Genomic DNA, 60,948 nt, shown 5'->3' with positions numbered 1-60,948 from the left:
TATACTTCCACTTAGAGAGTGTAGAATCAGATTCAAATGTGTGGAAGAATGAAATGGGTGAGGGGTATTTATAGATTTCATGGAACCGTTAAGATCGTTCGTCGTAAAACGTGATTTAATCTCAACCGTACACATGTGCCCATGGTTTTGTAAAACCATGGGAGCCCCTAATATGAGCCCTTAGAATTGTAATAACCATTAAATATCAGCCCATGGTATTGCAAAACCATGGGTTTAAAACCATCAAATCTCAAAAGTGGACCAAGTTCAATGTATCTGCCAGAAATTTCAAAAATGGTCCCTGCACTTGTAAAACTTGATTGTTTTGCACTTTTAAGCCCCATTAACCCCATTTCAAGGCTCTAAAATAAAGTTAAAGTATAGGTAACTTAAAATATGCTCAAAAACATCTTGGATGTCGGTTTGTTTGGTCGTACGGTTGCGTTGTTCGGTTAATTACGACGGAAATCGTAATGAACGCAAAAACGATCCAAATTACGCGACGAATGGAATTTTATTATGCCAATCAATAAAATAAAATATTTTAATGATTACATAAATTTTTGGATGTCCGGATATATTCAGGACGAAAGATATGCGCGAAAATGCAAACTTATGCACTTTTGATGCTTTTAGTCTCTATTGATCAAATAAGTTTATTTTAGCATACCGAACCCCTCAAAGCTTATTTCTAAGCTATGTAAAGGATATTTAGGGTATCTGTAACTTATGATCAAGTTCCGGAATGTTCATTACAGTACAAATCGGCATACTTTCACAGTTTGTCGAATTTAGTCCCTGTAAGCGAATAAACTTGATTTCGGCATACCAAACCTTATAAAACTTATTTCTAAGTTATGTAAAGGTTATTTAAGGTATGTTAAGCCTATGTCACTGTTCCGGAGTGTATGTTGCATTAAACTAGTTATATTTACGCATCAGGGCGCATATAACCTTCCAGAAAGCGATTTAGAGCCCGAAATCGAACAAGAGTTGATATGTGCAAATGATACACATATTTTTACAAATACCAAGTATGAAATACAATATTTCATTGGTTTGGTATCTGTTTGATGGTTGAAGTGACACATGTGTCACAGTCTCCCCTACTTTAGGAAATTTCGCCCCGAAATTTACTTTAGAGGAAACTTGTGAGAGTTTAAAATATGAAGTTTGAAAAGATCGAACAACACTGGTTAGAGTCCTGAACTTCTAGTAACTTTAAATAACATCATGCTTGAAATGTGAGAGGGACACTTATATACAAGTATATAAAGTGTTATTGGTGCGTCCACCGTACCTCTATTACATTGTTCACATTTTGTTATGGTTGTCACTATTGGTTCTTACACCTAACAATTCTTACTGGGTTTCTGTGCACTGAATTTCATAATTATGTACGCGTCCATAATTATGTAATTCCTTGCACAGTCCGCACAGTGCATCTTAAAATGTGTAGGGGAAGAGAACAACGAACGATCCTGTGATGATTGTGGCTAGACTACCATAGGGTCCTTTTAATTGAGTCAATAAATGATCTCTAGACCGCCAAGGAGTCTTTTCAGCTTATATCATCACATGTCATTCTTAACAGATTCTGAATCAATCTTTTGATTTGACCACTTAAAGGGTCTCTTTTTGAATCGTGGAATGGTACTATATAATCCAAGGGTCTTGACTATCACGTAGAAGCCCAATAAGGATTTAAGGTAGTACCTCTTTGAATATCCTACTACGAATCCCTCATATGAAGATATGAGAGGTTCTACGAGGATTTGGATAACGAATATCCAGAGTATACAAAAAACACAAAATGCATAAAAGAAAACACAAAATGCATAAACACATAATCATATAATTGTTTAACCTGATTTTAAATTTGTTATCATTTTGTTAATTGCGCACAAGTATTTAAAGCACACTAGGAATCCATTCCGTGGATTTCATTTGGTACTTTAAACATTATCAAGAATCTAACTATGAAGATAGAAAGATCTTAAAGAGAGAATTCGATTTCGATTGTAAGGAATCGAAATGTTCGAATTAAGGTACACAAGGAATCCAATTAAGGATTCGGATTTGAATGATAATCAACCACAAGGGTCTAATTGTGAAGATAAAAAGATCCCATATGGATTTTAGAAGTTGAAGATGTTTTGAAATCTTGCACTAGACGTGCTTGAGTCAAAACATGAGATAAAAATGCTTATGAAGTTGAGATGCTAGATATGCCAAGGCGACATATGAAGCGGAATTTGAAAGTTAAGTCAATGTATGAGGAAGATACTTTGAAAAACTATGCATGGGGTTCTAAAATGTGTTCAATGTTTTTGGAAACCTTATATATAATACTTTTGAAATCATAAAGTAGGTGTATTAGGTAGGTATATAAAAAAATATTTTAAAATCATGCGAGATGAATTTTGAAATTACGTATAAGGTTTTTGAAAACATGAATAATGCTTTTGAAATCATGCACTTGATATAAGTAATTATACTGTATTAATAACATTTTGAAATTATGAAGGTTGTTTTTGAAAACTCATGTTATGCATGTTGAAAAAAATCAGAACGTAACGGGTATGAGATTTGAAAATAAACTTAGTTATCTAACCAAGGATTCAAAGACACAGATGTGCAAAAAGCACGATTACTCACAATTTCGCTTTATTTCTCGTACTTCGTCTCCTAGAACGAAACGAGTACTTAAAATTTTCGAGGAAATCATGAGCGATCACTTGAAAGGGAGAATCACAAGAGTAGTCTGTAAGGAGCATAGTTCCTTAATGTAGGTATTATAGGGAAATGCCATACACACATGTAACTACACTTGCACATCAGAATTGCGAACAACGACTTTTATTTATGAACAAGACAGATTGTTTCATAATACAAGAAAACAAAAGAAACAAGGCATAAGACAACAACATCTTTTGCTCAGCTAAATGCTTATCCAAGGGTTGGATTTGCATTGACAATCTTTGGGCATTTATTCCTGAAATGGCTCGTCTCGCCACAGTTGTAGCAAGCACCAGACGGAAAACGAGCTTGAGTAGGGTTGACTTGGAGTTGGGTAGCAGCAAGGTTTGCAACAGCTTTGTTTTGGATAGCAAAGCGGCATATGCTAATCAAATGTCCCCACCGTCCACAGTAGGTACATTTGGAACAGGGTATGAGGTTTAAATGATGACGGTTGCATCGCTTGCACCATGGGGCAGCTCCCAAGTACGGCTTCCTAGCTGGTGGCGTCGCTACCTGGCTAGGTCCCGCTTGATTTGATGCAACTGAAGCAGGTTTCGTTGAAGCCTTACGCTTCCTTGATTTTGGTGCAGGCCCAACTCCTGCTTCCATCGGTGACTCTTGAGTGGCTTCATTATTGAGACGAGACATGGCAATGCCTAAATCCACAGACTTCAGAATCACTTCGCCTATTTGCTGGGCAGGTTTGGCTGTTTGCTCGGACATTTGACCGTTGCTGAGAGGAAGAGACATTCTAGAAGGGAATGAAAGACAGAGGAAGAAACAAGTGAAAGGTTATCGGATAATCAAAACAGAATGGCAATGCATAAAAATTGCGATCATTTGTTTGTTACCTAAGGCAAACAAATGAGATAGTGACAAATCAAAGCAAGCGGGTCATAATAATGTATCGCTGAAGACATGCTTGCCTAAAAGTGAACACTCACCCCAAGAGTTCCCAAGTAAGAGTGACTGGTCCGATACTGCGGATTTGTACGAACACTCTAGCCTTAGACAGAAATCTCAGAGTACAGGCATTCACCCTTCCAGTTTGCACGTGTTCACATTATAAGACCCAAACTTTGACGAGATTTTGAAAACTTAGAGGGTTCGAAACCTTATAACGAAGGGTTCAAAACCTAGTAATCAATCATCCTAGAACAGATGATTAGTTTTCAAAGCGGATTTGAAATTTATGTTCTTGTTGTGGTTGTCGCCTAAGGATAGGTGACGGTATTGTTTTAAGACTAAACGCAAGTAATCTCGCGTTGGGGTCCTAGGAAGGTTATAGACTAGGTTAAAGCATTACTAATAACCTAATTCCCTATAACCATGAGCTCTGATACCAACTTTTCTGTCACACCCCGACCACGTAAAACAACAAAACGTGGCGGAATCGTCGGGGAGTGTTGTAACAGAATCATTGTTTCATAACACATGGAAAATTGAAATTTTGTTTTATTGATTAAAGGAGTTACAATGTCTTAACAAACGAAGAATATAACATAATCAACTAGTCTTGCATCTTTTATTGTCACTAAGGCCCAAGTCCGCCTATGTGTATCTTGATCAATCCTATGAATCATCTCCTGAAATACATGTGAAAATAGGTATGTCAGCATAAAAATGCCGGCGAGTACATAGGTTTTATTGATTTAGGACTCATGACTTATAAGTTTGGAAAAAGTTGTTTAACAAAAGTCAGTCATGATCCTTGTAAAAATGTTTTGTTTTATAAATCATTTGAAAAACGATGATAGATATGTATATGTAAAAGAATAATGTATGGTTAAATGAATAACCAAATAAAATGAGTTTGTATATAACAAGAAGTTTTGTAAAACAATGTCTTGTGAAAAATATGTCATTTGTATAAAATATATAAGTCCAAATTGAATGATTTATGTAACGCTACGATATGTAATATAATACAAGCACTTATATATAGGAAGTACCAACGGCGAATCCACCATGCTTGTATCATATTACACACATCTCGTTACTTAAATCACTTACCCAAACAAACCACCAATGTAAATTGCCCATGTCTAAACCAATTGTCAAATGTCATTGTGAAAACCATGTCAAAAATGTCTATGTCAAATGTCAATCATGTAATGTGTAAACAAAATGTCATGTATGGCAAGTGAAATATGTATCACTAAACCATAGGTGAAAATACACAAAACAAAGTATTGAAGTAAAACTTGGTTTAAATCAAAGTTATGTTTTGTGGAAATGCATGCTATACTGATACAAACACTTATGCGGTATGTTAAACGCATACATTCAAGCCTTGAGACAGACGGATAACCTTAAGTAAAGGTTATCAATGTGAAATGTTTTCGGATTCAGTCATTCCTTTCATCCAAACCAACCCAGGATGTCAGGAACGGGATTTGTCAAGTCCTATGGTACCATTACTTACTACCGAGCGGCGTAGCTAATGTTAATGAATGTATATAAGTCCCGTTTTTACAAACCAAATGTTATACTGAATGTAAGCATGTGATGTGATGTGAATGTACTAAGTATGGACTAAATGAACATACATAGCATGAAAAGGTAAATGTAAATCAAATGTACTAAGTATGCTAAGTTAACATACAAAGCAGAAAAGTCATGTAAAACAATGTGCTAGCATGTTAAGTAAACATACATAGCAAAAGAAATGTAATGTAAAACAATGTGCTAGCATGCTAAGTAAACACACATAGCAAAAGAAATGTAATGTAAAACAATGTGCTAGCATGCTAAGTAAACATACATAGCAAAACATAATGAAATCATGTACTAATAGTGTACTAATGAAAATAGCAAGTATATGATATGAAAACATGAAAAGCATGAAAGTAACAAGTAGGCACATGTGTTTCACCCCAAAATGTTTGAAAAACAGTAAAAGAGGGGACTATGTACTCACTTGAGGGTGCTTAGAAGTCTTGAACAACAACCAAGCAAAGCTAGAGGGATCACGGAATCAAACGGCACCCTATATAGGTAACTACATAAATAACCGGACCTAAATCGGGGGATTGGATAGTATGAGGTTTCGTAAACCAAATGAGTATTGGAACTCATACGATATGGCTTAACAAAGTCCATATACTAACATGAAACCTAACCTAGGTGCTTATGACCCGTTACGACCTGTTTAGGTAGCTTATGCTACTTTAACGCGTCGTTCGTGTAAAACGCGTTCAGACCGCTTAACTAGTCCTATGATAAGTAAAATATGCCTTAACATGTCTAATACAGTTACCTAATCAGTTTAGATGTCAAAATTTAGGTTACATATGCTTAAAATGAATTTATGCGTAAAAAGGGTATTTTGGTAATTTACCTAAGGCATAAGAACTATTTATCATACAACTACTTAAACGACGTGACCATAAGGCATAACCTTGGAAGGTTATTCCCTATACAACTATGGTCACCTAATGTGTTTGGTCGGATCCTTATGATCGGCCAAACGGGTCGGGTTCGAAAGTATAAGCGATTGTTTAGATCGCTTACCTTTACGACCCTAGACAAGCACAGATCTAAAAGCGACGAGCTAAACATGCTAGAAGATGTTTAGTAAAGTTAGAAAACAGGTTTGGTATTAAAACAAACGGTTTTAATACTCTAGAGTAGTTTGGTTACAAAATACGCGAGGAAACGCATTTTGGCCGAAACTACGACTCGTCACTGAGCCTAGATAACGTGGAAATCAGTAGGTATAGTCACTAGGGACCATAACCATCGTGATTTCGCTCACGTTATGAAGTTAAAACGAACTTCGCGTTGACCATAAACTGATCAATGCAAAAAGTCAAACGCAGTTTGACTTTAACGCTAAAACGAACAATAAACGCGAAAGAATACTTACAGAAGGTCCCCGCAAGATTCGAACCCGATTCACTCTCAGGTAGGAAGCATATACTTCCACTTAGAGAGTGTCGAATCAGATTCAAATGTGTGGAAGAATGAAATGGGTGAGGGTTATTTATAGATTTCATGGAGCCGTTAAGATCGTTCGTCGTAAAACGTGATTTAATCTCAACCGTACACATGTGCCCATGGTTTTGTAAAACCATGGGAGCCCCTAATATGAGCCCATAGAATTGTAATAACCATTAAATATCAGCCCATGGTACTGCAAAACCACGGGTTTAAAACCATCAAATCTCAAAAGTGGACCAAGTTCAATGTATCTGCCAGAAATTTCAAAAATGGTCCCTGCACATGTAAAACTTGATTGTTTTGCACTTTTAAGCCCCATTAACCCCATTTCAAGGCTCTAAAATAAAGTTAAAGTATAGGGAACTTAAAATATGCTCAAAAACATCTTGGATGTCGGTTTGTTTGGTCGTACGGTTGCGTTGTTCGGTTAATTACGACGGAAATCGTAATGAACGCAAAAACGATCCAAATTACGCGACGAATGGAATTTTATTATGCCAATCAATAAAATAAAATATTTTAATGATTACATAAATTTTTGGATGTCCGGATATATTCAGGACGAAAGATATGCGCGAAAATGCAAACTTATGCACTTTTGACGCTTTTAGTCTCTATTGATCAAATAAGTTTATTTTAGCATACCGAACCCCTCAAAGCTTATTTCTATGCTATGTAAAGGATACTTAGGGTATCTGTAACTTATGATCAAGTTCCGGAATGTTCGTTACAGTACAAATCGGCATACTTTCGCAGTTTGTCGAATTTAGTCCCTGTAAGCGAATAAACTTGATTTCGGCATACCAAACCTTATAAAACTTATTTCTAAGTTATGTAAAGGTTATTTAAGGTATGTTAAGCCTATGTCACTGTTCCGGAGTGTTTGTTGCATTAAACTAGTTATATTTACGCATCAGGGCGCATATAACCTTCCAGAAAGCGATTTAGAGCCCGAAATCGAACAAGAGTTGATATGTGCAAATGATACACATATTTTTACAAATACCAAGTATGAAATACAATATTTCATTGGTTTGGTATCTGTTTGATGGTTGAAGTGACACAGGTGTCACAGTTTATGTTAACAGTATTTATATGTAACAGTATTTATCACATCAGTGTTTTATACTATGTTAGATTGTTAGATTTCATATCACTGATATGTTTATATATAACGGTACTAGGTTTTTACTCGGGATTGCTTCCCGGGCTCGGAAAAGTTATTTAGATTAATTACTATTTGTTATTAATACGACCACATTACATCAACCATCTTATTCTATTCAACAACATTGTCTTAAAATCATCGAATTAGATCATGAACCCATATTATAGATCTTACAAAAGCACAACAGGATAAGATGTTGACAAAAAATTCAAACAGATGTTGACCAAAAGTAAATAAGATGTTCAATAAAGACTGACGTACTTAAAGACTGATGAGAGCGTTGCACTGTTGAGGACAAAGCCCTGTTAAAGACAACCACTTATGTACCTAAAGGCTGATCAACGAAAGGAAAGCCACTGCTCAGTAGCAGCTGCGTTTCAGCAACTACAGCGGATTCAACTTTATTATTTATTTATCAGTGTTTCTCATGTAACAGTGTTTAGTGTAGCAGTGGTTCATAAAGTTTATCTCTCGAGACAAACGCTATACAAACTCAAATACGAACCACTGCCCAATAACAAAAGTTGTTCAAATTAAAAGCAGATATTCTACCTTTGTTTATGTTAACATATTTATCACATCAGTGTTTTATACTCTGTTAGAGTGTTAAATTTCATATCACTGGGTTGTTTATATATAACGGTATTTATCACATCACCCCAGCATCCTAACTGATTATATGTAATACTTTATTTTAAAAACGTCAAACATTCATCTTAAAAATAGTTAAAAAGATATTTTTTTATGAATTATAAGCATTAAAATGTTTTTAGGCTATCCACTGATGACTTAAAGTCTCCCACTGTTTTCATTGTAATCATTGCAACCACTGTTATTATTCCATCAGTGTCTTTATAAAACAACTGTGTTCCATTACTCATCAGGGGTTTGCTCGTGGACAATTCATAGCCGTCAGATCTTTTGTAACCGCTGCCACGTCAGCATTCACTTTTTCTGCTATAAAACCCTAATCAAAACCCCCAAACAGCTTTTTAACTGTCGAATCGAATTCAGTTTTCCTTTTTCAAAGCAGTTATCCTCCATTTCTCTCAAAATTCCTCATCGTCCTTCTTCCTCAAATGGCAAAATCAAGGTCTTCATTAGTTAAAAGGAAATCCAGTCAAAAGGTCATAGAAATTCGATACAAAGCTCCCCATAACTACTTGGGTCTGTTAATAAAACCAAGTAACACTGATACGTTAAATTCCATCATAGATGCCCTTTCGTCTTCAAAGTACAAAACTTTGTTGACTTCTGATGCTCCGATTTACTTGGCAACCCAGAGGGAATTTTGGAAAAATGCAAAACTTGAATATCAAGATAAAACACCCATAGCGATCAATTCCTCGATAAAGGGTGTTGATGTTAAAATCACACCACAAACCATCTCTGAGGTGTTTGAACTCAATAATCTTGAAGGTAAGACTTTTTTCCCTAAAATAGAGTATCAAACAGATTTTTTAGAAAGAGGGTATGCAAAGCAAATGAGAAAAAACACTTTGCAAAAAGGCAGTTTTCCCCCTGCCCAAGGTTTTTATTTCATACCCTCTTAACGTGTGTTTCTAATAAGACCACTGCTTTCAATGAAATTCCATTAAAGATCCAATACCTGGCATATGCTATCTTGCATGGGGAAAACTTTAACTATTCACAGGAGATCTTTAATGACTTGGTAAAAAATGTTGATAGCAAATCATTTTTACTATTTCCAAGGTTCCTAAGCTTTTATTTTCAAAAGAAATTTGGAAAGGATGATGCTCATGTACTCATCCAGGGTGAATCTTTTCAAATAAATGGTCTTAGACCGTTAACATTTACAAAGCTATCAAACGTGTCCAAAACACAAGCAGAGGCTCCTGAGCAGACTTTAGCAGCTACCACTGCTCCTCAGGCACCTGCTGCTGAGCCCACTGCTCAAGGTGATCACAACAGCAAAACAACTGCTGTGAACCCCACACCTAAATCCACCAAAAGACCAAGACAAAAGAAAACACAAAAGCCCCTCAAACCTAAAACAAAGGCAACTCTGGAAGATGAGATCCCAGAGCAACTGCCGGTGAAAACACAAAAGTCACCAGAAACCACTGCTGCTACTTCCTCACAGCAGATGGTAGAAATATCTCAACCTGAGCCTCAAGCTCCTCCTGTTTCTTTTCAAAAAGAACAGGTTGTAAAAATAGGGACATCAAATTATGTTGCTTTAGACTTAGTTAAATCCATCATCCCCAGCCCACTGCCCGGGGCAAATCCTCTTTCCACTCCCATACTCACTGTTACAATTCCACCACAAACAAAACTTTTGTTGGATGCAGTTGATATAACTCAGATACCAATCAGTTCCTCTCAACCACCTATCACTGAGAGCATGCCACAAAAAGTGACTGAGTCTGAGCTCCCTATCATTGCTAACCCACCAACAACACCTGAGGAGGTTACACTGCAGGATGTACAAGTACTTCCTGTCAGTAGTTCAAGTGAAGTAGTTACTACAAGTGTTGAACCCACTGGTTTACACTTAGGTAGTAGTTTCATTAATCAGACTTTCTTGAAGGCAATTTCTTCTATGGGAACCTTTCTAAATACTGGTGTGTATCCTGTATACACTTGTGAGCTTAGATTGGTAACCTCTGCTGAGGAAAGAAGTCCCCAGTTCCAAGAAAAAGAGGCAACAGGGGATGACTTTTGGGAAAGTCTCCCTTAGTTAACCACTGTTACAACCACCTCTGGTGGGAAATCAGATGATCCCATTAAATTGGATGATGGTTTAATGTACCGAAAATTGATGGAGAGGGTTAATAAACTGGATACATCTGTTGCAGAAATCAAAACCATACTGCAACAGTTGTTACAAAAACAGCAGGCACCACCTGCTCCCACTGACCTTTGGGCATTATTTCAACCTCTGCTTCACCAACAAAGAGCAAATGCTGATCAGCAACATGAAATTCAGCTTCAAAATATCAGAAATATCATGGAAGCCAGGTTCAAAGACACCCAGGCAGATATAAAAACCCTGAAGGCTCACTTTATGAACACCACTGGCACTGCTCCTCCCTCTATCATCTTTGTGGACAAACCCCCACCAAATAATGCCAAAATGGCGGAGAAAATGAGGCAGTTGAAGAAAAAGGGATATGAAGATGGTCTGTACATTGCACCAGATAATTCAACAATGCTTGCACACATCCCCTTGCCAGATGGTTCCAAAAAGGTTGATGTAACCTTAAATGCCATTGCTGATGCAAAAGCAAGGGTGAAAAAGGATAGGCAGGAAAAGGATAAAGGAAGTTTTGAACCGGAGAAGAGAGTTTTTATGGAGATGAATGAACAGGGTATTTCTGAGCCAAAGGATCTAGAAAATCCTCAGCCCATAAGAAAGTCTACTAGAAAAGTCATACAACCCAAAACCACACCTCCCAAATCCAGAAAACAAAATCCCAAATCTTCCAAAAGCTCCACACATCAATCTTCCAAACCAACAGATGTTAAAACACCTGTTGTATCAATAATTGTTGCTTCTTCAGTGGTTTCAACATCTGTTATCCAAACAACTTTCACCACTAACACTTCAACACACACTACATCCACTGCCTTATCCCCATTACCAAAAATCTCTTCACCACCACCAATACCACCTGCTAAAAGGCAGAAGACAACAGTTGACACATCATCCGTGGTAATTGTAATAGTGGTTGAAACCCCAGTGGTTTCAACAGCTGTTAGTCAAACACACACCATCACTACTCAAACACCACAAACAAAACCATCATCACAAAACTTACCACCTGCCTTAAAGCAAAAGACAATTGTTGATACATCAACAGTTGTAGTGACAACAGTGGTTGAGACACAAGTTGTTTCGACAACTGTTAGTCAATTACCTACCACTTTTAACAATCCTTCCCAAGCCATAATTCTGTTTGCTCCAAAACCTCAAATAGAAACACCTCCTCCTGAAAGTGTGTATACTGGAAGAAAAAATCTTCAAGTGCATGATGATGACATACCAGCACCTGATCCTGTTTCATCTGTACCTTCTAAAATCACCAAACCTGAATCTTTCATTCCTCCAAAATTGGTCAATCCAATCAAAGATCCAATAGCTCTTCAAGGATATGACTTTGCAGATACTACCCAGCAGGTGCCAGTTATCCACTGGAAGTCCATGCAGTAAAGAATGAAATGAGGCAGTTCTACACAGTGGATGATCCTTCAAAAAGGAAATTCCCTTCTCTGCTTGGTTTTAGAAATCCAAAAAACATGGATGAATATCTAAAACTAATAGCTAAACAAGCTCAAATAATATCTAGGGTAGAATGCGAAGGAGAAAATGACAATGTGTATTCAAGTCATTATCAGTTTTTACTCACGAAAGTCAAGCTCATGGAAGACTATGCTAGAGATTTGAGTAAAGAAATGTCAAATTTACCACCAGAAGCTGGCCTACGAAAAGATGTGAGAAAAGACATTCTGGCACTGATCATGAGTGAGAAGTTCTACCCTGCCAAGGAAGAACAATTCCAAGATTGGCCACTTGTTGGTCTCAAAGCAGAATTCAATAGAATTGAAAGAGTTTTAAGAGATCCAAGCATGAAAAGGTCAGCACCAAACTGGCGTAAATACAAAAAGGCTATTGATGATCTTAACTTGGAGTATAAAAGAAAGAAACAATAGTTGGTTGATGCAAAGGTTGCACCTGCCAAGGCCATAGCAAATTGGACAAGGCAGTACACTGATGAAGCTTATGAAAGGCTGAGAAAAAGGAGAGAAACAGATCCTAGCCTTCCAAAGAAGCCTGATTACATAACTATTAACATGTCAAAGAAGCAGGTCCACAATTCTGAACCACTGTTCACATCATCAGATACCTCTGTCATTATGTTAAACCAAAGAAAGAGGCAAAAGTTGACTGATGCAGAAGAGAAAGAGCAAGAAGCTGGATATTTTAAAGAGGCTATGAAGAAAATGGCACTTGAAGATGACAACTCAGCAAAGCTTCAACATACATTGGAATCCAACCACTGATGAAGCATAAAAATTGAAGCTCAAACTACTGATGGGATCCAAGCATTGTTGAAGATCAAAGCATTGTCATTTAAGGTCTGATCACCCTTTGAAGATAGCACTGATCCTTAACATCAGTGCTTAGATTACAACAGTGGAATGAAGAATCAATGTATATGTATCAGTAGTTTGAATATAATCAGTGTCTGTAGTATCCGTTGTTACAGATTCAGTGTTTATGTTGAACATTTGATTTACTTTTTGTCAACATCTGTTTGAATTTTGGTGAACATCTTATTTTGTTAAGAAGTACAAGAACAAACATTTTTACAAAATCCCAAATCACCCAATCATTTAAGTGCATTGAAGTAAAATTGGAAACGATGTTATTCATGTGGTCCTGTTGTGCTTTTGTTTGATCTATAATATCGGTTCATGATCTATTTCCGTGATTTTAAGACAATGTTGTTGAATAGAATAAGATGGTTGATGTAATGTGGTCGTATTAATAACAAATAGTAATTAATTAATCTAAATAACATTCCGGAGCCCGGGAAGCAATCCCGGGTAAAAACCTAGTAACATTATATATAACTTAAGGTACGTATCCTTTCGTTTAAAACTCACGTCTGTTAGAAACAATTACCTTAAAGTCTATACCCCTTCGTTTAAAAGTCGTGTCGAATGAAAACAATTACCATCCTTCAATTCACATATATAAACTAGGGGTGTGCAATAACCGAACCGTTAACAGAAATCGAACCGAAAACTGACAAAACCGAACCGAAATTAACCGAAACCGAATTAACCGAAAGTCGGTTAACGTATATTTTTTGTTACCATCGGTTAACCGAAATTAACCGAACCGAACCGAATCATTTATTTTTTTATATATTTCTAGCTTTTATACCTCTATTTCATGTATTTTATGTTTTATACTTTCATTTCATGTAATAATACCTCTATTTCATTTATTTATATCTTCATTTCATTTATTTATACCTTCATTTCATTTATTTAAACATCTATTCATGCATTTATACCTACATTTCATTTATTTATACATCCATTTCATGTATTCGTACATCTATTTCATGTATTTATACCTCCATTACATGTATTTCTAAGCCAAAAAATTAGCCCTTGTTTGAATTGGGTATTAACCGAAAATTAACCGAACCGAACCGAAAACTAACAAATTAACCGAATTAACTGAACCGATTAACCGATGACTTCGGTTACGGTTACGGATAATGCTAATAACCGAACCGAACCGTGCACACCCCTAATATAAACGGTGTGACTATGAAAAGTCGTGTTAGTTAGAAACAATTAGCAACTTCTTATTAACATTGCCTTATCCCCACGTTTTATATATACTAATTTAAAAGAAAACATTTAACAAAAAATTCCCATTAGTTGCGGTGGTAATCACAAAATGTTAAACACACGCGATGACGGTTCGATCTTGACTACACACACTTTCATCGGTTTTTTATCCCATCTTTTTCCTTTTACCAAATCCATTTTGCCAACATAGGGGAAGGATCTACTAAAAAGTGGATTTTGCCTAACTAGTTTAAGAAAAATTGTAATAATGACATGTGACACTTCTAATAAGTAGAAATGAAGCGCATTTTGATCTTTATAAATAGGAGTGAAAATGACATGTGACACGCTTTTGTTTTTTAAAAATACAACAAAAAAATCTAGCACAAAAAATCTAGTACAAAAAAATCTAGCATAAACAATCTAACACAAAAAATGTAGTACAAAAAATATAGCACAAAAAAATATAGCACGAAAAAATTCAGCAAAAAAAAAAAAATTAGTACAAAAAAATCCAGCACAAAAAATTGAGAAAAACAAAATTTAATTCAGCACAAAAAATTTAGCAAAAAAATATAGTACAAAAATACAGCACAAAAAAAATGTTACACAACATAGAAATACATCACATTTTAGTGGGTTTTTTTTGTCTTTATATTTATATTACAACATGGTACTCAAATTAAAAATAAAAAAGACGCTCGATTTTACGGTAAAATTTTTATGAAAAAAAATGTGGTATAAAAAAGTTATGAACGTTTAAAAAATGGGGGTGGAATATGCATGTGCCTTGCATGTGGAGAGAGAAAGTCCATAAATAGAATTTTCCCAAGATACCCTTGCAATCCTCCTTTCTCCTACACTTTCATCTTACCCCTGCCAACATATACTTAAATTAAATTTAAACTAATGAGATTTCTCGCGCTTTGCGACAAAAATTCAGACAATATCAGTTTTGTTCATTATGAAAGCCGCACTCACTATAGTAATAGAAAGAGAAAACCTTGCATCGATATCATCGATCAAAAACAATAAGAACGAATATTAACACCAGTACCGATATTTTAAGTTGATATCGGTTTGGTTTATTTGTGTTCTATGTACCGTTGTTGTTTATTTGATATCAATTTGGTTCATTTGTATTCCGAGTTTGGTTTTTTCAACATTCCGATATAAATCTTATTAAAAACGAATATCGTTCTTAGGAAACCAAATCGAAACCGACAGAACAACATTTGTATTTAGTTTTATAGTTTTTGCTTTCGAAAAATACGACACCATATCATACCGAATGCAACATGCCCTTCACCTGATTTGGGGGTTCCCTAACCGGGAATGCCATTCTCCATGACCGGTACTCCCTTGCCCACGAGAAAGAGGAGTACGAGCGTTTAACACTGAAGCTGCCTCATCTATGGAGAAGATACGAGCGGTTGAAGAGCGCTTGTCAAAATAAAAAGCCGACTTCGGGGCCTATAAACGAACAGAGCAGTGGGCCGCAGCCGCAGGCCACCAAGAGGTTCGGTCTCTAACTCATCTTTTATCTGAAGAGCGCAATCTCTGGAAAGAGGCTTGTGCTAGAGAGAATGAAAAACTTTAGCATCTTCGTCAGGAAAATATCAACCTGAAGGCGGCGAATGCCGCCCTTGTAAAGGAGAAAGTCGCGGCTGATGCGGCAGTGAAGGAGGCTGAGGCACGCCGTGAGGCCGCGGTGAAGGACCTCGAGGACGCCAATGTTGGTCATGCAGGATTGCCAAAACGGTAGAGGAGATCAAGGTATGTAACATCCTTTTTGAGTCGTTTGTACTTAATCATAATATGAGAATGCCTTTTCATATTTGAAAGTTATTTGTAAGCAGGAAGATTCTTGCAAGGAGCTAGAGGCTCACGAGTTGATTCTTGTTGATGTGAACCGACACTTGGTGGAGGCCGAAGCGCGGGCAACTAAGACTAAAGAAGAGAGAGATGACTTGGCAACAATGAATGCCAACCTTGTTGTTGACCGCACATGGATGCGGAACTTCGGTGTTATTAATGTAAGTGCCCTGTCATTTTTCCTATTTTTTGTTTTTGCCTTAGTATTTATTTGCCACGAAATCATTTGCGCAGATTGTGAACACGATCCTTGACGCACCAGAGAATACGGATACGGTTGCTGACGTGGTGGCCCGCGCACGGGAAGCTAGGTGCAAGGCCGGCTACACTGGGTGTCTTGCTCAAGTGAATGTCGTATCTGTGAAGAAGTTCACTGATGAATGGGGTGCTCTGCGCGGGGTTGACACCGAAGCAACCCTGTCAGCCGCAACCGAAGCGTATGATGGTCTTATTGTTCCTGCCCTTGCTCAAATTGAAGAATGCTTGGGTGCAGATGATTATGTTGACTGTCTCCGCACATTGTTTGAGCCTAAGGGAAATGTTGAAGGTGAAGGCGGTGCCGGTGCATAATAGGTTGGGCATGCGTGCCCTTGTTTTTTTTCTGTTGACTTGTATAGTTTCTTTAGATTTTTGCAACTGTAACAAGTAACCCCTTATGCATCCAGCCGGTGCATAAGTGAGATGAATATATGTGACTGTTTTGCCTCAAAGCGTATAAGTGGGAAAGCAAATCGGGTTCTCGCGTGCCCGCACGAACACAGGTGAATCCTTGTCGATAGGGGTAATGAGCCGGTTGATGGTCACTCGTGCCCAGGCCTGGTGCGAGATTTGGGACCATATCCCTTCAACCACCCCACTGAAACTTCGGCCACACGAAATCCCAGCTCTACATCACTTTACCCATCTCTCTAACACGTTTTCTTTAATCATCATCAGTTAATCATCATAATTTCTAATTGCTCAAGTTCTAATGCCTCACATCCTAAAGTACGAGGGTTGTTTAGTAATTAGATTTTAAATAGTTTATATTAGGATTAGGGTAGTTATGAAGTACAAGGGCTAAAGGTGTCAGGTTGAAAGATTGTAACGTAGGCGCCCCCTAGGCGGTCGACCAGGGAGTTGAGAGTACTCGGCCTAGGCGGAGAGTACTCAGGAGTACTCGGATATGTTGAATTATAAAGAAATTAGTTTTCGGAAATTAAAAATATGTCAAATAACATAAATTTTCAAATATTTATAACAAAATACGTGAAAATGATATTAATTCTTTAATATGATAGACATACGAATTATGTTTTATTTTTTTAAGTCAAACTCGGCCCGAGTTGACCTACTAGATCCGATTCTGATAAAGGTTGACCGCGTTTGATCGATTCCGAATAATTAGGCGGAGTTGAAGAAAGTCGCCTTGGAAGGCTACCTTGTAGCGCTTACTCAAATAGTACTCGGCCTTGGAGACCTTGTTTTACAACCATGGTCTCTTGGGACATATATTAATCGATGGGCACAAGTAGAGAAGAATAGAGGCACCTCTTCAAGATCAATCACATCCACAAGTTCAAGGGTCACAACCGTTCGTGAAGAGACACGTCTCTACAATCACACATGTTCGTTTAGTATAAATAGGGTTTGAATGTTTCAATTGTAATCATCAGAATCTCTTAGACTTTCACATTCAATATAGTTATTCGTTCGATTTTTCGTAGTTTATCATTATGTTGTATTCGTAAGGGTTCTGACAAACAGTGGTATCAGAGCACATGTTTCAAATTTCGGAAGAAGAAGAAACCGATTGGAACATCCTAACCAGGTTCTCTCGAGTTTATTTTTTAGGTTTTGTATTCGTTTCAAAATTGAATTGAAATTTGATTAATTGATTGATAGTAATCAAAGATTTCGTTCATTTGAATTCTTTTTGAAATTCAATCTCGAATCAAATTTGTTTTTTCAAAAGGACTATAAAATATGTTTTAGAAAAAAATGTAATTCAAAATGAATAGCATGTTAGAAATCCGAGAAAATCTTGTGTGGTACAAAAGCCTTCGTGGTACATAACCTTTGTGGTGCAATACCTTCGTGGTGGAAAATCCTTCGTGGTGCAAGAACCTTCGTGGTGACAAGACTTGTGTGGCAAAGCAAGAAAGAAAGATCTGTGTGGCAAATCAAGACCTGTGTGGCAGTCAAAAACCTGTGTGGTACGAACAAGTTAAAACTTGTGTGGTGAAAGCTAAAAGAAAGATTGAAGTAAAGCAAGGACGATAAGATAGAAAAAGTCTAAGAAAACAAATCAGAAAGGAAGTATGTCAGGAAGAGACGACAAAGAAAGCACGTCAACCTCAATTCACGAGCAAGGAAATATATCCCTTCAATGCCCAAAGTTGACTGAATCGAATTACACTCAAAGGGCAATCCTGATGGAAACGATCTTAAAGGCGTATAGTCTTTGGGATACGGTTGTTTCAAAGGAAGGGGTAGATGAGAAAAAGGCGCATACAACGAAAGCAATGATCTTCCAAACGTTATCGGGAGATACTCTAATGCAAGTTACGCAATATGAGAGTGCAAAGGAAGTTTGGGATGCAATCGAAGTTCGATATCTTGGAGCCGATATGGTTCAGAAAGCGCGTCTGCAAACTTTGAGAAGTGAATTAAATGAAACAATAAGTAGTTTCGCAAGCAAGTTAGGTGGTATAAAATCCAAGTTTAAAAGCCTCGGTACCACCATTAAAGATAAGAAGATTGTAAGGAAATTACTTATCTATGTTCCGAAGAAGTTTCTACCAACTGTGGCATCCATCGAGCAGTATTCGGAAATAGATAAAATGACGTTTGAAGAAGTAGTGAGTAGGACTACAGCATTTGAAGAACTCCTCAAGAGCCAAAGTGAACCGGAGAACAATAATCTGTTAATGGCAAGTTTAGAAAATCATTCCGGAAATTGGCATCATGGTAGAGGACGTGGAGGATGTTCGTTTAGAGGGGGAAGAGGGCGTGGATAAAATATGGATCGAGGAAATAGAGACAAGAGCGAGTTCAAGTGTTATAAATGTGGTGAATTCGGTCATTTTACATACGAATATAGCAAACGAAAAGATAAGGAAAAAAGAGAAGGACGAAGAGGCTCATCTCGCGCTGGAAGAAGAATCAATGCTACTACAAGTCAAGCAAGTTCAAGACCTACAACAACTCAAGGATGTTCGTGATTAGGGGGTGAATGAAGTTCTAATCCCTCACATCCTAAAGTACAAGGGTTGTTTAGTAATTAGATTATAAATAGTTTATATTAGGATTAGGGCAGTTATGAAGTACAAGGGCTAAAAGTGTCAAGTTGAAAGATTGTAACCTACACCTCTTATTTGGGTCGACATGTCTCTTGGGACATCTACTGATCGACGAGCACAAGTAGAGAAGAAGAGACGCACCTCTTCAAGATCAATCACATCCACAAGTTCAAGGGTTACAACCGTTTGTGAAGAGACACGTCTCTATAATCACACCTGTTCATTAGTATAAATAGGGTTTGTATGTTTCAATTGTAATCATGAGAATCTCTTATACGTTCACATTCAATATACAATCACACCCGTTCGATTGTTCATAGTTTATCATTGCGTTCGTATTCGCAAGGGTTCTGACCAACAATTGCATTAGTGATTTGTAACTAAGTAGGTGTACATGTCTTTTCTTTATGCTATTTTATATTATTGTAGGGTGTGTCTGCATATATAATACGTTTATCAGGAACGAGTTAAAGCATCACATTTATAGAATTTAAAAACTTATATAAACATTCTTTTGGCTTTAATGTGTGAAGTCCTTGGGCTAAATTAACTGCTATTGGGCTTGGATGATTAGAAGACTTGGATGGAGACCCATTTAGTTTTCTTGTTCATTAAGTTGTAAACCCTAATCTAATCTCTATATATATCCCGTCTATTTAATTTTAATAGTCGTCAAAGGTTAATAAAAGATCCCTAGTTGCAGCCCGTGGACGTAGGTTACCCACTAGAACCGAACCACGTAAAATTCTCGTGTTCGTGTGTTTGCTTTATATTTTCTCGTTTATTATTGCGTGTTCGTTGTGAGTCGTTTATTCCGCTGCGCCATTTGAGACCTAACAAGTGGTATCAGAGCTTCGGCTCGTTGGATTCACGTAACGTTTCGCGGTTTGGTTTATCCCGTATGAAGATCGGTCTCCATTTAGCCATTTGCCGTTTTCACTCACGACGATTCCGTGTAAGTATTTTCTTTTCTTTTGACTAGAAATTAGGAAAACTCAAAGAGGTGCCACGTGAAGGTAGAAAAGAAAAGGAGTATATTTGTTTTATTTTATTTTGGTGATTGAGATAAATAGCAATTTGTTTTATTTGCTTGATTTTGCAAATAAAGAGCAAATTACGATTTTTATTTGTTCTTCGCTGTTTGCGCCAACCAAAAGAAAATAAAGAGAGAGTTGTCGGCTGTTGTTTTCCAACGGAGTTACCAAATACCGATAGTTGCCAAGGTCGTCGTTTACAATCGTTTTTAAGCCGTGATCAGTAGAGTCAAGTTCAATCGTTCTTGGTTTTATATTACAGTTTATTCGAGTTTTTGTTCGGGTTTTGGTTGTTCAAGTTTCAGGTTATTATTCGGGTCGTTCGGTTTCGGGTATGTTTCTCAGTTTTTTGACCGGTTATTATCAACTTGCAACTGGGTAATTTTGGTCTGTTTTCGTTTGTCGTTATGGCTGAAGACAAAAAGTTGGTGATTGAAAAGTTTGACGGTTCGGATTTTAGTTGGTGGAAAATGCAAATAGAAGCATTGTTGGGTCAAAAAGACTTGGATATGGTACTTGAAGAAAAACCAGAGAAAATGGATAAAGTTGAAGAAGTTTTGTGGAATGCCAAGGACAAGAAGGCTAGAGGGGTTATCACGTTGTCACTAAGGAGGGGCGTTGCTTTTAACATCATGTCTGAAACCACGGCGCGTGGTATGATTTTAGCCCTGTCAAACATGTATGAAAAATCGTCTGCAGCTAACAAAGTGTTCTTGATGAGAGAGTTGTTAATGATGAGAATGGAAGAGGGAAGCTTAGTGACCGAGCACATAAATAATTTGAATTCTCTTCTGTCCAGGCTGTTGTCTGTGGGAATGAAATTCGATAATGAGACCAAAGCTGTGATTTTGCTATCTTCACTGCCTAATAGTTCGTTCGGGATGGTGACTACTGTCACTAACTCGGTGGGGCCTGAAGGGTTAGCATTTGAAAAGATGCGGGATTTGGTATTTGGTGAGGATGTTTGTCGCATGAATACTAAAGGGTCGTCTTCTAAGATGTTACATGTTGGCAGGGGAAGGGATAATAGCAGGAATAGTGGGAGCAGTAAGGGTCGGGGCAGGAGCTCCTCTAGGGCTCGTCCGAGTGTGCGTTGTTGGGACTGCAACGAAAAGGGGCATTACAGGAGTCAATGTCCAAATAAGAATTCTAGTGGAGGATCAAAGAATTCTAATGGATTACACACTGCTGCAATAAGCGACTCTAAAGACGAGGCCTTGATACTTTGAGTTGAAAGTAGTGTGGAATCCTGGGTCATGGATTCCGGTGCATTATTCCATGCTACCCATAGCAATGATGGCATGCGGAATGTTAAAGAAGGTGATTTTGGCAAGGTTAGGCTCGGAAACGGTGAAATTCTTGATGTGACTAGCATGGGGGATTTGGATCTGGTTACTACTTCGAGCACTACTTGGACTTTATGTGACGTCAAGGTTGTTCCAAAGCTTCAAACGAAGTTGATCTCAGTTGGGCAGTTGGATGAACAAGGCTTGGACGTTAAGTTTGGTGGTGGAAAGTGGAAGGTCGTTAAGGGAAATCTCATGATTGCTAGGGGTTTCAAGAAGGGATCGTTATATATGGTGCATGTTCCGTCTAGGGAAGTGACCACCCCAATTAAGACGAACGCCAAAGTCAGGCTCGCCGATTCGATAGTTAAACGATCCAGTTTGCAGAAAAGGACTCTGGGACTTCAGGTAATCAGCTTGAGCGTATTCGGAGGTCTGAACATGTACGGGATTTTTGTAGTAGTGGGAGCATGGTGAGTGTTCCGACACCGTCTGAAATCGACGTTGCTTTCAGAAGACCAGAAATCCGAATGAAATCTCTCCTGAGAAGTCTCTGTTAGTGGGGAGTGTTCCTCTACGAATCCCTGTATATGATGGTTCGAGACTATGGGAATCAGTTGGGATTGAGGATGTGAATACGGGGTCTTTTGAGACCGGGTTGAAGCCATCTGGGGCTTCAACGGGCCCTTCTGTTTACTGACGATGATTGGGCCAACTGCAACTGGGTTGATTGGGGATACAAGGTTTGAAGTTTGGTTTGTTCTTAGGAGCTGCAACTGGGTTGATTGGGGATACAAGTGGGAGATTGTTGGATTTAATGTGTGAAGTCCTTGGGCTAAATTAACTGCTATTGGGCTTGGATGATTAGAAGACTTGGATGAAGATCCATTTAGTTTTCTTGTTCATTAAGTTATAAACCCTAATCTAATCTCTCTATATATCTCGTCTATGTAATTGTAATAGTCGTCAGAGCTTAATAAAAGATCCCTAGTTGCAGCCCGTGGACGTTGGTTACCCGCTAGAACCGAACCACGTAAAATTCTTGTATTCGTGTATTTGCTTTATATTTTCTCGTTTATTATTACGTGTTTGTTGTGAGTCATTTATTATTCCACTACGCCACTTGAGACCTAACACATTCAAGATGCATAAACGCAAAATTTTATTGTAACAGATTACAATACAAGCTTTAAAGCGTGCAAACTGATAAATAACTTCAATAAAAGAGACTATAAAGTTGATACAAACCCCGTCTTATATTGAACGCCAAATAACTTGAGATGTTACTCATTATTTAGATATAAATAGAGCTTAGGTGTACGTGTATATCATACACTATATGGCGTGTATAAGAAGGGATTTGATATGGCCTATAAGCTCTTCTCCAAGCTGCGTGAAATTATCTTTGCCGTTATACATGACATTCAACACCTGAGTCAAGGTGATGACACGGTCTATTAGAGGCGTTGGAACATTTTTACACATGAGTGACTCTTGGGTTAAATCTTTCCACAAGTCTTCAATTTTGCTGTTAATTACGTTGCCAACATACTCCTCGCTGACATCATATTGCTTCATGTATGTTTGAACACTAGATACCACATGTGTTCTTTCTTTCTCTTCCTGCACTTTCACCATCATTAGAAACTAGTCATAAAACCTAACAATTACATAGTCTATACAGAAATTAGATGAACCTTTTGAGAGACGATATCATTCATGTATCTAGAAAGTACACATGAAGCTTTGATAAGAGGAGGTGTTGCGAGAGCCCATTTGAAGGACTCATCGGTGACTATGTCACCCATGCCAACAAAACATGTTGGTATGAGCATTCCATACCCGCCACTCACATATGCCACTGACATATGCTCCTCGGTTGTTGGTACGTACCCCTCATTTGCCCATTTTGATTCCTTCATATAGCTTCTAACAAGGGCTTTCATCTGTATGTGACAACATGTATAATCACATGCACCAAATAAAAGCTCTAATTATTATATATAAAAGAGATTATAACTTACAGCTTCTTTGGCATAGCTAAGATGATGTGCTTTTCCCTCCGTTTTCATGATTTCTTCCATTTCTTCGTAAGCATCCATGAGCGCTTGGTATATCAATTTCATGTATTCTGGAAGGACGTCTATGCATGTTATCGACCACCTATATTTAAGTTATGGTTCACATTTTTAGTAGTTTGATTAGAAATATTTTTCTAACGACTGGCTAGAATGTGTTCGTTAGGCGAGCTATATTCATGTGTTTCAGATAGTTTGCATAAATCATGTGTTTCATATAGTTTGCATAAATACCTTTCAATTGCTTCTGTGAAGATCACAAGTTCTTTATAAGTACCATAAGCATCATAAGTGTCATCAAGAAGCGTTGTTAGTGAAAATACTTTTGCTAAGAAAATCCTAGAACGGGAATATTTTGGCTCAAAGTAAACACCAAGTGCCCAGAAGAAACATTCAACCATTCTATCTCTTGCATAAGGTAGATTGCTCGAGACATCAAGAAGTTTCCACCACCTACAATAAATTAGCATGATTTTTTTTTTTTCCTTTTCAAATCTTCGGTATAAGTTAAGAAAGGGAAGTCTTTATTCTATTGTATTGGAGTTAAATTTGATACGTTCGTGTATGAAATATGTGCCTAGATACCTCGCCAATTGGTTGAGCTCCTTCCTATGCAATGACTGAAGCAAGTTGAACCCTAACTTGGCTAGTTTAAGTAAATTCTTGTTATGGGAATCTTGTTGTTGGTAGAAAGGAATGTAACGCAATGCCTCTAGTCTTGGCAACCTTTTTCGTATAGGTTGCCTTAAAGCCTCTTGTATATGGGTAGACATTGTAGGGTTGCTCTCTGTAAGATCCTTTGCTATTTTGTTAAGACGAGTTCTTGTAGAAACAAGAGCGTCTTCTAGTACAACTTCACCTTTCACTCTAAAATATGTCGCTTCATACAACTCAAGCAAATCTTCAACATCACTGCTGAATGATTCCGTTAAGGAGCCGTTTCCGTCTTTATACTCATTGAAAACATCTGTTTCGAATTATATAAAAGCTTATTAGCTTCTTATTTATAGTAATCAGTATTAATCAATGGCTGAAACTATTCACACGCCAAGGCTGTCTATTTCAAAAAAATTTAACGGTATATAATATTAATGGTATAACATTAACGGCCATATATTTTAAGCGATTTAACGTTGGAACCGGGTGAGAATTTATACCACAAATACATCAAAATAACCAAACAAAATTTTGATGCGTTATATAGCTCTATACGCAGCGTATATAAACCCTGGTTGTCTGTGCCAATGATTGCTGGGCAGGCTTTGAATAGCTCTATACGCAACGTATAGGTGTAAACGTATACGCTGCGTATAGCTCTATACGTAGCGTGGGTACAGGTAGGGTTTGGTGTGTATATAGCCATGTAGACCCTAATCAATTCATGCTTACCACATGAAACATAGAAGCCATGTTGTCGCATGATTCGAAACCAAAGCGCAGGGTTTCCCTTGTTCCAGTCACCACCATATATGTTATAAATATGTTGTAAGGCTTGCTCAATCTCTTCTTCAAAATAATACGCTATGCCGAGACGCTGGATTGCATCAATGAGTTTTAACAAATTGGCATGTTCTGTTTGAACATCTAAAGATGATAGTATATCTTTTCTCACAACTTCCTTCAAATCTTTGACTTTTTGCTCTATCTCAGCTTTCTCTGCAGGGTCCTACATTTAAACATTGCTCATAAGTTAGTTTTGTTATATAAACATAATTAATATCTTACAAAGGTCTAATAGTTTTCTTACCTCATCATATATGAGAAACTGATCTCCCCAAATACTAGGAGGAAATTTGGCATTGGGACGAATTACTTCCTCTTGTTTGATAGACATGATCAAGAAAATGTTAGGATATTCTATTGTATTAAATCACTTGCTATATGTTATTTGCATAGAGGAGAGCTCACCCCTATTTATAGATTTGATTGTAATATAAATATTACACCTCATGTTAGATGTTTAACTTATTCAGTTCCAGAAGAACACTTTAAGTCTTTCACAGGAACTTTGTTATTAGAGAAATTCTAAGCATATATTTCCTATCCATTAATTTGTAAAAAAAAAAAAAATTGTGAGGGCTTTTCACTGTTTAATCTTTTTCTAATATTGACCCATTAATTAATTTGTAAAAAAAAAATTGTGAGGGCTTTTCACTGTTTTATCTTTTTTCTAATATTGACCCTTCAACTTTCATTTCTTACACATAATATGCTTCCAAAATTACAAGATTATCCCTTCACTTTCATTAAGCTTAATATATAAACCTTAAACTTTTTATTTTTATCTTTTTAGTTTCTTTTTTACGTTGGTTATTTATCGTTTTGATTTAGTTATTCTTTTTATGATAATTTTTACATTTCGGTCAAAATTTCACACGCTACGCGCGTGTGTGGTTCAACATTTTTACGTCTCTTTTTTGCATTTTAATGATTTTCTCGCAACGCGCAGGTACAAAGTCGACTTAATTATTTTGTTATGTGTTTAAAGTTTATGTCTATTTTTTGTGGGTTATTCTTTGCGCACGCTACGCGCGTGCGTGGTTTAACGTTGTTATGTATACTTTTTGTTCGGTTTAATGGTTCTGCTGCAAATCATGGGTTCTAAATACTTGTTTTATTTTAATATTGAAGACTTGTAAAAGTTCACCTACACAAGAGGTAAGATATATATATTTTCTTTTTAATTTTGAAAATCTTCTTATGCCAAATAAACACAACATATATATTTTCTTTTTAATTTTAAAAATCTTCTTATTCCAAATAAGCCGCCACTACACTAAATTATGACACATAGTCATAAATTCCCACGTCACCATATTATAGGTTTATTAAATGTAAGATAACTTATATACTTTATAACTTATGTAAGAGATAAAGTTTACATTAATTATTATATTAGGGTGCAGGGTGTGGGAAAGGGCTTTATCAGGACATGTCAGTATTACATCAGATCCACGTCAGTTAGGGGACTTTATCATGCCCTCCCTTAACTTGTAGGGTGTGGGATAAAGCCCCGTCATCATTACCTAATTAACTTTTTAATTTATATATTTTATTTTTTAAGTTAAATGCCAATTTTAATAACTAGAAAATAAAAAAAAAACATAACTTCATTAAATAAAAAAGAAAAACATTACAAAGTCATTACTAAAACATAAGGTACTAGAAAATAAAAACTACATATATTTCGGCCAAATGTGTGCCTTACAAGCCTCCAAAATGACTCAGACCTCCTCCGCTAGATTTGAAAAGTCTGTCGCGAGAAATTCCATGTCTTTCTGGGTTTGTTTCTCCATTTTCATTTCTTGCTCTTTTTCCTTAGTCGAGATTATTTTGTTGAGACTTGCCTCGAACTCGTTCAACTTTGATGGGCCATCCGATGACGTTGAAGAAAACTTTCCTCGTGTCGCTGCCTTACTTTTATCCCTACCCTTTGGTCATGGCAGCTCTTGCGGTTCTTCAAATTCGTCAGCATCGTCGTTTAGATTAATTGTTGTACGAGTATCGGACTCGGATGGTTCGGTAATGGATGTTGATTTGGACCGTTTTGACCTAGGGCGGGTTGGGTCGAACGGCGGTACAAGGTGCCACTTTGGGAGATTTGCGAAGAAGCTCCCACGAATTTACCATCGTAAAGTGATGCCCATGATACAATCTATAGTCTGTGTGGGCTTGGGTCATAACGTCCACGTCGCTCGAACCACTTTTTCTTCGATAATTGTTGACGAGATTAGTATGTATATTCTTGAAATTGCTAACCTTCGTCCTCATAGCACTCCACTTTCCGGAAAAAGAGTCGGCCGTTCGATATTCGCCACGATCCATTGCTGCGAAAAATTTCTCACGTATACGACCTCAAAATACCTTTATATCTTGGTTGTTTCCTATAAAAAATATATTTACAAAAGTATATGTTTAATTTAAAAAATATATTTACAAAAGTATATGTTTATAAAAGTATGTAAAAAAGTATATGGAGATAAAATTTACCAACAATCTCATCTTCCGATACGTCGAGCCATTCTTTTGCCAACTCAAATTCTTTCTTAGGCGACCAAATCTTCCTAGTAGCACGTTTTTCGGTCTCATCCTTCTTTCGATGACTTCTCCTTTTTGAGGAAGCGGGTTCGGCTTGGGTTTCAGGTACGCATTCGGTTTGGGTTGTGTTTTGGGTTTGGGGAAAAAATGGAGGTTGGGAATAATACCCGTAAAAACCGGGAATCGGTGGAGTGGTCGGATGAGGAGAAGTTGGGGTGCTAGGTGGCATCTGATAATATCTAACCTCACCCGTACGCGGGTCTCTCCGATAACGGTCTTCTTACTCGTTGTTTGGAGCACTTTGCAAAAACGGATTGATCGGATCCCACGGGTTTTGGTTGTTGGGAAAAATTGTGGTAGAAGTGTATAAAAAAGTGTATAAAGATTGAGGTAGAAGTGTATAAAAAAGTGTAGGAATATGGGGTATTTATAGGTTAAATTTATAAAACTGGAAATTTATTTTTTTTTATTTTTTAAGTTTGAGGTTACCGTTTAACGGTAACATTGACCAAGCTCTCCTCGATCCTGCCAATTCCATCTCGTTACCATGCTGGCGATGACGCCATGGCGCCCCCCTTAAAGATGACGGTATGGGCGGTGGTGCCCCATCGACGCTATCGGAAGTGAGGTGGCAGGGGTGGCGTCACCCTCCGGCCTTAGCGAAATATTAATTTCATTACATGCTATTTCCGAAGTACAATTTGTCCCTCTTGGATATTTACATCAAAGTGTTTTTCTTTAGAAATGCACCAGCCTTGTTTTGTTTACATTTTTATTTCAAACTATGGTAAAATTTAAACCAACAATCATAATAAAAAGCTTAATGGTGACTTTTTTCTATGTGTTAAATGTATCTAAAAGGGACAAATGTATCATTCAACATGGCATATTTAAAAACCGATAATCATTTGTTATAGTTTTGTACTTTAAGAAACTAATATTATTTTATATATCAAATTCTTCTTGTTTCATGAATCTATATGCACACATTGCTTCTAGTCACTACATAGTATATTAATAAAAATGGAAGATTTAAGCATGAAAAATGTATTATGAAAACCTCAAATAAGGTTAGAAAGAAAAACAAGTTATTTGTTGTTAAGCCTGAACGAGGAACTAAGGGTCTGTTTGGTATATTATAATAAAATACACAAGGAAATGAAATAGACGAGGTAATCGAATGGACAAAGAAATAAAATAGATTATCACTATTCCATTTTCTTGTTTAGCTACCATGTGGGAATGGAATAAATCATTACTTTGTATTGTTTGGTAGGCATGAAAAGACGAATAAATAAAATCAGCGGTGAGTGACGGTAGTGGGTAGTGGCGGCGGCGGTGGGTGGCAGTGGATTGCGGTGGTGGTGGTTGCCGAGTGGTAGTGGTGGCGAGTGGCGGTGGGTGGTGTTGATGGGTTGTGTTGGTGGGTGTAGGGTTGTTCACGAGCCGAACCGAACCGATCGGACCTTTGCTCGTGCTCGGTTCGTTTACAAACCGATCCGAACCGAACTGAGTGTTTTTTCAACCGAGCAAAACTCGGACGAGCGTCTTTCGATCCGAGCATTTTTCGAACGAATGTTGAGCGAGTATCGAGCGTCGCAGAACAAAATAGGAAAGTGATGATAGGGGTGTTACATTTTAGAGTAAAGTGCAATTTTCGTTGCTGAGGTTTCGTCCGATTAGATCATAAGTATAAAGTTAACAAATAACAAGGAATACCTCGTCCAACTACGAGAGTTGTCGAGTATGTACCTTGAAATCAAAAAGTGTTTGATATTGCAATATGTTTTATCAACTTTACAAGTTGATATATGTAAAACCAAAACCATTGTAGCCATGAATCTTGACTGAAAACATTTGTTTTTGTAAAACCAAGTAGTAAATTGTCTTTGAAAGTAAATGTCACACCCCCAAATTAACACCTAGGGCATGTCCCTAATGGAGGAGCAACGATCCAACAAAGAGCCACCAATCATATCAAACACAAGTAATAATGTATTGAAATACTCAACTGAAAGAAATGTATTGTTTGTAGATTAAACCAAAACCAAAGTATTGAGCGGAAGCATAAATGTATAAGTGTGTAAATGTATCAAAACCAAATCAATGTAATTGTTTATCATGACCACAACCACTCCAGCAGCACCAGACGGCAAGTTCCCAAGTTCCTTCAATGATTACCTACAAGCATGTAAACAAGTGTGTCAGACTACGCTGGTGAGTTCAAGGTTTGTGTTCGTTTACCAAGTTGTGTTACCAATCATGTGAGTAAAACAGTTTACAAGACGATATGTTGTTTGTTGTTATGATGTTTGATGTTTCGATGTTGTTATTACTCGATTACCGTAGGTGGCTACTAGATGTGAATGCCCAACCCCAATGCCTCCATTTAGGCATTGGTCATGAGGTCAAGGTATCAAACAACCTTGAATAGATGTAAGGGGTCTTATATGTACACGATGTGAATGCCCAACCCCAATGCCTTTAACTAGGCATTGGTCATGATGTCCAGGTAATTAGTTCACGCCCGTCCTTTCGGCCCGGTGTGAGGGTGCCAAACCTAATAGCGCTATCAACTAAACACCTCGTTGCTTCTTCAGCAACACGGTAGATGTGCGGGGTCTTACATGATTTATACTGTGTTCAATAACCAACATCCCAATTAAACAGTTTACCCAGTATTCCCTTCAGAAACGTTTACCAGATGTCCCAAACCACCGGGACGCATGCTTGAAAAAGTGCAGTGAACTCACCTGTGGTTTGCTCGGTAGAATTAATTACACGTTTCACACAATGATCAATCAACCCTATCATATTACACATAACAATCAGTTCCACATGCTTGTAAATCACGCATCCCATGCACAATTAATTCACGCTCACGTTGTTTGTATACCGCACATTTATTGCACTTGTAGCATGTGATTCAAGTCATACAATCAATCTATCAATACATCAGTAGGTAAGTCAAATTAGCAAGTCTCTTAAGCTTTGTGTGACCCCACGTAACGACCCAATCTATATTATATTAAAGGAGTTGGCTGGCCCATCTGGCCCAGCCCATTCGGTTGCATTGTTCAGTTTCCCAACAAAATTTTCGCGGCCCATTAGCTTATTAAATCTGATTTGTTCATGTTTGTAAGGTGTGTCTTATTTTAACATATGGCCCAAGCTTAATTAAATTATGTGATCCAATTAAATATGTTGTTTGGTTTGCCCATGTCTAAACCCATCAGATGTACGTGAAACAATATGGCCCAACCGGGATATGATTGTGTGATACAAATTAATGCACTGCTTGTTTCAAATAGATATCCCCTTATGCTAAAATTAATTCATCGGTTCCCCTTATCTTCTATGTTATCATCGAACAGCAATCACATAACAATTATTCTAACAATTATCATAAACTTTAACATTTGCACCCAATATTCCATCGACTAACACAACATACTTCTTTATAATTCATGCAATAGTTAGATCAATTTACAACATCAATACAGCATATTCAGTCCATGCATGATATTAACATAAGTTAGTCTATCTAAACAATCCGTACATACACCAATCGCACACATTGTGATTACCTTTATCCCATACGTACATGTTAACTGAACTAGTCAATTCTATTACAATTTATAATAACCATCCAGATTTTCCCAATTGATTTACCCAACATGTTGTCTATCGAAACCATTTTTAACAAAAATCACATAAATTTGCTAACCAAGATGTAGAGATTCAATGATGATACTAGCATGCATTAATAAAAAAATCAAGAATCATATCATGATATCATGCAACGCACATGGCAGCCAAACTCACAAGTCAAAGCATTTGAAATCTAATCCAATCACAAGTAACATGATATAATGCAAAGCACATGGCAGCCAAACTCACAACATATTTGAAATCTAGACCAATCACAAATAAGCTTACCAACCAAGATGTGGAGATTGTGGGTGTGCAGCCGCCGAATTCGAAGGAGGAGCGAGAGAGAGATTAGGGTTTTTATTTTGTGTAGTGCTTGCTAAATAATGAATATGTGAAACATATTCCTTGCTTAAATATGGGCAGGAAGCTACCAGGCCATGTTGGGCTTCTTTTTGGGCCGAGAAACATAACTCAATTAATAGAAGTTTTGGCCAAGGGTGCATATCATTGCTAGTGTGGGTACATTAGGCGACTAGAGTGGACGTTCAACTAATCTAGGCATTTAACACGTTTAAGAATTAACACACGACAACTCCCAATTATGTAGTCATAGTGATTCGATGTCAATTAAACAAGTTTAACAAGTTTACGCAACAATGACATAGTGACGCCGTTTAGTGGAGTATGAACAGTAGTGATACGAGTCAAATGTCACAAGATTGAACAATGCTAACCTTGGGAATATGGATTGTCACATCATCCCCAACTTGAAAGAAATTTCGTCCCGAAATTTGTCAAGTAATCCAAAACAACAAGACGTTAACTCAGGATGACTGTGGATTTTCCGCGGGTACCACATCATCCCCAACTTGAAAGAGAATTTCATCCCGAAATTCGCCAATGATATCAGTAGCTGATGCAACCATTTGAACATCTGAGGATACTAGAGCTTACTCCGATCATTGCGTTCCCACGTGAACTCCGGTCCATGTTTTGAGTTCCAACGAACTCTCACGATTGGAATTTGACTATGCTAACGAATCCTAACGCCCCGGTCCATGATTTCAGTAGATTCTTCGACAACTGCAACTTGTCATTAGCCTCAGAGTCTAATAAGGGTATCGTATGCGTTTCCTCGGGCAAACACTGCCTTAGATTCGAGACATAAATGACCTCATGCGCATTACCCCATTCGTCGGGTAACTCGAGCTTGTGACCGATTCCTTCCAGGGTTTCTGATTAATTCATCGGAACGTAAACTGAGCCTGTCACGCTTCCCAAGCGTATCACACCCTCCAAGGGTGAAATATTCAACATGATACGATTGCCTACAGCGAATTTCCAATGTTTCCTAAGCTTATCAACTTTTCTGACGGTCACGCATTGCCGCCAAACGATTTCCGATCCCAGCAACCTTCCCATGAGTTTCGAGTACAAGTCCTGAACCAGTAATTAAGTTGTCAACCATCTCAATCCAACAAGAAGGTCAGCATTATTGTCTGTGTAATGCCTCAGCAGAGCTGTCTGGTTACCAAGATGATGACTGCCGCAGTAGTGTTTAACCATAGGTAAGAGTCCTTCTAGTTTGCACCAACTCTAGTCACACACATGCTCGCAGCATGTCTTCGAGTGCCGGGAGAGTTTGTTTTCTCTGATCGTTTGCCCAACGGCGATATGCAATGCTCTGGTCCTGACGTGAGCCAAGGGTGTTATGTATTGACTAGCATAAATCATGCCTAGATCAAATTCAGGGGTAACAGGAGTTGACACCTCGTGCCTAAAAGCCGCCTCCCTCAGAGGAACATTCAAAACTGTGAAGACTCGTCAGTTTTCTTGATTGCAAGAAAGTGTGCTGGTAATTTGAGTCCACCAATGATCACCCAGGTGATAATGTTTCTGTTTCGAGTTGTAAGTAGACCAGTGACGAAGTCCATGGTAGTCTGTTCTCCTTTCCATATACGTGTTTCTGATTGCTGACACAAACCAAAAGGTTTCTGATGTTCTACCTTGACTTTCGCACAAGTCAAACGTCGTTCACATGCTTCGCTGCGTAGGCCTTCAAGCCCAGTTGTCAGTACAAGATCCTTAGATCCTAATTCATTCCTTCAAAATCCAGATGACTGGAATATCTAGACTGATGCGCTTTGCTCCACACAAGTCCCCTTGGATTGCTGTACAGTGGAATCCGTAGTCGTTCCATGAAGTACCGAATATCGTCCAACTTGTTAGAAGTTGCTCCCTCATGCCCCGCATGGGTCCAACTTGAAAATTCTCTTCCTTCAGCCCTTCGGTGTAAACATGACGAATCTGATTGGGTATGCTAGAGTCGATAGTGAGTTACAAAGCTCGTACTTGTTCAGGTTTCATAGTCGTAATCATCCAATAGCTCCATCCAGCGATGTCGTTACGTGTTTAGCTCCTTCGAAACAAGGGTATACGGGAGGCCCTTGTGATCGATCTAAGTAGTGCATTCGGAACCATCCAAGTAATGCTTCCAACTTAAATCCAAGGCCCACGGTTTCCACCGCAGGTTGTGCGTTGTGCAGTCCCTCGTTGTAACTCCATTACATACACCATCACTCTCTCTCGTATTTGCATCGGTGTGTAACTGGAACTCTGATTCGAACCATCATGGTATACCACTAGATCGCTCGTACTTTTAAGTAAAGACGATGGAGTTGGGATTTGAAAGCTGAAAAGACGTCCTCCTATTTTGTCTTCCATGAACACAAAAACCCTGCTGTGCTAAAGAGATTTAGGCTTCCCGATCTTCGAAAACCATGTGATGAATCTACAATAGCATCCACCGAAACCAGGAAATTGTTGTACCCCCGAAGGAATCTTTGGTGTCAATCAGTTTCTAATAAAATTGATCCTAGCACATTCCACACGTATTCCCACTTCGTTGGTTACATGATCAAATGCATTTCTCGAATCTAGATGTTACATTTAGCAAGACTTCGCGCGGAGTGGCTCCTCCCTCAGGAGCTCTAAAACAAGATACATATGCCACCCATGTTGTTCCTTTCTCCTGGAAGCGATTTAAAACATCATCAAAACACGGTCGATTCATGTGATCCATTAAGCTGCTGGTGTGTTGATTAACCCAACGGTCATGAAATACCAAGTCACACTGGCCGCATTGCGTTTAATATGTTGTTGTAGGAACATTCTCCCCTCGAACTTCCATCTGGTGATAGCTCACTCGTTTGTCAATCCTCGAATGGGGCTTGACCCTCGCAGCTGGTTGACAGGTTGTTAATACATGATCGAGGCCAACGGTTCGTGACTGCCACCTTGATGAGTTCTCGATAATCTGTACACATACGAAAAGGCGTATCTCCACAAATATAACTGTGGCTCCCCAAAGTGAAAACTAGGTCCTACAAAACTCCTCCCCAACTGTTTCTGTAGTTGATTAGATAATTCTTGCAACCCTCCTGGTGCAAGATGGTAAGAGTGCGTGTAGTCAGGGCTGCCCCTGGCGTGAGATCAGGCTGAGATTTCGCCTAACAGTCGTTGAAGTAAACCCGAAAGTTCCTTGGGTAGCACACCGAAAGGAATCACGAATGATTGGTGGATCATCGATCCTCTGTTCCCTTAGCCCTAACATCAGTAACGGTTGCTAGTATAGTGGCGTAATCCCTCCGTAGACACTTCTGGCCTTCATAGCTGAAATGGCGCTATCCTTTGTACCACTCTGACGCTTTAGAACAAATAACGATTTTCCACACAAAATTTTGTCCTCACTGGTGTATCTGAGCGATCTCTGGATAACCAATCCACACTAACTACTGTATTGCAACCATCAAGGGTAGTAGAAGGAAGGTTGACGTCGGACACTTGTCCCACATGGTCGAGTTTACATTGCAGCGGACATATGAGGTTTCATTTGACTTATCATCCCTTACTGCCACAACAAGTTCGGTTTCAAGAAACATCAGGGCAAACAGATCGGAGACGAAGCGAACAGCTACCCATCCAAGCTATCGTGTTGCTATTACGCCTGGTATAGTCTATGCCAATACCAAGTGTCCTTCCATGAGCTTCATTTCCAGTGTTGTTTTCGTCACGAGAATTTCCAGTACTGCCGTCGTTCCCTTGGTTGTTGCTGTCTTGATTGACCAACGGCCAATCCATGTGGTAAACGTTTTTCACTCCCATAGTGAGGACTACTATTACGAGTACCCTGATGTTGTCGTAACTGTTACTTCTGCTTATTGTTTCATGAAGCGGAGTCCTATGATCCTCCACTGATAGGATCCATCTTCTACTGTTCTGTGCCACGTTCTAAGGTGCTACTCATTGTGCTGACAGCGGTGCATTCCACACCGTATTCGATTGTCATTACTTACGTTCCGAGTGATTCGTAAAAGCTGACTCCCATGAGTCACTGGCAGAGGTTAAAGAGTCGATTGTATTCTATTCGTTGGTGTTCGCTGCCGGTCATCAGAGTCGTCCAATGTTTGAGGTTGGTGAAGTACTACATTTACCCTCTCATCCAACGATGTTGCAAGTTGTCTATGTATTACACAGTCTGTTGCGAGGGCGTTACAGAAATGGTCGTGATTCGAGATTCGAGACGTCAATATGTCAAGTTCCAACAAACGAAGAAAAATGGAAAGATATAGATCGTTCATCGTTGTGCATCACCCCACTCGGGGATGTTCGTATAAGCACCTAGCACTCTACACAGTCCACTAGGCGTTCAGTTAGGTGTTCAGGTAATACTCGATAGCATCGGAATTCGAAAGGTTTCAAAGGAAAAATGGAAAGATCACATTCGTGTAGGAGACAATCTCGACTATTTCTCCTATAGGTTATCAGGTTTCGCATCGATCAAATGATAGTTAAGAATGAGAAAAAAAATCAAGTATCACCTTAAAGTCTATAACTTTCAAGTTCACATACAGTAGGGGAGATTCCCTCTTGCACTCGTTAAGCCTCATTGGGAATTGCATGCACCACGCATTATTATTATGTGTGCACCCATGATAATAAGGCGGTTTGCATGCTCCTCTCGACGCTTCTTAACTTATGTTCGAAGTTTCTCCTACTCCAATCAACACAGGTATGTACTAACAGCAAAACTAGGATTTACAAGATGCAAGTGTTGTGTTATGCTATCGACGTGTCATGATATCTATCTTGTTGTATCGTGCATGCTATGTGTATAGATATGTCTACTAAACATGTGATGTATACTGTAACGAGGAACGAACCTTGCAATCTGCAGCTGAGTGTCATGGTCATCGTTTGGATCAATTCGGTTATAGTCTAGTTTTGTGAAAACGTTTTAAAACCAAGTTCTCTATAACCAGTGGCTCTGATACCAAACTGTCACACCCCCAAATTAACACCTAGGGCATGTCCCTAATGGAGGAGCAACGATCCAACAAAGAGCCACCAATCATATCAAACACAAGTAATAATGTATTGAAATACTCAATTGAAAGAAATGTATTGTTTGTAGATTAAACCAAAACCAAAGTATTGAGCGGAAGTATAAATGTATAAGTGTGTAAATGTATCAAAACCAAATCAATGTAATTGTTTATGATAACCACAACCACTCCAGCAGCATCAGACGGCAAGTTCCCAAGTTCCTTCAATGATTACCTACAAGCATGTAAACAAGTGTGTCAGACTACGCTGGTGAGTTCAAGGTTTGTGTTTGTTTACCAAGTTGTGTTACCAATCATGTGAGTAAAACAGTTTACAAGACGATATGTTGTTTGTTGTTATGATGTTTGATGTTTCGATGTTGTTATTACTCGATTACCGTATGTGGCTACTAGATGTGAATGCCCAACCCCAATGCCTCCATTTAGGCATTGGTCATGAGGTCAAGGTATCAAACAACCTTGAATAGATGTAAGGAGTCTTATATGTACACGATGTGAATGCCCAACCCCAATGCCTTTAACTAGGCATTGGTCATGATGTCCAGGTAATTAGTTCACGCCCGTCCTTTCGGCCCGGTGTGAGGGTGCCAAACCTAATAGCGCTATCAACTAAACACCTCGTTGCTTCTTCAGCAACACGGTAGATGTACGGGGTCTTACATGATTTATACTGTGTTCAATAACCAACATCCCAATTAAACAGTTTACCCAGTATTCCCTTCAGAAACGTTTACCAGATGTCCCAAACCACCGGGACGCATGCTTGAAAAAGTGCAGTGAACTCACCTGTGGTTTGCTCGGTAGAATTAATTACACGTTTCACACAATGATCAATCAACCCTATCATATTACACATAACAATCAGTTCCACATGCTTGTAAATCACGCATCCCATGCACAATTAATTCACGCTCACGTTGTTTGTATACCGCACATTTATTGCACTTGTAGCATGTGATTCAAGTCATACAATCAATCTATCAATACATCAGTAGGTAAGTCAAATTAGCAAGTCTCTTAAGCTTTGTGTGACCCCACGTAACGACCCAATCTATATTATATTAAAGGAGTTGGCTGGCCCATCTGGCCCAGCCCATTCGGTTGCATTGTTCAGTTTCCCAACAAAATTTTCGCGGCCCATTAGCTTATTAAATCTGATTTGTTCATGTTTGTAAGGTGTGTCTTATTTTAACATATGGCCCAAGCTTAATTAAATTATGTGATCCAATTAAATATGTTGTTTGGGTTGCCCATGTCTAAACCCATCAGATGTACGTGAAACAATATGGCCCAACCGGGATATGATTGTGTGATACAAATTAATGCACTGCTTGTTTCAAATAGATATCCCCTTATGCTAAAATTAATTCATCGGTTCCCCTTATCTTCTATGTTATCATCGAACAGCAATCACATAACAATTATTCTAACAATTATCATAAACTTTAACATTTGCACCCAATATTCCATCGACTAACACAACATACTTCTTTATAATTCATGCAATAGTTAGATCAATTTACAACATCAATACAGCATATTCAGTCCATGCATGATATTAACATAAGTTAGTCTATCTAAACAATCCGTACATACACCAATCGCACACATTGTGATTACCTTTATCCCATACGTACATGTTAACTGAACTAGTCAATTCTATTACAATTTATAATAACCATCCAGATTTTCCCAATTGATTTACCCAACATGTTTTCTATCGAAACCATTTTTAACAAAAATCACATAAATTTGCTAACCAAGATGTAGAGATTCAATGATGATACTAGCATGCATTAATAAAAAAATCAAGAATCATATCATGATATCATGCAACGCACATGGCAGCCAAACTCACAAGTCAAAGCATTTGAAATCTAATCCAATCACAAGTAACATGATATAATGCAAAGCACATGGCAGCCAAACTCACAACATATTTGAAATCTAGACCAATCACAAATAAGCTTACCAACCAAGATGTGGAGATTGTGGGTGTGCAGCCGCCGAATTCGAAGGAGGAGCGAGAGAGAGATTAGGGTTTTTATTTTGTGTAGTGCTTGCTAAATAATGAATATGTGAAACATATTCCTTGCTTAAATATGGGCAGGAAGCTACCAGGCCATGTTGGGCTTCTTTTTGGGCCGAGAAACATAACTCAATTAATAGAAGTTTTGGCCAAGGGTGCATATCATTGCTAGTGTGGGTACATTAGGCGACTAGAGTGGACGTTCAACTAATCTAGGCATTTAACACGTTTAAGAATTAACACACGACAACTCCCAATTATGTAGTCATAGTGATTCGATGTCAATTAAACAAGTTTAACAAGTTTACGCAACAATGACATAGTGACGCCGTTTAGTGGAGTATGAACAGTAGTGATACGAGTCAAATGTCACAAGATTGAACAATGCTAACCTTGGGAATATGGATTGTCACATCATCCCCAACTTGAAAGAAATTTCGTCCCGAAATTTGTCAAGTAATCCAAAACAACAAGACGTTAACTCAGGATGACTGTGGATTTTCCGCGGGTACCACAGTAAACATTGTATGGTTTATATCTTTAAGTAAACATAGTTGCGTGACATCGTTTGAAAACATTTGTCTAAGTGATCTAGGTAATGCTACGACATATAATGTGATAAAAGCACTTATATGTATATATATATATATATATATATATATATATATATATATATATATATATATATATATATATATATATATATATATATATATATATATATATATATATATATATATATAGGAAGTACCAGCGGCGTACCCACTATGCTTTTATCACATTACACACGCCTCGTTACCTAATCACTTACCATAAACCAATCGTCCAAGTCGTCCTTGTTACAAATCGTTTGTGTTATATAAACCAATCGTCCAAATCGTTCAAATCGCCCATGTTATAATCCATCGTTCAGTCGTCCGTGTTTTAATTGAGAAATACAACTTTTGGTCGTTCTTTAATGAATACATTCAAACCTGTGTGACTCGACTATACCACCAAAGGGTATCTTTAACTCGACTAACAAACCGCCAAAGGGTTTGTTAAAATAACAGATTCTGTCGTTACCCACATTACCCCAAAATTCATGGTGATAGTTTGATAATGGGATTTGTCAGTTCCTATGGTACCATAACATACTACTGGTCGGCTTGATCAAAGCTAATGAATGTCATTCATCTTTTGACTAACGCACCAACAAGTTCGTTCACATTAATGAAATCGTCAAGTTTTATATAAACCATAGTCTTTGTTTTGAAAACTTGAAAAGCATTTTGCACATATGAGTCACCCTAAAACAATTGAAAGCATAAAAGAGGGGAGCTATGTACTCACTTGAGATTGCAAGTGTCCTTGAATCAAGTGAAGTACCAAGCTTCGTACATGTCCTAACATCGAGAACTATGTTATAGCATCGGTACATAATCGGAGAAATCGGATAGTGTGACACCCCAAAAAACGGGTTTGGTAATCAAACCCCATTAATACTAAAAGACGGGTAAAGTACCGTTAGTGGTGAGAGTAACCCGATAAATATTAGGATTTAAACAAATAATTCTAATATTAAATACAATGTGAATAAAAGCTTTTAAGGAAGTGAGTTTATAAGAAGGCCCGAGTTAACGGGACCTAAAATAAACTTAGTCGTAAATATACCCGAAACCGCTAAGTTAACTAGGAATGTTTAGCCTAGTTAATAAAGGGGAAATGTGGATCTAAAATAAGTAGGTTGTGGCCTACTTAATAATTAACCTAACATGAGGGGCCAAAGTTGGATAACATGAAAGTTAAATTATAAAAAGAAAATTATAACAAAACACACACTAAGTGTGTGTTCTGTTGATCGACATCAGGGAGCTCCCATGGAGCAAAACCCTAGTTTCATCAAAACTACCAAATTGAAGGTCAATCCTAGACCCAAATCGATGCATGAACGTGTAGAAACGATCACCGAGTCATGGGGATCACAAGGTATGTCACAAAACCTAGATTGGTTGAAATTGAAATTCGAGACAAGTAGGTTACATGCAAATAAATTGATGGATTATGATCTATAGATGAAATTAGGTGTTTATGTATGCCTAATTTCGTTAATTATGAAGAAAATTACGAAGTACTTGATGTAAGGTTACATCTAAGTGATTAACAAGTAGATTACCAAGTGGGTTTTGATAATATGATATAATTATGTTTAAAACCATCACGGATGGTAGTATTATGAAGATACTTGAACAATTTATGAGTTTGAGTATCTGTTCATACATGACTTGAATTGGGTTTTGTATATTATAATGGAATTGGTGATTTTAATTCATGAAAATAGATGTTTGAAATCATGATGTCTACTAGTTGATATGTAGAACTTGATTATATTAGGTGTTCGGATGAATGTCTAATGTTATGATGAGACAGGTTTACATATAGATGGAAACCTTTAGTTCTTGCTAAACGAACGAATAATTAGCTTTGATAATCGAAAGCTAAAATAACTCAATAATGATAATCACTTGAATTTGTTAAAGTGATAGAAAATACGTAAGGTGGGATAATCGTGTTAGACGATGATTGATCTAACCATCTTACGAATTTTGATAATAGTTTGACTCTTGACAAGCTAGATGGAGGCTTGGTAGGAAGCGGGTCAAACGGAGCAAGTACGGAAAGAACACGTTGCATGGATGCTAGGTAAGTTAAAGCTTACACCTTTTATTAATATCTATTGGTTTTATAGATTATGAATAATCAAAAGTCATATTTGACTTATGATGTTTCGACCCGACATGTGCGGTTCGGAACAAAAGACAATAATGATAAACCATGTTGAATAATTAAAAAGAGCTAATAAGATCATTTAGTCAGGCAATGACTCATAAATAACGAGTTTTGAATGATTACCTTGTAAGGTAAATCAATACAATTATTAAGGGTAAAACGGTAATATGGTCACTAGTTGACGATAACCGTTAGTTTTGAAGGACACTTTATGGCGTAAGATATAAAAGGGGTCAAAATAATCAAGAATAGATTTATGAGGAAATTGACCGTACGGTGTAAACCGGTATAAGTCATGTAGACGAGATGATGATAAATCCATCTCGCAAAAGTAAACGGTCATTTAGACCAAACGAGTCAAAAGGTGAAATATCACCCTTTGACAATATCGACTAATGGTTTGTCGAGTTGTATGATTACAGGAATAAATATCGATTGAATGCTGACATTGCTATTACTTAGCGGCTACTAAGGCAAGGTATCGAAACGGGTCAATATATTGATCCGAGCCAGGTTTGTATAATGATTCAACTCATCATGTAGAACTTGAGGTTCTGTAAGAATTAGATAAGGATAAAATATAGATATTCGGTTATCTTTAAGGTAAACCGAATAAATTGGGTTATGATCATGGTATTCAAGAAATATAATGGTTTCTAATTAAGATTATAGTTTAAAAAGTGGGATTTTGGTCAAACATGGCTTTAAAGGCCCTTCGTCGTAATAGGAGGGATAAAAGTGACCAAAATGCCCTTATAAGTGAAAATTAAGCAAACGACCCCTAAAGGTTGTTTAGAAATGAGTTTTGTGATCAAATAGATACTTGTATTAAGTATAAAAAGTGAAATATGCGAATCTTTGGGTAAAACTCGGAATAAATATATCTCCACATTAAATCCTCCACACATATAGTTGTGGCGGAAGATAGATTGATAAATAATGTGGAAGTACAATGCTAGAAGTGAATGGGTATGAATTCTGCGGTAAAAGTGCTTAAATACCCTTAACGGGTCAAAATAAGCATCTAAGTTAAAACGGGTTAAAGAAGGTATATAAACCTGTGATTTTAAGCCTAATATAATAGGAGATATTGAAATTATGAAGTTCATGGGTTTAAAGATCAAATAAACATGTTTTGTTTGATAAAAACACAAACGGGTCAAAATTTGGTAAAAAGGGTAATAAGTTGAGGACTTAAAAGTCTGAAATTTTATTAATCCGGATGTTGGATTTTAACACCATAAGATGTAGAATTAAATTATGGACGCGTAGGATAAAGAATCGGGTAAAACGGATTAAAAACGAGAGAGTTATGATCGTTTCCGTGAAATCAGGTTATGCTGGGAATATGCAGCAACCAGCTTCAACATTCTGTCGAAACACGGCCGTGGCATAGCGCCACGGACAGACCCTTTTGCCGTCGCGCGTGGCGAAGGCCTAAATGCTGAAAATTTTGATTTTTTTATTATTTCGATTATTTGACCCAATTTCCTTGTTGTACTTGTTATTTAACTATCAAAACTGACTTCTAAGTTGGTTTTGATCATAGGTGAATGTCGAGAGTCCCGAATGAAGATCAAGCGTCGAGCAAGAACCGAACACACATTAAATGAAGCTTCCGCGTCAAATCTTGAATTGTGTTATTATAAGTGAATTATGTAAACACTTATAAATTTGTTTTTGAAACGTTGTAATTATTTGGGAATGTTAGTATAACAAGTTTTTGTAAAGTCACATTTTAGCATATAAAATGTGTATCTTATTATTAAAATCTTGATAAATGGAGACGGGCATTACAAGTTGGTAATCAGAGCTCATGGTTAAAGAATAAAGTGTGTTCGGTTCGAGGCTTGATCGCAAATCCGGTAAGTACATGTATGTTAATGGTTTAGCGTGTTAAAGTGTTGTAAACAACACATAGGGTTATCATGTAATACACGTTACCCCAATTAAAATGATTGATATAGTTGACGAAAATACGCGCGTTGACGCGTATAGTAGAAAAAGTGTTGTATTATTATACGGGCGATTATTGAAGTTGATATTATTAACTCTTGTAAATGTTTTAGTTGTAGGACAATCGCATCTAAAGATAGCGGGAGTCTAACAAATTGCGGACTTGATGGAAGAACGGTCCAAAGAGTATGCTCATCAAGCACCTAAATCGCGTAGCGATCGCGAACAAGGCTAATGGCAAGAGAAGCCCGTTAGGGCAAGCATTACTAGGTGCACATTTTAAATTTAATTGCACAAATAGTAATATGCAACAAATACGTAGAGATTGAAAGTTGCATATGTAAATTAAAAATTTGGAAAAACCCGAATAGAAAATCTATCCGGATATTGTTTCCAAGAGAAACAAATAGAGGCATTACTTACATGGGCTGTAATGTGAAAATTATAAAAAGGTCATGCATACCAGGTATTGATCGCTTACTCTGGCCAAGTAAGTGGTGAGCACGTGGTACCATGAACTTTTTATGATGGACATGCTTACATCCAATGTAGTAAGGATGAGGTGAGTGGGACAAATTAAAAAGTACCCAAATGAATCAGATAAGCAAAATATTTGATAATATTGTAAACGCACAGCCGAGTGACGGAATCGTATTATAAAAGGATAATGAGCCCGAGTGAAGGGACAAAGAAACATGTAAAATGATTAAAGTACGCACTGGGAGGGGGTGTACTTACACTCGAACTCGGAGAATGCAAACATGTAAAACGATTAAAGTACACACTGGGAGGGGTGTACTTACACCCGAACCCGGAGAATGCAAACATGTAAAATGATTAAAGTATGCACTGGGAGGGGGTGTACTTACACTCGAACCCGGAGAATGCAAACATGTAAAACGATTAAGGTATGCACTGGGAGGGGGTGTACTTACACTCGAACCCGGAGAATGCAAACATGTAAAACGATTAAGGTATGCACTGGGAGGGGGTGTACTTACACTCGAACCCGGAGAATGCAAACATGTAAAACGATTAGGATATGCATTGTGAAGGAGTGTACTTACACTCGAACTTGGAAAATGCAAATATGCCTCTTAACGGGCCATTTTTGTAAAATGTCAAACTTGAGGACAAACTCGGAATATAAAAAGGAAGCGAGGTCTTAATGCATACTGGGAGGGTTACGATAATAACGACTTCGGTTAAACACCCGGTTGACGGGTAAGAATTAAACACATGCGTAGACCGAGAAACGGGAACTTGGATGGAAAGTTAAAAGACTCGGGTTTTGAGTCATAACTAAAAGACGAAAAGATAATGTAAATAGAAATTTTGAATAAATTATGTTTATCTATTTTAAAGTTGAACAGGTCGACTATAATATCATGCCGGACGGCATGAGTAAACGCAAGCGGGATAATGGTAGCGTTAAAAGCAAAAGAATAATGAGCCCGGTAATGGGATATAATCAAATACGAATGTATGTAAACTGGATAATGGTGAGCATAAGATAAACCGACGCATAAATGACGTGAGAAGTCATAAAGTCGGAAAATTTATCCGAAAGGAAACGAATGTAGCCTTAGACTACGGTCAAGGTCAAAGAAAATACCAAAGCGAAAATAAATGATTTTAAACAAAAAAACAGGATGCCTTGACACCAAACATGTATTTTAAGAATGACATGAGTAAGGAATGATCTACGGGAACAACCTAACCTTTGGGGTCATAAACAATGGAAAGGTCTACGAGACTAAAACGACCCACGGATCATGACTAGAAAGAAATAGATTATAAGGACGTCGCCTTAAAGAGGTGAAAGTCTAATAAAATAGCCCATAAGGCTAAGTGATAAAACCTACGGGTTAATTAGACAAGCGAGGAAATCAGTTGAGAATCTTCGCATAAAACAAAGACTGCAAAAGAATAAATTTTGAACTGTCAATATCCCGGTATAGATACTTGACAAAAGTTAAAGAGAAGATGCTAAACTAAAACTTCGGTTTTAGTAAGAAATAATGTTTTTACAAATATAAATTCTGAGAGGAATTTAAATAGTAAGCATGAAAGATACAAGTCTTGACACTAATAGGCGCAACACGATATATTCGAAAAGTGATATTTTCGAAAATGAAAGGTTGATATAAATTAAACATGATGTGACACGATCACGGTCAAGAAATTCAATGTGAAGTAGAATCACATTATAACCAAGCGAGCGGTAAAAAGTAACTGGACTAATAAGTCTAGTTAGTGAGACCGGTTAAGGTCAGCAATTCAAATCAAGAAATTTGGTTTGCATGTAAGCGGTGGATTCGGTATAACTGAACCGAATAAATAAATTTGAAAACAAAAGAATTTGTTGCTAAAAGTGAAAGATTTCACTAAAGACCTTTAAGTGGGTCAAAGTAACGGATTCATAAAGAATTTGATAGTATATGAAAGCGATGGATATCGCTAAGTTAACTAAACTAGTGGAAATAACGAGATTACGTTATTTCAAGTTGCATTATGCCGTATGAGATACGTAGACAATCAGTAACAAAAAAGGATGTTACCATATTTTTTTGGTAGTACTAACAACTGGTTAAAAGTATGTTTAAAAAATTTCTCGGATCAAATGCATTGAGTTTAAACTCAATGAATTATGTAAGAAAAGGTTTCGAGGACGAAACCTCTTTAAGGGGGGGTAGACTTGTGACACCCCGAAAAACGGGTTTGGTAATCAAACCCCGTTAATACTAAAAGACGGGTAAAGTACCGTTAGTGGTGAGAGTAACCCGATAAATATTAGGATTTAAACAAATAATCCTAATATTAAATACAATGTGAATAAAAGCTTTTAAGGAAGTAAGTTTATAAGAAGGCCCGAGTTAACGGGACCTAAAATAAACTTAGTCGTAAATATCCCCGAACCCGCTAAGTTAACTAGGAATGTTTAGCCTAGTTAATAAGGGGGAAATGTGGATCTAAAATAAGTAGGTTGTGGCCTACTTAATAACTAACCTAACATGAGGGGCCAAAGTTTGATAACATGAAAGTTAAATTATAAAAAGAAAATTATAACAAAACACGCACTAAGTGTGTGTTCTGTTGATCGATATTAGGGAGCTCCCATGGAGCAAAACCCTAGTTTAATCAAAACTACCAAATTGAAGGTCAATCCAAGACCCAAATTGATGCATGAACGCGTAGAAACGATCACTGAGTCATGGGGGATCACAACGTATGTCACAAAACCTAGATTGGTTGAAGTTGAAATTCGAGACAAGTAGGTTACTTGCAAATAAATTGATGGATTATGATCTAAAGATGAAATTAGGTGTTTATGTATGCCTAATTTCATTAATTATGAAGAAAATTACGAAGTACTTGATGTAAGGATAAATCTAAGTGATCAAATAGTTTTGTGATCAAACGACCCCTAAAGGTTGTTTAGAAATGAGTTTTGTGATCAAATAGATACTTGTATTAAGTATAAAAAGTGAAATATGCGAATCTTTGGGTCAAATGACTCTATATGAGTCTTTCCCGTAAAATGATAATCCGAGGGGTAAAACTCGGAATAAATATATCTCCACATTAAATCCTCCACACATATAGTTGTGGTGGAAGATATATTGATAAATAATATGGATGTACAATGCTAGAAGTGAATGGGTATGAATTCTGCGGTAAAAGTGCTTAAATACCCTTAACGGGGCAAAATAAGCTTCTAAGTCAAAACGGGTTAAAGAAGGTATATAAACCCGTGACTTTGAGCCTAATATAATAGGAGATATTGAAATTATGAAGTTCATGGGTTTAAAGATCAAATAAACATGTTTTGTTTGATAAAAACACAAACGGGTCAAAATTTGGTAAAAAGGGTAATAAGTGGAGGAATTAAAAGTCTGAAATTTTATTAATTCGGATGTTGGATTTTAACTCCATAAGATGGAGAATTAAATTACGGATGCGTAGGAAAAAGAATCGGGTAAAACGGATTAAAAAAGAGAGAGTTATGCTCGTTTCCGTGAAATAGGGTTATGCTGGGAATATGCAGCAACCAGCTTCAACATTCTGCCGGAACAAGGCCGTGGCGCAGCGCCACGGACAGACCCTTTTTCCGTCGCGCGTGGCGACAACCTAAATGCTGAAAATTTTGATTTTTTTTATTATTTCAATTATTTGACCCAATTTCCTTGTTGTACTTCTTATTTAACTATCAAAACTGACTTCTGAGTTGGTTTTGAACATAGGTGAATGTCGAGAGTCCCGGATGAAGATCAAGCGTCGAGCAAGAACCGAACACACGTTAAATGAAGCTTCCGCGTCAAATCTTGAATTGTGTTATTATAAGTGAATTATGTAAACACTTATAAATTTGTTTTTGAAACGTTGTAATTATTTGGGAATGTTAGTATAACAAGTTTTTGTAAAGTCACATTTTAGCAGATAAAATGTGTATCTTATTATTAAAATCTTGATAAATGGAGACGGGCGTTACAGATAGAATGAGGTCTTGTAAACCAGATGAATGTTGGAACTCATATGAAATGGTTTAACATAGTCTACATTCTGATTTGGAATGAATCCTAAGTGCTTTCGACCTGTTATGACCCGTTAAGGTAGTTTATGCTACTTTAACGTATCGGTTGCGCAAATGCGCATTTGGCTGGTCTAACTAGTCCTATGATAAGTCTTATATGCCCTAACATGTTTACTAATGTTGCATAATCAGTTTAAGTGTCAAAATTTAGGTTACATATGCTTAAATTGAAATTATGCGCAAAAAGGGCATTTTGGTCATTTTTGTAAGGCATATAAACTACCTATCATACAACTAATTAAACGAAGTGACCATAAGGTATAACCTCATAAGGTTATTCCCTATACAACTATGGTCCCAATATATGTTTGGTCGGATCCTAACGATCGACCAAACGGGTCTGGTTCAAAAGTCTAAGCGGTTGTCGAGACCGCTTGACATACAACCCTAAATAAGCACTAAACTAAAAGTGGCGAGTTAAACATGTTAAAACTTGTTTAACAAAGTTAGAAAACTGATTTGATATCAAAACAATGTGTTTTGATACCCGAAAATAGTTTCGTCGCAAAATGCACATAAACTTGCATTTTGACCGAAACTTTGACTGTCACTTCAACTAGTTAACGTGGTAATCAGTAGGTATAGTTGCAAGGGACTATAACCATCGTGATTACGCTCACGTTGCAAAGTTCAAACGAACTTTCTCTTGACCAAATCATAGTCAAAGCTGAAACTTGATCGCGTTTTTCGGTTAATTACGACGAAACTCGAACGGACGCGAAAACGATTCAAATTGCGCGACGAATGGTATTTTTGCATTCCCAATCACTAAAATACAATATTTTAGTGATTAAAATTTTTTTTGTTTGTCCGGATATGGTCAGAACGTAAGATATGCACGCATATGCATACTTTCGCAGTTTTGACTCTTTTAGTCCCTGTGATCAAATAAGCGTATTTTTGCATACCAAACCCCTCAAAACTAATTTCTAAGCTATGTAAATGGTATTTAGGGTATGTTTAGATTATGATCTTGTTCCTGAGTGTACGTTGTTATGCGAATTGACAGACTTTTGCAGTTTATCGCAAATAGTCCCTGTGATCGAATAAACTTGTTTTTGCCATACCAAACCCTTCAAAGCTTATTTCTAAGTTATGTAAACGTTATTTAATGTATGTTAAGCTTTTGTCACTGTTCCAGAGTGTTTGTCGCGTTAAACTGATTATGTTTACGTAACAGTTTGCGTATAACTTTCTAGAAAGTGATTAAGAGCTTGAAATCGAACTAGAATTGAAACGTGAAATTATCAATCATAAATAAAAAAATATTGGGATCAAAACACATTCTTTCATTTATATTTGAAATTTTTCTACATCGTACAGTGTTTACAAGAGCACAAATGTTATTAACGTGATATTTGGGAAATCGGGGTGAAGGTCAATCGGTTGTTGTTTTTTCTGTAAGGTATATACGAGCCGTCGAGCCAACTTTCTTCGGATGGTATATACAAGCTTTTTCTTGTAGCTTTTGCCTTCCTTTGTTCTTGTGTCTTTAAAGTTGGACGACCATGGGTGTTCATTTGAACAACAAGAGGTTTTTTGGTATTTTGCCTGACATGACGATTTCTTTAAATTTATCCAGGTAGCTCCTTTTCACCCGAGGAAGTGTTGGATTGATTTTGTTGTTTGAGCTTTTCAAACTCCATGTCTACATCAATATCTTCAATCCCCTTCTTTGTCGGCTCGAAGTCAAGCTTCTTCCAGAACACGTCTACCGAATCAATTTGGATTTGCCCCCTATGAACGAAAACATATGGTAGTAAATCAGGTAGTGAAATCATAATAGCCAAGAGTCAATATGTAAACGTACTGTTTTTTTCTAACTTTTCCAGACGACAAGCACATGGCAAACCACAATTGGTCCAAAGCTGGCAACCACAAGCTGAACCGTAGGCTCTCAACCCGTCTTCCTTACGCCGTAGCTCGAAAGCCATAAGCTACATAGCATATATTGAAACCTTTCGAAGTACATTTGCAAGTATGGGGTGAGCCTTGTGGTGGTTCATTACTTTTCTAAGTCTTGTTTCAAAAACATTTTCTAATCTCCGTTTGTTGTTGCTCAACAATATGTTCAACAATCCCCACAAGTTTAACCAACGAGTTACGATGACTTGAAAAGTGACCTTTTACCAATGAATGCATGGACACGACTCTGTTGGTTGTAGTCTAGTGAAAGTTAAGTGTCTGGTAAGTCCATGCAGCTACAAACTTTTCACGGTACGGATCCAACCATGATTTCTTCATATAGTCAAAAACCTCTAAAATATAACCATAACTTGTTAGGTATGTATCTACGTACGTACGTATGTATGTATGTATGTATGTATGTATGTATGTATGTATGTATGTATGTATGTATGTATGTATGTATGTATGTATGTATGTATGTATGTATGTATGTATGTATGTATGTATGTATGTATGTATGTATGTATGTATGTATGTATGTATGTATGTATGTATGTATGTATGTATGTATGTATGTATGTATGTATGTATGTATGTATGTATGTATGTATGTATGTATGTATGTATGTATGTATGTATGTATGTATGTATGTATGTATGTATGTATGTATGTATGTATGTATGTATGTATGTATGTATGTATGTATGTATGTATGTATGTATGTATGTATGTATGTATGTATGTATGTATGTATGTATGTATGTATGTATGTATGTATGTATGTATGTATGTATGTATGTATGTATGTATGTATGTATGTATGTATGTATGTATGTATGTATGTATGTATGTATGTATGTATGTATGTATGTATGTATGTATGTATGTATGTATGTATGTATGTATGTATGTATGTATGTATGTATGTATGTATGTATGTATGTATGTATGTATGTATGTATGTATGTATGTATGTATGTATGTATGTATGTATGTATGTATGTATGTATGTATGTATGTATGTATGTATGTATGTATGTATGTATGTATGTATGTATGTATGTATGTATGTATGTATGTATGTATGTATGTATGTATGTATGTATGTATGTATGTATGTATGTATGTATGTATGTATGTATGTATGTATGTATGTATGTATGTATGTATGTATGTATGTATGTATGTATGTATGTATGTATGTATGTATGTATGTATGTATGTATGTATGTATGTATGTATGTATGTATGTATGTATGTATGTATGTATGTATGTATGTATGTATGTATGTATGTATGTATGTATGTATGTATGTATGTATGTATGTATGTATGTATGTATGTATGTATGTATGTATGTATGTATGTATGTATGTATGTATGTATGTATGTATGTATGTATGTATGTATGTATGTATGTATGTATGTATGTATGTATGTATGTATGTATGTATGTATGTATGTATGTATGTATGTATGTATGTATGTATGTATGTATGTATGTATGTATGTATGTATGTATCTATGTATGTATGTATGTATGTATGTATGTATGTATGTATGTATGTATGTATGTATGTATGTATGTATGTATGTATGTATGTATGTATGTATGTATGTATGTTAAAAAGTATTTAAAAAATTATGTAAGAAGTACTCATGTTCACGACCAACTTCTTTCAGTTGTGCTTCAAGGTTTGCCAGATTATACTTGTATATTTCCACGGTGGAAGACTCACACAATGTATTAATCGAACGAAGAAATTCATTCCACTTCTTCTCAGTGAATTTCTTCTTGTTGTTCTTATTGATATTTTGATTAATATGGAACCGACAAAGATACTTGTTCGCTTTTGGGAAAACTTGTTCACACGCGTTAATTAGTGCAGAGTACCTGTCTGTTATGATGACACGTGGCTCCATACAGTCCCTGATATAGAGTTGATCCTCAACATAGACCTGATCCTCTCCAACACCCATATGTAGTTTTCTGCATTCTCTGTAGAAATTAACATATGAACAACCGAAAATGACTTTTTTGTCGACGTCATACCTATGACATGCAAAAAAGGAAGATTGTACAAGTTTGTTTTGTAGGTGGCATCAATCATGATCACATGTGAGAACGCACACCACATAGTAAATGAAAGTAGGTGGACAAAGAAGATATCTTTAACTGCGTTCGTCATCTCATCTACGCACATGTAATAGGTGAAATCTTTTTTGACGAGAAGGTTTTCGAGTTGTTGCATTGGAGATTCTCCGACCCTCTTTCCAGCATTGATCTTCTCAACAGCATTGTGTACATCTTTCAGAATAATTTTTTTTATCCGGGTTCTTTTTCGTTAATGTACACTAGATGCTACGATTTGGAATATCCTGCTATGCCAGCTGCTCAATAAGTCTTTTATCCTCCGAAGAAAGCATTCTAGCATACGCGTGACCCTCCATGTTTTCAATAGCAGTGTGGTTGTGCCTCGCGTCCTTCACCTCTATCTTCCAAACATTTCCCTTTGTTTCTGTAAACCCTATCAACTCAAACAGGCAACCTGTTTTCCTCACGGTAGCTGAGAATTCAGGATGGAGATCGGTTCCTTCACCATTGGATGCATACGAACACGTATAATGTGCGAAATCCAAATAAGTGTATGGATCAGACACTCAGATGTAATTATAAGTTGTTTTCTATTGATACTTTGACAATACAAAACCGTGAAAACAAACGAGCAGAGCTTCGCCTCAAAGTTGCTCCAAAGATGCAAATGACCAAGACCTCACTACTATATATAGATGTATGGCTTCGTACGAAGCCGTTGTATGATCCCTTCGTACGAAGCAGCTGGCTTCGTACGAAGCTACTTCAACTTCCTTTAAAACCAAGATGCTTCAATATGCATGTACTTTATGCTTTCCTCTGTTTAGCACCAGACTTGACTCGTCTGTTTAAGCTACGATACGTGATGAACGCAAGCGACAGACATATACACTCACAGACTCCCCCTTGGATATTGCTGTAGTCAATCTCGTAGCTTTTAGTCTCTCTTTGAGTCTTCTCGAAATGTTGAAATTTTAGCAACACAGACTCTCTCTTTACTCTAACAGAATTCTCGTGGATCTGGTTTCAACTTCCAGCTGCTCCCCCTTTCGGTTTACTCGATCTATAGGCTTCCTCTTTCATTAAGCTTTCGTGCTTTTCAGGATCGACATCTGGATTTAACAATCTCCTCCAGAATTGTTATCTGGCTCTTTGAATACCAGCTCCCCCTTGCATCGAGCTCGTCTTCAGACTCCCCCCTTAGCCTCAGCTTTCAGGATCGTAGTCTGGCTTTTTCATCTGAAAAATCTCAAACCATCTATAAGATTTTTTACTATTAAAGTTCAGAATCAACAACCTAGCTCTAAACATATAACATGGATAAGCTGGAGCATTTCAAATATGTGACAGCACAGGATATCATTTGTTCACAGAAATCTGTGACCCGGCTCAAAATATCCTAAGATCAAGAACCTGGCTCACATTTAACAATTTTAAATCTATTTAAGTTTTTCAATAACGATTGCCTGGATCACAAATGTTTTAACAAGATTAGTTCAAAATCATAACCTGACTCTATGAATCAAATATAACAGTTTAAGTATCCAAAACTTTCAAGATTTATCATCCAAGTCCAATTTAATGACCTTGGAGATTTCACAAACTGTCTTTGATTTTCAAGTAAAATTTCAAGTTTCAAATTAATGAACTTGTTTATTTTGAAAAACATGTTCAGCATACTTATATTTTGAAACTCAGCTTTCAGACATCGGTTGTCGAAAATAAAGTAGAAACAAAATATTTTTGAATTTTTCTGAAACATAAAGCAGTAGATAAATATTTACCGACAATATTTTTTTTTGAGTTCGTGTCAGAGGATCATATCAGTTTATGACAAATCACGAGCACCGTTGAGCCATAAACACTTTAGTTCTAAACGATTCACTTGGATTGTCAGTATGCTGATCCACTTAAATTCTCACACAAAGGTCAACTGATCCGAGATACAAGATTAGTGTTTTAAATACTTAACTTATTCACGTGTCCCACCTTAGAATATACTCCCGTATCAAGATTCCCTAGATTCAGTCTTATAGGTGAATATACTATATTGATATCTGTACTCTGGGTTAGTGCGAGACTTTGAAAGCTCAGGTATGAACTACCATTCAGTCATAGAGATGAAGGCTCGACTTAAGGTGCGTCCCACTTAGGGATCTTCTTTACAACTGCACTTGATATATATCTTTCGATATTTTCTCAATTTTTATGCAGAGGGAAAGCTTTTTAAAGAGCATAAAGTATTATACGAGGTCTAGGCCATTGCTGATGCAAAATCAGAAGACCAGGTATAATACCCCAGATATCAAACAATATAAAGACCTAGTATCTCAGAATCTGGCAATCTCTCAAACAAGATTTCAGGGGTTACCCATATATCCGAGAGATGTTCCCCACGAGATAAGTAAGATATTGATATTTAAGTTTATATCTCGAAATCAATCTACTAATGTGTAAAAAACCTATTGGCATATCATCAGTGAGACCGTTTATCACATTTAACTTTCTATTTCTTTAGCGTACTATGATTGTCTACTGATGTACTATCATTTCCTCTTTTTACACAAAACTCTTTTTCATTTTCTCATGTTTTTTGGCTTTTTCAAATGTTTTTGTGTTTTCAAAATTTTTACTCCCCCTAAAATTCAAAACATTTAAAGAAAATTTGACAACCCGGTGCAAATAGCTTTGTCTCACCATCCATTTTCTGCTTCACATGCTTGTTTTATAGAAAATACCCCCATGATTTACTACACGTTGATTTTTAACGATGTTAAAACCATTTTAATTGTTAAATAATCATGTTTGTTCAGCCGTGAGTGTTTTCGGCATATTCAATCAACATTTTTTCAAAATTTTTGAATTTTTGACAAAATTTAAAAATAAACATATTTTTTTCATTTTTCAATTTTTAACAAAATAAAAACATATTTTAGGGTTTTTAAATTTTTCTATTTTTAGGGTTTTTGAATTATGGTTTATTTATGTACAAAAACAAACAATTCCCTGTATTCAGTTGTAGGGTTCAGCTTCCTCTCATGCCAGGCTGCTCCCTCCTTTATCTTGACAATTAACCATCATCTTGAACACCTGCATATTCATCCAACTCAATTACTTGAACAAATCAGCCCAAGCCTGTTTTAACTCAGGTAACTTAATATGTATCTTTCTAGGTAAAATTGGATAGTTTTGTTCATTTTTCTCAAAAACATTTTCTTTAAGTTTTTCTTCAACCGAAACCTTTTGTTGCTTTACCACCCAGATTTGACCTTTTGAAACATTCCTTTTATAAAATATTTATTCATTTTGAATAACAACTTTTGGTTTCAAAACTGGTTTGGTTTTATTGCATCAAACGTTGTTTTCCAACTTTTGTTGTCCTAAATCTGGGTGTCACTGGTTTCCAAGTTTGTTGTGATTCAGCCTTTGACATTTTCAACTTCCAAGTTTGTTTTGATTCAAGCTTGGTTGATTTCTGATTCACAACATCAGACTTCTTTTTCTCAACACCAACAGGTTTAGGATTTGGACACCTGCGACCAATATGTCTAGTTTGATCACACTTAAAGCATGTTCTTTTTGAAAAATCTTTGACCTGTTGTTGTTTCTTTTGAGCATAGAACTCTTCATTAGATTGTCGTCTAAATTGGAGTTCTTTCTCTTCCTCAGAACTTGTTCCATGAACAAAGTTCATCTTTTTCTGATAAGTTGTCTTTTCAAACCGTTTCTGTTGATATTGTTTCTTTTTATAACCTAACCCAGCCTTCATGTTTTTCTTTTTGTAACCAGGTTTGTTATAAAAAGATTTCTTGCTCTTTCCAGCAAATTTTGAAATTTCAGATTTTTCAATTTCTACCAATTTAAACGCTTTATCATTTTTTTCTGAAATCACATTCTGAATCTGGACTTCAACATCTGAGAATAACTTGTCCGATCCAATCATGGTATAAGCCAATCCTATCAGATCATCATTTGCATCTTTCTCAGATTTTGATTTTTTAAGATAACTTTCATGAAAACTTCCCTCATTTTCATCCTATGGCTCAGACTTATCTGTTTTGGTAGACTCCTCTGTTAGAACGCTTTCAACATCCATACCTACCACCTCTGAATCATCAAGATCATCAGATTTGGTGTAAGTCACATCGATGTTGTCAGGTAATTGGTCAACCATACTAATTGCTTTTTCCACCTTTTCACCATCATAGAATGTATAATTATCCTCCAATGGTGGTGGAACTTGATGGTATTCTAACCCAATTCCCTTTTTGTTTTTTTCAGACTCTTTATCATCCGGTATGATGTTGAAAAGACGTTCCAGAATATGTGAAGAAGCATCATAACTTTGAAGTTTGTTAACCAATTTTGCTTTTTCAGCCAGTTCTTGTTTAAGTTTAGCAACTTCAACAATATAGTTATTTAAAACCTTTTGTTTTCCTTCGTATCTGGCTTCAAGAAATTTAGTTTTTTCTTGACATGCTGACAATCTATTATCCAGACTTGTGACTTTACTTTTCAAAATTTCGTAAGCTTCTTTTACCGTCTGATATGACAATTTCATTCCATCATATTCTTTTTGCAACTCTTGAATAGTTTTATCTTTTGGAATACATTCATTGCACTCAGTTAAACACTTTTGTTTTAAAACTTCAATTTCTTTTTCAAGATTTTCACAATTCTGGGTTAGCTCTTTTTCTTTCAAAAATATTTCATTTTCTAGTATTTCATTACATTTTTCTTTGAAAATCTTTTTAATCTTAGTAAATTCAATGTCTCTGTATCTCAATTTGTTATCCTTTTCAGTACAAGCCTTGCACGTTTCCATGCATTTCTTGCAGTGTTCATCAATTTTATGATCAGATTTATCTAACATTTCAGAAGATTCAGTTTGAGTTTTTACCTCAGTGTTTGGCACCTTGGCTTCTTTTGCCGTCTTTTTCTAATCTTCCATCACTTGTTGTTTCTCTGCAACAGCTTCCTCTACCTTTGCATCGGATGCTGTTCTTTAGCAACACCTTCATCAACCATCTTTTCCAGCTTTTCATCAGCTGTTTTTTTCACTTCATTCACCATCTTCTTGCTTTCATCGACAATTTCCTCCACTATTTTCTTCTTCTTCTTCTTCTTCTTCTTCTTCTTCTTCTTCTCTAAGCTCGCATAGATCACCTTGTTTATTTCTTCATCTACCTTTTCTCTATAGTGTGGAATTTCTTTGAGCCCTCGACACCAAACACCCACAGTTGGAATTGCAGCAACTAATGCTTCAAATCTACCTCATCAGGATCAACTGTCGGGTTTCCTTCAGGATCAACAAAACACTCCTTTTCTTGACTCCATCAATTTGCCCGCCTTGCTTCATTATAAGCATTGTATACATTACTCAAATAAGCTCATGCATGTTCCTCCTCTCGGCTCTGTTTGAACTCAGTAACCAACGCCCATTTTTCTGCTCTCTCATCTTTAATATATTTATACCAATTAAAACCTTCATCGTCTTGAATTCCTCATCTGTTATCATCTTGAGTCGTAGTAGGCCCACTACTACCATCACCAATTGTCAACATAGCTTGTTTATTCTCTTTAGATGACCCTCCTCAATCTGCTTTCTTGACGGTTGCTCGTTGTTGCGATGATAGATAGCCTTTTTTTAATAATCATCATGAAAAGGATTCACACTATCATCATCTTAATGGTTAGTGCATTCTCTTTTAAAGTGTCCCTTCTGCTTGCACTTGAAATAAGTGACTTTTGCTTTGTTGAATCCCAGCTTCATATCGGAACCTTCCAGACACTTCCTACCACTAATCTTTATGAACCGTTGAGCCATCCTGATGGCGCTTGCCATACACCAGCGAATATACATGAGCTCCATTTCTTCTGGGTCTACTTGATCGTAATCCTCCTTCGTCATATTCAGATTACTTATCTTCCCTGCAATCAGACCTTCATATGACTCCAGAACAGATGCCAAGAAACTCTTGTGTTGTCTTGCGAAATTAGTGTTCAAATTTGGAGAATCTTTCCAGTTTTTATTCGGACTGGATTTTGATGATGAAGAAGATGAATAATATCCGGAATCATAACTTGAAGACTTGCTTTTCGATGAATCACCAGAATTATCTACACTGAATGCTGTAATGATCTTTGGTGACTGGTTGTTCTGCAGGATACTTCTTCGATAGTACAGATCCACATTCTGCTGATAACTAGAACTGGACATTTTGTTTTGTTTTTGTAACATCAGATCATATCCCTGAAGTTTTTCAATTAAACTATCTAACGTGATTTCATCAAACTTGGCATCATTTTTCAAAATTATCACATATGTCTGCCAGTCATCGACGTGTGGTAATGCCTCAACTAGTTTATCAACAATCTCTTCTCTGTCTTTGTTAATTCCAAACCTTTCTTATTCGATCTTTAGATGGCAGAATCTTTCAATCATCTGTCTAACAGTTTCTCCATTCATGCATCCAAACAAATCAAACTCCTTTTTCAGCAAGGAGATCTTGTTCTTCTTGATATCTTTACTGCCTTCGGCTTTCAGCTTTAAAGTTTCCCACATTGACTTGGATGTTTCACCATGTTGAAGCAAAAAAAATATCCTCTCTAACCGATTGTTGCAATAATGTTATCATTTTTAGTTCATCAGAATGTGTTTGTTTCTCGATTTTTGAAAATTCTGGAATTAAAAGTAATTCATTTTGTTCCTTTACAGGTTTTTTATATCCATAAGTCATCATAATCCAACTCTCATAGGCATAAGCCTTCACCCAGTTCTCAAATCTCGTGCTCCACCAATGATAATCTTCGATATTCATTAGTTTAGTGGCTTTTGGTGGTTTTCGTAAACATTATGATGATTTAAACTTTCGGAAATAAGATTCGTAGCAGTCTTTGTTGTAACTGGGATTTCTTCAGATGTGAACACGTTATAAAACGTGTTGTAAAATTCTTCAGCCATGATTCCTGTAAAACAATCAAACACTTAGACGATTTAGAAATGAAAATAACCAAGATAGTCCGTTCGTACGAAGCTAGAATAATGCCTTCGTACGAAGCTGCAAATCAAACTAATCAAACAAACATTGTGCGTTCGTACGAAGCTAGATGATGGCTTCGTACGAAGGTGCTTAAACTCTAAGAAACCTTGTTTTCTGGGTTCGTACAATACGTGGGTTCATACGAAGTTGGACGTATGGCTTCGTACGAAGCTAAGCTGCGAAGAACAAGTTCACGTTTTCCATGGTTTTTCACTGATTTGAATGCGACTTTGTTTGAATTTTGATCTAAAACTTTGTAGGGTTGTTCAAAAACGTTTTTCGCACAACATATTAAAAAATTAGCCAATTTTAACCATTAAATCTTTCTAGATCTGAGTTTTAAGTTTCAAAACAAAGTGTAGAAGATGAGTAGAAGAACATGCAAGTAGAAAGAGATGAAATCGGCTCTGATGATGATGAATCAGCTTCAATCTTCGTGTCTTCAATCCATGCAAACAATCACCTGCTCTGATACCACTTGAGAATTAAGGTCGAGATCGATTCCTTCACCGTTGGATGTGAACGAACACGTATAATGTGCGGAATCCAAATACGTGTGTGGATCAGATACTCAGATGTAATTATAAGTTGTTTTATATTGATACTTTGACACTACAAAACCGTGAAAACAAATGAGCAGAGCTTCGCCTCAAAGTTGCTCCAAAGATGCAAATGACCAAGACCTCACAACTATATATAGACGTATGGCTTCGTACAAGCCCTTGTATGATCCCTTCATACGAAGTTGCTGGCTTCGTACGAAGCTACTTCAACTTCCTCTCAAACCAAGATGCTTTAATATGCATGTACTTTATGCTTTCCTCTGTTTAGCACCAGACTTGACTCATCTGTTTAAGCTACGATACGTGATTGACGCATGCGATAGACATATGCACTCATAGTAGCTACACTCTTGTACTCCCCACCAAGACTACATTGAAACCAAATCCTGAAATTACTTCATTTTTTATTCGACCTTTTAATCACAATGACGTAGCCATTGTCCTTTCCCGTCTTTTGTACACAATCCACCAACTCATCACGTGACTAAAATTTCAGGCTTGTACCAAAAGAAAATGTAATTGGATAATCATCCGGCTCACCACCCTCTCCCTGGTCAGGATAGTCTTCCTGTACATAGCTAGGCTCACCACCGTAACCGTGGTCGGGATAGTCTTCCTGTACATATCTAGGCTCACCACCATAACCATGGTCGGGATAGTCTTGCTGTACATAGCTCCGCTCACCACCATAACCGTGGTCGGGATAGTTTGGTTGACCGTACGGATATTCAGTCTGAGGATACGGTTCACCTCCGTATTCGTAATCCGAATAGCCGTATTGTGTGTTGGAGTCTTCCATAGGGACATTTAAGTCCAGCTCCACCGCATTGTCACGATAACGAATGCCAGATACAGCCTCCTCCTCCCTCGTGTTGGAAGGGAGCGTTATATCATACGAGGCAGAAATAGCAGCTCCCTCATAAGAACCTGGAACAATGGACTCTTTGTTAGGCCACAGACTGGATCTGTTCTTGATGTAGAACGTAGACGAATCGATCGGTATCGAGGTGCGGAATCCCTTGATACCGTCAGAGAATCACTAACAACAGTTTCAACGATTAACACGTCTGATTTCATTGAATGATGGTGAAAGTACAGAAGAACCAGATGAAAGTCAGACAGACAGAGCTTCGCTACAATGATCAGCCAAAAGT

General features: G+C 37.1%; 3 protein-coding genes across 3 annotated transcripts; 2 read left to right on the top strand and 1 right to left on the bottom strand.

The window, feature by feature from the left end:
• Positions 1-10,823: 10,823 nt before the first annotated feature.
• Positions 10,824-12,026, top strand: LOC110882325 (mucin-2-like). The gene has a single exon (XM_022130376.1). It carries the CDS (start codon positions 10,824-10,826, stop codon positions 12,024-12,026), a length of 1,203 nt encoding a protein of 400 aa, XP_021986068.1.
• Positions 12,027-18,360: 6,334 nt separating this feature from the next.
• On the top strand, positions 18,361-19,059 carry LOC110882326. The gene has a single exon (XM_022130377.1). It carries the CDS (start codon positions 18,361-18,363, stop codon positions 19,057-19,059), a length of 699 nt encoding a protein of 232 aa, XP_021986069.1.
• A 3,852-nt stretch (positions 19,060-22,911) lies between these two features.
• Positions 22,912-25,573, bottom strand: LOC110885547 (beta-caryophyllene synthase). The gene is made up of 7 exons (XM_022133244.2): positions 25,487-25,573; positions 25,129-25,405; positions 24,325-24,706; positions 23,974-24,192; positions 23,686-23,824; positions 23,359-23,607; positions 22,912-23,284 (listed from the first exon to the last, which is right to left on the bottom strand). The coding sequence occupies exons 1-7, from the start codon at positions 25,571-25,573 to the stop codon at positions 22,997-22,999; spliced, it is 1,641 nt and encodes a 546-aa protein (XP_021988936.1). The 3' UTR covers positions 22,912-22,996.
• Between the last annotated feature and the right edge of the window lie 35,375 nt (positions 25,574-60,948).

The sequence above is a fragment of the Helianthus annuus genome, chromosome 4 (assembly GCF_002127325.2).
Source record: "Helianthus annuus cultivar XRQ/B chromosome 4, HanXRQr2.0-SUNRISE, whole genome shotgun sequence".
Lineage (NCBI taxonomy): Eukaryota > Viridiplantae > Streptophyta > Magnoliopsida > Asterales > Asteraceae > Helianthus > Helianthus annuus.
The sequence above is the reverse complement of the archived record's forward strand: the minus strand, read 5'-3'. Positions and strand labels throughout refer to the sequence as shown.

What these genes read in the sequence shown, in the direction of transcription:
- LOC110882326 (XM_022130377.1), top strand. Translation starts at nt 18,361, where the DNA reads ATGTCAGGAAGAGACGACAAAGAAAGCACGTCAACCTCAATTCACGAG.
- LOC110882325 (XM_022130376.1), top strand. Translation starts at nt 10,824, where the DNA reads ATGGAAGCCAGGTTCAAAGACACCCAGGCAGATATAAAAACCCTGAAG.
- LOC110885547 (XM_022133244.2), bottom strand. Translation starts at nt 25,573, where the DNA reads ATGTCTATCAAACAAGAGGAAGTAATTCGTCCCAATGCCAAATTTCCT. An exon ending in TTAGCTATGCCAAAGAAGCT is followed by an intron (nt 23,608 to 23,685) that starts GTAAGTTATAAT and finishes TGTCACATACAG; the next exon opens with ATGAAAGCCCTTGTTAGAAG. An exon ending in ATGATATCGTCTCTCAAAAG is followed by an intron (nt 23,285 to 23,358) that starts GTTCATCTAATT and finishes GTGAAAGTGCAG; the next exon opens with GAAGAGAAAGAAAGAACACA.